Raw genomic sequence first — 64,444 nt, 5'->3', positions numbered from 1 at the left:
ACGATACGAACCACTTCAGGTCAACACGACACGATAACAACACGTACATGAAACGACACGATAACGACTCGATAACCTGATAACGGTTAAACCTATTAAAAATATCTAATTGCTAATTAAAAAATCTGATCTAAATATTAAAACATCAATAATTTCTTAGTAACAAAATCCAACAAAAATCCAACAAAATTTAACAAAAATGAAAATAATAAGGATTAATAATATTATAATATTATTTCTTAACGGATAACACGAACCCGACACGAAATTTTCGTGTCCTTAACAGGTCGACCCGATAAGGACACGGACCCAATAAGCTCTGACCCAAACCCATTAATTTCGTGCCGGTTCGTGTCGTGTTATCGTGTCGTGTCAAAAATTGTCAGCCCTAATATTATGAGTACTTTTTATGAAATTGTATACCAACGTATCTGAAGTTACAAATTAATAGTACTCCCTCATTGACTTTTTTACACTCATTTTATAAAAATGATAGTAATAAATAGTTAAATTAGAGAAATAATAAAGAGAATAAATTAATAATTAAAAATAATAAAACAAAAATATTTTAATATTCAACCAATAAAAAGTAGACATGTGTTCATACTCCCCACTTTTTCTATAGGGAAGTTGAGTGTGGGTTGTATTAATTTCATTTAGAATTAATTTTATTTATGCCCTCCTTTCATGGTTACCGATGGAGGTGGTCTTAGGATGACACATGCGATGTGGGCTTGAGGCAAGAGATCGGTTCGTGTACGAAGAAGTTTGGAGAAGAATGATATCAAGCTAAGATTAATCTTCAATTATTTTATTTTATAAAAAGTTAACTAATTTTTACCTCCATCCAATTGAACTTAGTAAATACTATACAGGATTGTATTGTTGCAGTTGAGTTGTAAAATTAGGGATATGTTGATTAAACTCGAGTGACATTTGTCAATTGAAATATGTGCTCGTATTTACTCATCGGTGATGATGATGCTTTGATTTCTGCATGAGACAACAAAGGGATGCGGGTCACAATTGCGGGTTAAAATGTGGGGTTGGAGCACAAGTTCGGGCATCCGGGTTTACGTTAAGCATTTCAGATATGGGCCACGGCCCATTGGGCCTCACACTCCACAATATCGACCTCACAATTGACCAAACCCCAAGATCACCTCAATAATTAAAGCTTGGTTGTGGAAGATAGTTGCAATAAGGCCATCTGCAATGTTGTCTCTTATCCGTCCCTTAACCGTCTCTTAAATTACTATTATTCTTGGGTCTCACTGTACTTTTTTACTCTGTCTCTTAACTTAGGGGCGGAACATGCAACCATCCATCTCTTATCCGTCCCTTAATCATCTCTTAAATTACTATTCATTCAATTTCATTTTTTATTTTTATTTCCAACAAATTCAATCAATAAAAACACACTTCATTAAATAAAATAAAATTACAACATAAAATAAAAATACAACTTAAAAATTAAAAAAATTAAAAAAACACATAATTAAAATCCTAAAAAAATAAAAATTACATAATTTAAAATACAATTTTATAGAAAAAAAAAAACTACTCCGCCGGCGAATCATCCCCCGAAGGCGGTGGAGGTGCACTGAAGCCACCTGGAGGCGGAATACCAAGCTGTCTTGCCATAAACTCAATTCCGGCAAGATAGGCTTGGTATTGGGGAGGAGTCATGCGGGAAATGTCCGCCATTATGGCGGTCATGTACATGGACATTAGGGAGTTCGAGGGTGCCCCCGAACCCGCCTGGCTTGATTCGGCTCGGCCCCTCCTCCCTCTAGCCACCTTCGTCGCATTTCTCCCTTGCGGCCGACAGCGCCCACGGGAGGACCCCCGGCATCGTTTGTCGTGCCCTCAACCTCCTGCGAGGCAAACTCTTGGCGGCGCTGCCCGAACCGCCCTCACTAGACGAGTATTGGCCACCCGTCGTGTGCTTCGTGCGCTTTGAGGTCGGGCCCGGGCTGGACCGGACACCGCCGGCCCACTTTTCCTCGTCTTTGACGACCTCCCAAACATCGACATGTTTGAATTGTTTGCCGGTGTCGTCGAAGTAAACTCGCAAAGCCGACCTCAGAATGTTGGCTCCCGTGGCTCCGCTTTGGTAATGAGCCGCTTCACTCTTGTAGATGGCGCAGGATTTTTTGACCTCTCTGTCGACTCGGTCAAAGTGAGCGCGGAGCATCTTAAATGTGCGGCGGCGGGACCCCTTCGGCTTAATCTCGTGGTAGGCCTCGGTGACCTTTTCCCAGAAGCACTTCCGGGATTGTTGATTCCCCGAAGATGAGATCGTACGAGACGCTGATCCAGGCGTTGTACACAGCCGGCGTTCCTTGGGGCTGTACGGATGCCGGCCTAGATCCTCCTCCTCGGCCTCCTTCCGGAGTGGGTTCAACCGAATAATCCTTCCGAATCTGGGATAATCCCTGCGAATACCTCGGGGCGGAGGGACAGGCTTATGCATCCACATCAAAATGGGGTGGTTGGTACCCTCTGGCGTCGACGAACCCTGGTGCCCGGCGTCGACGAACCAGAACCACCACCCAGGACATTGTACATGCCCTCAGTCGCCGAACGCGTTGATGTCAAACCCGCCGGAGCCGCCACCTCCAGAGTTTCCGTCGCCGAACATTTTGTGATAAGAGGTTAGATGAAAATTGGAGAGGAAATGGAGATGATTTGGGAAGAATATATGTGTATTTGTTTGTGAAATGAAGATGAATTATGAGTATTTATGGAGTAAAAAAATAAAATTAAAAATAAAAAAAAATTAAAAAACAGTAATATTATCTGTAATATTACTGTTTTTCGATTTTTATTTTTTATTTTTTTAATTTGAATTTTAAAAAAATGATTTATTGCGTCTGCGTGACGATGCCCACTCGCGGGCCGGCGAGTGGGCGTCACGCATGGCGCCGGAGCGTGCCACGTTGCGCGGGCGCGTGGCGAGACGGGACGCTCGGCGGGCTGGGGACGAGAGGGGACACTGCAACGCGTTTCGCCGCCGTCTCGTCCCAACGTGACGGGTTACAAGCCACCCGCGTGACGCGTTGCGGGTGGCCTAAGTATATCTCTACAGTCAATATACAATAGAAGGGCACTATAGTCAATAAGTACAATTCTGTCAAAAATCAAAGCAAATTTAAGCTTTTGGATCTTTAGATTGTATGGTTGTGATAAGTTCTAAGATGTTCATTATTAGTCGAGCTACATTATTAAACTAAATTGCTACATTATTTTAAAAAATAGTACTCCCTCCGTCCGCGAATAGGAGGCCAATTTGTTTTTGGCATGAATTTTAAAAAATGTTAAGAAAAGTGGGCGGAAGAAAGTTAATGGAATATGGGTCTCACTTGTATATATTAGTTTCAAATGATGTGTGAATGGAACGAGTTAGTGGAATGTGAGGCATCTTTACCATTATGGTAATTATGAATCGGGACTCCTAGTCGCGGACGGGGGAGTACATTATTAGCTAAGTTACATTATTAGACTAATAATCTATATTATTAGATGACACGTAGTATTAATCTGACCATTAGATCACAAGATCCAATAAACTATAATATTATTTTAATTTTGACCACTATTTAGCTTATAAATTTGAATAGAATTTACAAAGTTTGAATGCTAGTAATAAATAGTAGACTAAAGGCTCATTTTGGTCCTTAATATATTGCGATTTTTTTATTTTGGTCCAAAACATTATCTTTTGAATTATTCGGTCTCTCACAAATAAAAACCGGTCACATTTGGTCCATTTTGGACGATTCCATAAAAAATTTGACGGAAACCCTAAACTCAAACCTCCCTCACCACCTCCGCCACGGCGTCCACCTTCCATCATCCCTCAGCCTCACCCACCGTCGTCACCATCTCATCCCTCAGCCTTACCCCCTCCTTACATCATCTCCCACACCACCTCCGCCACGACGTCCACCTTCCTCGCCTCGCTCAACTCAGCAATCAATCCCCCGTAGACGCCTTCCGGTGTTGCCGCAACCACGATTTGAGAGGAGGAGGTGGAACTGTGACGGGGGAGGCAGCCATAGCGGAGGGTGCCTGGACGACGGCGAGGGCGAGGGGGAGGGGTCGAGGGTGAGGGAGAGGGAGAGGAGGCGAGACGACGACTTGACGGTGAGCAGCAGCGACAGAACACCGGGAGTCGGAAGCCGGCATGTTTCTGTCAAATTTTTGAATTTCCGTCCAAATTTAGAATTTCTGTCAAATTTTTGACGGAACCGTCTAAAATGGACCAAATATGACTCGTTTTTATTTGTGAGAGACCGAATAATTCAAAAGATAATGTTTTGAATCAAAATCAAAATAAAAAACTTACAATATGTTAATGATCAAAATGGTCTTTTAGTCTAAATAGTAATTCAATCCGACGGAGTAATATAAATCACTATGTCTCCGTCTCTCCGTATGGTTGGTCCCAAAATCGTCAGAAAGTGCCAAGTATAACGAGCGCATTCCCGGCGCATACTAGCAAAGGCCACTTCACAAAACGTCCTCGGCCGATTCTACTAAAAAGATGCGTCTCTGTCTGTCCACTTTCTCTCTCCAACGCAACAAAATCCTTGACAAATTTCTCACTTCCCAACAATTCTTATGTAATTTAACTGGAATCCGGTCGTATTAAATAGCCCAACATTTCTCAATTTGGTTTTTCATTTATTGTTCTCATTACCAGGCAAAAGCTTGAATCTTGAATGCACCTCAACAGCATAATTAAAACAATTTTCAGGTAAGATTTTTTTATGGGTTCTTCATTTAATTGGCATTTCAATTCGTGGGATCATTTATTTAATTTTTAGTAGATTTCTTGAATTTTGGTCTAGAAATTCGTCTTTGTTCTTGGATAAATTGTGTACAGTATCTAGTTTCCTTCTCTTGAAACCGATCTTTTTACACTTTTGATTGCACTAGGTGAGTTTATTACAATTGGGAAAGTTCTATGATTTTGTCCCAATCTGGAAAGTTCATTTTGGTGCTGTCTTTTTAGGAATGATCATAACGATTTTGTGTGTGATTCGAGTTTTTTAGAGGTAAATCTTGGGCTCTATCTGGATTGTTTAATGAGTTTAGGTGATGAATGGCAATAATGATCGGACTTCAGTGTTTAGGCTGTATCGGTTTATTTATTTCATTCTTGTGTGTTTCGAAATAGTAATTTAATTGCTTCCTTAAAATATCTGGATTTTTGTGTGTTAGGTTCTTATGAGGAAAATTTGAGCGTTTCTTTTGCTGGATACTAAGAGATAGGAGTTGTTAAACTTGGTGTTTTGAGCGTGATGGATGATGAAAATGATGTTCCTTACCGTTCCAATACTTATGCCACAAACGTCCAAAAATTCCCTGTCGAAAATGCCTGCTATCCTCGAGATATTGGCAATTCGTACGGAGAAGATGATGACAACACTGATGATGGTGAGGAAGATGAGGAGGAGAAGGCAGTAAACGGTGTGGATGACGATGATGATGATGATGATGATGACGACGACGATGATGATGGAGGTAATGGTGTTCAGAGGATAAGTAACAATGATTATGAGTATGGAGATGAAGATGACAACAACGACGATGAAAATGGCGATGGCGATCAGCAGCGCCACCCGAAGAAGAGGAAGCTGAAGAATCTGATCTCAAGCTATGAGTTTGCCCCACGAATGCCGGCTCCTCCTCCTCTTGCCCCTCCAGCGGCTCCGAAGCCGTCGTACGGGGGGCGCAATCCGCTCACTGATTGGACCGAGCACGAGACGTTGGTCTTACTGGACGCTTGGGGAGATAGATTTCTCAAGCACGGGAGGAAGAGCCTGCGTGGCGAGGAGTGGCAAGAAGTTGCGGAGAAGGTATCGCTGGGATCGAAAATAGAAAGAACCGACACTCAGTGTCGGAATCGTCTGGATACATTGAAGAAAAAGTACAAAAAAGAGAAGATGAAGTTTGGGGATTCCGGGAGTGAATGGGTGTATTACAAGAAGATTGATGCACTACTATCGTCATCGCAAGTGCAGCAAGGCGGTCTTTCATGTGGGATCAACTCGGGGGAGTACGTATTCATGAACCCTAAAGTTTATCTGAATCGGTCGAATGGATTGGATGAGATGAGGGACAGCCCGGGAAACTCAAGCAAGGGGGAGGAAGATGAGTCCGAGGGCCTCCCTCCCAAGAAGATGCTGGGGACTGGTAAAATTCGAAGCAGTGCAGCTCCCTACAAGATGCTGGCTGATTCTTTCGAGAAATTCAGTGAAAAATACGAAAGGATCGAGGATAGTAAGAGGCAGCAGATGGTAGAGCTAGAGAAGATGAGGATGGACTTGCATAGAGATTTGGAGATGCAGAAAAGAGAGATTTTAGAGAGAGGCCATGCCGAGATAGCTAAGATCCGACAAGGAGAGGATGAAGACAACGCTGAGAATATCAGTGGTTGAGGTGCTTGTCTTGTATGTCTCTCTCTTGATTATTATTTGACAAGTTGCAGTGGTTGTGTAATAAAACTTTGGTTGTGAAACTAATTATGTTATGTAGGTATATGGTGGATCATTAATTTTAAGAAGTTGTATCTTCTTTGTCGTTGATACTTGCTTATCGTTCACTTTGATTTGCACATATCAACATCACATAAAAGAGGGGTTTTTGCATTATCCATAATAACACTTTTAAACCTTGTTGGCTTCCATGTCAAATTTGAATTCAGAATGAAATCTCGGCATCACACACATTCATCTTTTGTCTCTTTATACGAAAATTCAATTTCAGCAAAATCACACCATTATTTGATCAAACCCAAAATTCAATATCAAAATAAGGCAAAATCTGCATACAGAAAAAGACAACTTAAAATTCGAACTCACCCTTATCTTGGGGTGATTGTCGTTTCCAATGATCGGAAATGAAAATGGACAGTCTAGGTTGTCTGTAATAAACCCTTTCTCAAAAACAGGATTATAAAGAACCACCTATAAATAAAATATCCTTGGTCACCTGCCGAAACATATGGAGAAATGATCGACATCATCAAACATTTGTGATCATAACTCCCAAATCCAGGTTCTGCTAGTCGTACAAAAAGGACTCTTAAGTATGCTGCAACTTAATATAGGTATAACTGCCATCACACATTTTGAGAACCCTCGGGTTTGTCCGTCTCCATGGGCTCTGCAGCGGCTGGTGGCACTTCTTGTCCAGCCCCTGCTTCCGTGTTTTTGTCAGGGCTGGAACCAGCCCCTTGAGGTTGAGACTCGCTACCTTGGGATGGAGCTGGAGAGGTTGGCTCAGGAGTGGCTGGTTTTGCTGGCTTTGGCTTTGGCTTCGTCATTATTGGTCGGCAAAACCTGTGAGAAAATTGGGTCTACTTATCAAATGCTTGATTTTAGGGCTACCAAATCATGGGAAAATCAAAAGTCTTGCAGTTTTTAGGCGAAAAAATGTATCGTGTTACTATCAAACATGCATGCGTATGTTGAACAAGAAAAGGCAAATGCAATACGGTCTAAATTTGAACTGCTAGGAAAGGAAAGGGAGTTCCAAGGAATTTGTACAGTACCTATCAAGGGCTTCAGCCTTTTTCTTCACATCCGCAGACAGTAAAACTGGGTTGGCATGTTTTGGAAGTGAGTCTTGTTGCTGTTTTTTCTCTCTCAACCAAGCTTCCGCTCCCACACATTCATTAAAAACCTGACAGTTCAAAACATTAAGTGAGAATTCTGTAATATGGTCTCATGCGTGTTAGCATATATGGCGAATAATATATACCTTATGCTTCTCCGCCACATCAATATGGTCAAACTTGGGATCAGTGGACACTGAAGCCTCTCTGTAACTATTGATGCAATAAGCAATTTGGTCAATCACAGATCCCCTCTCCGTGTGCTCCTTGTAGCGCTCCTCTATGGGATCACCTTGCTGCAGGGTTTTGGACAACTAGTTAGCAAACCATCTGGTAAAGTAAGAAGAAAACAACAAACGTGTAGTAACGAGCTTCCATTTTTTTTACCTTCTTGAGCTCCTCCAGCTTGGCAACATATACACCTTTGGTTTCATCTTCACCATCCTCATATAACCAGTCTTCTACCTCCTGGAGTCTAGCAATCAATTGCTCTCGCTCTGACTCCGTTACAAAATCATGATACTTATCATGAAGCTGCAGAGACATAAAAACATCTCAGATAAATAATTAAGGTGACTCGCAGTAACAAGATCAGGACCTTGTACGTACTTTATTCCTCATATCATAAACATAAGACTCGACAGCATTCTTCTTGTCTTTTGTTTCCTCCATGACACGATCCTGCAAAGCCATCTCGAATTCCTTCTCCACGGCTTTTTGAACATCTGGAGCAGCAAGAGCTCCAAATACAACTTCTGACACTGGCACAGTTTTCTTGTTAACCTTCTTTTTCGGAGCCTCCACCTGATGAGCATTAATACAGTGATATTACTAGTAGTCCAAGACAAATACAAGCACCAAAAGAAAAAGTATACAGGAAAAGGAAATGAACAAAGAACTTTGTAAACATAATCCCTGCAATATTAAGAACATGATATACATAAATTAAATCAACTGGAATGAAAATCTACTAGTTTGGAAGCCTGCATAGGATTTCTATACCACATAGGATAATAATAACTGGACTCGCATGTAACCCCAATAAATAGAACATGAGCAACAAGACAAAGGAAAAGAAATGCTAAGATTTAGAGAACAGATAAGTGAAACACTAAGACAAAGAACCAGAAAGGGACATTCCAAAGTCATTAGTAGGGTAAATACTCTACAGAAAGATAGAAGTTAAAATTTATAGGAATCTATGCATATATTATTTTTTTTAAAACATATTTCAATATAAGCACGCAAGTTACCTTGACATCTGTTTCCATCTGAACAGGCTTATCTCCTGACTCTGGCACACCATTTTCAGCTGCAGGAACTTCAGTTGTTGAGTCCTGCATATTTACATCAGCAGCACTTGGTGGAGCAGGGTCAGCAAGAAGCTCATCAGTCTCCATCTTAGCCGGCTCTTTGTCAGACTCTTTAACAACTGGAACCTCTACTTCCTCTTCTTCAAGTAGCTGTTTCAAGAGAGACCGTCATGTTTTTTAGGAAAGTAAATTTTTACCAATAATATTGTATGTGACACATAAAAGAAACATTCCCCAAGCTAGATATATAGATGGTTCAGTTTGCCAATAAGTTCTAGCACCCCGCTTCAATATCCTTTATTACCAAAAGAATTAACATTTTTGCAATTTTTCCTGTTCTTTGGGTCTATGTTTTATCCCCACAAGATCAAGTCATTCTCTTATACTGATAAGCATATAATCTAGGGACCCCTAACTTAAACCAAAACCGGCACTCCCGCCTATATTACATTCCACACTTTCATGTGGAACCGGCGTGGGATTTGTGTCAATCCTTCCCCTTTCAAACCAGAACGCCGAGTGGCAAACCCAAATACAAGGCCCACCCACCATTTGCTGCCCCTTAACACCTTCAGTGGCAATGTTGCATGCACCCATTTGGTCACACCTTTGGGTAGCCCCTTTCCATAGGCGTCTGAATCCATGTTCACGCACCAAATTGATAAGCATATAAGTTAGGGAGCCTAACTTAACCCAAACCATGGTCAAAGGTAAAGGGTTGACTCCTACTTATTTATATGTCATTCAACACTTTTATGTCGAACCGATATTAGATTCATATCATAAATAGCTCGCGGTTTATACACTAAACCATCTTCATTAAACAAAAAATCTGATTAACCTAACTTATCTTTTTCCATCTTGTATATGTTAGGTTTTGACAAAAGTCAAATTGCAAAAAGGTCCCAAAAATCTGTCTCATTATATTCATTCAAGGATGAGTGGAGTATCTCTACCTCCATTACTATAATAATAATGAAGCAATCCAAAATGTTAAAACATGTGGAAGAATAAAATTTTACACAACTGACAACATGCATCATTCACGGAGAAACATATATGAGTTATGATGTACGTAGTAACCCCACACATTGAGTAAGATATTTGCAATCTAACAATCTGCCAAGGCAAGAAATTATTATTCATTATCCTATCACGATAACAAACTACAGCAATAACGCTGACGAAGAAAACTAAGACTTTCCATTACCAGAGCTATCCTATTATAAGCATTTAAAATTGGCATTAAAGGCACCAATAATGAGAAGACTTTTATTAAGCTCAATCTTTGAGTGATTCCCTGAAAAAAAACTGGAGTATTACTCAGAAATTAGAATGAGAATTTATCATGAGAGCCAAGAGCTTACTGTTGCCGATTCGACAGACACAACACCATGAAGATTAAGACGCACTTTGACTTTCAATTTTGTTTTCTCACCATTTGCGGACTGAAAAGGCCCAATCTGCAGTCATTGTGTCAATACAAAAGGAAAATAGATGTTGAGTAAGTGACAGGGCTGCAGACGGTATTGATTGATGGATTAAAACAAATTTGCAACACAAACTTACTGTATAATGGCTGATCTTTGTTGGAGCTTGCAACTCACTGACATCAGAATATTGTACATCTAATCCGAAGGTCTGAGACCTATAGAAAGTCAAAGCTTTCATGCTAGGTATTGGGTTGCCCTTCGGGAATACAATGGTGCTCTGCAGATTATCACCACCCGCTCCATTTTGTGTATCTCCAGCAGGAGCTTTCCATGTCAGAGCAATGGGGAAAGGGAAGCTCTCGTTGACCTGCACAATTAAAGGAAAACTATGTTTCAGCATTTCTGTCACAGCCTATGATAGGAGACTGTTTCAGAGGTACATTATTTTGACGACAAAGCATTACATGAAAGTAGAAGATAAGGCTTTTGAACCAAGTAATTTATACGCCAACGAATAACTTTATATTGAGCCATATGCAGTGCTTGTAGTTATAAAAATAAGAAGGTATAACTGTGAATACATTAATAGAAAAAGCCAAGATAGGAATGAAAATGCACCTGGAATTCCCGAACTTTGAATGTAGGACTAAGAATAGCACATTGTAAAGCACAGCCTTTCGCAACACATTCACTTGCATTCATTGTACGCCTGGGCTCCATCCCAAAGAATTCAGTCAAAATCTTAATCATAGCAGGGACTCGAGAGCCTGATCCCACAACTTCAACTGAGTGTATATTCTGAATAGTCAGTCCAGCATCTGCTAGAGCCTTCTCCAGTGGCTTCTTCACACGCTCCAAAACTGAGGTGCTAATTTGTTCAAACTCATCTCTCTTAATAAATCCTCTTACATCTTTATCATCCATCAAGCATTCAATGTTCAGAGGTGCTTCAGGGTTAGCACTGAGAACCTTCTTCAACTTTTCACAGCCAGCACGGAGCCTTAGACAAGCCTTTGCATTCTGATAGACATCAATTTTATATTCCTCCTTGAATTTCGCAGTAAAATGCTGGAAAAGAGCTTCATCAAAATCTCTTCCACCCAGTGAACGATCAAAAGAGTGAGCCAAAATTTTTAGCTGACCTTTCTTGAATGCAGCAATACAAACTTGCAAACTTGCATGCCCCGCATCAACAAAAGCAACATTCATTGGTTCATTTTCTGGTAGATCAGTCTTATATATACCATAAGCCAGAGCAGTAGCAGTAGTCTCGTGAATAAGACGAAGAGGGTGTAAACCAGCAATTGTGGCTGCATCAATCACAGCCCTCCTCTGTAGATCAGTGAAATAAGCAGGTATTCCAATGCAACAATCTACAACCGCTGCTCCATTCAAGTTCTTTTCTGCGATGCTTTTCAAATTGGAAAACAGCATTCCCAATACCTGAGTAGGCGTAAACGTTTTATTTTCTCCCAAATACCGAGCATGTATTAAGAGATAACCATCATCCCCTTCAGTCACCGAGAAAGGCAATGACTTTAGATCACACTGCAGCTCCGGATCAGAAAACTGGCGTCCAATCAGCCTCTTTATTTGAGATATTGTATTTTTTGGATTCATCAAACTTGATGCGGCTCCTGCTGTCCCTAGGAAACGCTGTTTGTCTCCAAAGCATACAAGAGAAGGAGTTTCCCTCTTGGATTCATCGTTAAGCACTACATCAATACCTCTTTGCCTTGCAACAGCAACAACACAGCTCTCATTTCCAAAATCAAAACCAACCACACTCATGTTTGTTTGGTGGTTAAGATTTGTAACACGGTCACTTGACCACAAACTATGAGGTCACAACCTACGGCACAAATATCCAAACAAATTCAGCCACCAATCACTCGGACAGATGAATTTTACAAAACAAACAGTACTGGAACATATGAGAAGTAGTATCCATGTCGGCAGACATAGAAACACATGGAAATTAATTGTAGAGGTTTAAACAAATTCATAAACCTAGCTGAATTACCACAGAAAATCACATTACACTCAACCACACTACTTAAATTCTTAGTCGCAGAGGACTAATTACATCTCGAGCGCAAAATAAAAAACAAAAGTAACCTACCTTAAGCTTCAAGAGCTCTAGAGAACCTCCAATTCCACCCAAACATGCTAGTACTTGACAAAGAAGACCGAATTCAGCGAAATTTAATAAGGCAAAGATTCAACGCATCGAAGTAGGAAATTAAGCACAAAATGAGGACACCAAACAATAGAGAAAAACAACCGATCAGATCTAAAAAGGATGAAAAGCGAATATTAGTAGCAGAGGTTCGAAAGTAGCAATACCTGCAGGCAGATCAAGCGCTCTCAGATGGAGAGATTCTGGAACTTTCTCCAAATACAGTGGATGGTCGGGGCAGCTAGGAACCTCTAGAGCTATTTGCTTGAGAAACTGTAGAGAGATAGGGGTTTAAGAGAGAGAGAAGTGTAGGAAGAGAGATTGTTATGTGGGGGAATTTTCAGTTCGAATTTATTGGTGGAATATAAAGAAATAGGGAAGCTTTTCTCTGGCCTCTTGGTATTTGTTGTATCTTCTAGAAAGATCTCTCTTCCTTTTACATTTGGGCTTTTTAGTTGGGCTAGTCTTACTGGACTCTTTTGGTTTTGTAGTCATCATTTTTGGGCTTAGGCCCACTCTCTGAATTATCTTTCACTTGTATTTTCGAGATTCAATTGGGAGGAAAATATATTTCCTTTGATCCTCACTTTGATGTTTCACGTGATTGTATATTTCTCATCAGATCCGACCCCGATAGATTTCCGACACAAACTTATCATGCGTGGTGCGTGACTTGGCAACTGCAATAGTTATGATTGTTTCTCTTCTATTTTCGCAATCTCTGCCCTCGAACTTATCACAAACATACAAGTAGCACAAATAAAAAATATACAAATCGAATTTAGCATACAAATCGACTAAGCATACAAATCGAATTCTACTAATCGAATTCAGCATAAAAGTAACACTAATTTTACAATTCGAAATGAACCCTGCATTTGTCATTCATCATAAAAGTTGAATTTAGGTGTATGTTTTTCATAACATAAACTACTATAATCTCAACAGCTGGAAAAATAAAATGAAATCAACAACGATATTTACAATAAAGTTTATGCATGTATTTCATATCCAGCTTGAGCTTTTTTTACTAAATCCGACGTTCCACCTCCGCCGTCGCCGCAGTGAATCCTCATGCTAGGGGCCGATCAATTCCAAAAAGGCGTGCATTATATCCCCAAAAAATTTATCATTGTTCAATTCCAAATAACGAAACAGCAACTCCTCCAGGAACTCCCGATCCATTTCTTCTCCACTCTCCGTACGCGCCGCCACTATCCCCTCCATCGACCGCCGGAAATCCTCGCACGGCCTCCGCGAATACGTCACGATCACCACAGCATTACGCTCCGATTCCTCGATCTCCACCTCCGTCGGGATACTGGAATTGGCCTCGCGGCGAGGAGGAAAGATGTAATTAGCCGGCGATTCGGACTGAAACGACGGGCTCCAGCTGATTTTCGACATTTCTTCCTCGCACAGCTCGCGGTAGAACGATCGCAGATTCTCGAATGAGATTCGACCGCTCTGTACGTCGTCGTATTCGACATTTTGCGGTGAAGCTTCGTTACATGATTTCTGCATTTGTCTGCGCATTTCTAATTAAAATTTTTAAATATATATTTATAGTTTTATGTGATTGTGTGAGAATACAATGTGGTATTTATACCTAAAAAACTCCTCGAATACCTCTTACTTTTTGTTTGATTCTATAAGTAACAAAATCTTATGCGGTGAAATATCTGGAAAAATGATCTACATTAATACAATAAATCATTGTGAAATCTCTATTCCCAAAATAGACCAAGAAATCTCGCAAATTTCATGTGTTCAATTTTTGGAGTCTCGAAGTAATATGCCTCTTAATTATCAATTATTGCAGATGATATATTTGATTTTGTGTTGATGCTGAATAACAGCTTTATGATTTCATTCTTCGGTAATAATAGTTTATGATTTCATTATGAGATAACAAGCAACATACTCTTAATTGTCTTCACTAGTGATGTTCTCTCTAATTACTTTACAACGATGAACTTTTATATAAAGCGGAGATAGTTTTTTACACCTCTATGCCTTATCTATATTTTTGCGTACATGTCTCAAATAACCCTATCCAGTTTTTTTATTGATTGTCTACCTTTATGCTACTATAAGTTGTCATTTTTTGAATACTCCTATGATCAATGCTATGAGTTATCAAGGCACTTAGTTAGTGAATTTTACTTCAATTTGAAAGTGGATGCGGTGTTCTTTCCAACAACGTTGAGGAAGGAAATAATTCAAGAAGCATACTTATGATCAGAAATAATTGGCAGTTGCATTAACATAAAAAAAAATGTACATTCATTTCACAAATACTTCCTCAATCGTTTTGCTCGAATCAGTACATCCAGCTTTTTATATTTAGTAGTGGTAGAACTCATCTCCTTTTGATTGTCTAGATAGTGATCGAAATTAAGTCACGGTACTTAAATCTTGGTACTATATATAGTCTAGGTGGATACAATATTCTTAATTGTTATTTATCACAGTAGCCTCGTATGCTTGCAAGTATAGATCTGTAGACAATTAATTAGCCCAAAATATGGTAAAACAATTACTCCCGTCATTAGGAGTCTCGAGTTTTAAAAAATGATAAGAAAAGTTATTAGAATAGGCGTCCCATTTTTTTTTTTCTCAAACACCTTCATGGTGAGGGGTTAGGCAGACCCTCAACCTGTCTATATCAAAACCAATAAAATGTCATATATTGGCCAAGCCCAAAAGTGACTTGGCTCAATAAAATTAGAAATTAATGGCTGTGACTTGGCCCAATAAAATTAGAAATTAATGGCTTCGCCCGGGTTCGAACCGGAGACCTTCAGTGTGTTAGACTGACGTGATAACCAACTACACCACGAAACCGTTTTTGTGTATATTAATATTAAATGAAATGTGATTAGAATGAGTTGGTGGAAGGTGGAACTGAGACTTCTATTCACGGACGGATTAAAATGAAACTCCTACTCACTAACGGAGGGAGATATATTTATACGTGGCTATATAAAGAAACTGCTATATCTAAACATTTTTTTAGCCATTGCAAGTCTTTTAAAACAACAGTTCTTTTTGACAAATAACTAATACTTCTTCCATCTCTCATGGAAATAGATCATATTTTCTTTTTTGTTTGTCTCATAAAAATAGTCCATATACATTTATGGCAATTTTTTTCCCCTTCTACTTTATTATTTATAGATCTCACCATCTATTACATAATTTTAACAATTTTTTTTTCTTATATTTTATCAATTACACATTAAAATTTGTGTCAACCCCAAATAACATATTTTTATAGGACGAATGAATACTATAAATCACGAAATATTATGATAATTTAAAGACATGAATTAAGAATATAATGTTGAGACCTCTAATTAATAGTATCATTAAAAATCGATTGCGGATAGGACGGCGCTATACAGATAGACGTGTGCCGAAATAGTCAATGTAGACATCTACAACTGTAAATACTAGGAGTATAGTAGTAGTACTATTTAATAGGAGTAATAAACTATAATGTTTATTATTCTAACATTGCTTATTAGTATAACAATAATAATAATAATAATAATAATAATACAAAAAACTCACAAATTTCGTGACTCAATCTGATTACCAAATTTATATACAAAATCCATAAACTAGTAGTAATTAGAAGAAGAGCAAGTTTTACCAAAAAAATGCTCCCCTCTAATATCTCTCATACAATCAAACTATTATTGGCAAAGAATCTTGAAGAAACAGCAAACCTAGCAGAAAAAGTACGAGAGATATCATCTGCATCAGCCCACGTCGAAGTTTGATCATCGAAGTTTTGTGAATAGGAGGATGGATCATAATTGAACTTCAGTCCGTTTGAATTTGAAAATGGAGGAAACCTTCTCTTCTTCTCTCTCTTGATTCTCTTCCACAATACTCTCCAAATGGGAGCTCTTGATGATCTTGCTTCGGCCATGTCGTACGCCTCGAAACGGCCGTAGTTTCGAGCCGAGCAGCTTCTTGGCAATGGCCAGCACATCTCGCCATGCTCCATCGTTTGATGCACAAACTCGCCCTTCACTGCGTGTTTTTAGTGTGTTTGTGTGTTGAATAATATGATAATATGGTCTTGGGTGGGCTTTATATAGAGTTTAGAAAGATATGTCTCGTGAATTAAATTTATTGAGAATTAAGATTAAATAAATAATTAAAAACACTAAGTAGTCATGTTTGGTAGTTGTGTTTTTATATTAGATATAATAGGGTCCACTAGGATATAGCATGTGAGTGTTTATGTATTTCGATTCTTCAATTAGAATCAATAATATTATGGGCTCAATGTTGGTAGGGAAGGGGGTGGGGTTATCATTTAAATAAGTGGAGTAATAAATTATTATCACTATCAAATCATAATGTATATACCGCACATATAAATAGTGTATAGACAAATGTCTCTTAATTATTCAAATAAAATATTACATGCATTAGTATTAATTTTCATTTTCCTCACATATTAAGGCAATTTATATATTCAATTAGTAGTTTTATCAAATGGTACATGCGATCATATTAGTTTGCCTTTATTAAGTATAGCTTCACATATTATCTTCGCAGACATTAACTAAAGTTAGTATTTTAGTAAAAGCCAATAGTCGGAAAATACATAAATATAGATCACTTTAAATTTTTACCAACAACTTTGAACATGATAAAAAAAACACGGTATGTGATACAGACCAAACAAGAGAACTCATCCCAAAAGACTAGCCTGTTAGGAGAGAGAGCCCATTTAGTCTATATACCCCACATCAGTTGTTCTCACAACCGATGTGGGAATTGAGTCCGTAACATTCGACCCTCCTTTAAGGGCCAACGTCCTCGTTGGTCACGGCCACGTTGGTCACGGCTGGTTCTTTGCCAGGCCACCACTCCGTGGGCCACCACTCCGAGTTCTCATTGGTCACGGCCACGTTGGTCACGGCGGATTCTTTGCCCAGCCACCACTCCGTGGGTCACCATCCGAGCGGCCCCAAACGCACTCGTTGGTCACGGCGAGTTCGTTGCCCGGCCACCACTCCGAGCCGTTTGGGCTCTCAATGAAAGCACCAATTGATACATACCAAACAAGAGAACTCATCCCAAAAGACTAGCCTGTTAGGAGAGAGAGCCCATTTAGTCTATATACCCCACATCAGTTGTTCTCACAACCGATGTGGGAATTGAGTCCGTAACAGTATGTAGGAGTAGTTAATTTCTCATTATCAAAGTATTCTAGAAAAATTAATTAAAATCAATGTGGCATATATGTCCAGCAACTATTTTACTTTTACACACGGAATGACATAATAAAATTAGTTTTGCTATGACAAGTCAAACATATAAATCGAATTGGGACACAAAATGTTAATGCATACTAGATTTGGTTTATTTATATCTACTTTAGATGTTTATGCATACTAGATTTGGTCTATTTATCTCTACTTTAGAATTCACCACGTCATTCCTTTGAATGATGTCGATCAAAAAGAATTACGAATCCTAGTCAATCAATTACACTTTTAACTAGGTGTGACATGGGTTAAACTCAAACCCTTTATTGAAGTGCAATTTTTCAAAAGTAGGATGATCGTTATTCTATGTATACCCATATGATTCTCCTAAAAAGCAGCATGAAAATAAGCAAAGTTTTGGATAATATTTAGATGGACGGTGTAGCTGCCGAATAAGAAATCAAAGATGACGAAAAAGTTTGGACATTCTATGTGTTTGTCTTTTTGCTTTTACTTTTACTTTTTTCTTTTGCTTTTTCCTTAATTTGGTTATTTATCTACTCTCCACTTATTTAATTGTATAGTAAGACTCGGCTCCATTGAATATGTATATATTTGAGATTTTATTTTATTTTATTATTGAATAAGTGCTGAAAAATATTTTAAAATTAATATTATACTATCAGAATTCACATTTATCTTTGTCATCTAAGTAAGTCTTTCAAAAAAAATTCAGATCTTCAGATATTAATTAGAAATTTTTAGATAATTAATCATAATCGAGCTTGGTAAAATGGATGTTTACTTTGAGTAATTATAATATACGGCGTATATAGATACAAATAATCTCAGCGTGATTTAATTAGATTGATTAATATTGAGTGTGTCTATGTTTTATCAGTCTCTTCATTATTAAACTCAAAATGTAGTTTGGCAGTTATGTAGAGTTATTTTTAGGTAACGTCATATAAGTTGCCTTCTTTATGTGTTTTCAAAGGAAAAGATGGAATTTTTGCCCTTTCATGCTATCCAAACTTCTCATTCTTTTGTGAAAACGTTTGGCATGCTCGAAATAATGATATGTTTGATACTCTAATATGTTTGGTGTGTTATATTCACTTGTAGTATTCTCAACGTTTCTTAAAAATAACAATTACTACTTTTATTTTGGTTCGTTATTATTGAAGTTCCAAATCTGTGTTGTTGGGCCTGCCTCTCGACTCTAATGTCGAATGACTAGACTCAGGAGTAAGCAAGTGTGCACATTTGAGAATTAATGCAAGGCTCGGTCCAGACACAACGCTCCTTAAATCCACTGGATCACTGGGTCCAGGAACTCAAGAGAACTACAGTGTTTTTGTCGTTGGACACACTCGACTCCCCTTCAAAAATAAATCCCTCAACCCGAATACTATGAATTAGTATAGGGAAGTGGGGTCGATCCCACAGAGATGGATTCGCAGGGTAGTGCTAAGAGACTATGGAAACAAACGGCTGCTGCCACGCAAAGGGGTTGAGATTTCAACTACCACTAGATCTAGGCAAGAAATGTAAACGCTAGACCTAGGACACAGAAAACTTACTGGAATCAGACATCAAATCCGAAAGACACGATCACTTCCTTGACTGAGTAAATAACTAACTGATTGAGACTAGGCAGAAAGAATAAAATAGCGGGGAACATTATTCCAAATATAGCAAGTACGGTAAAAAGCTGCAGATAACAGATCAGCTCCAGCTAGCTTCGCATGCAAAGTTCCTAACAGATTCAGAAACGCAAATGCAGAAAACAGAGCATACTTCCAGATTCGAACAGAATATAGATATTTGGATGCCGGAAACTTGCTACGAATCGGAAATAAACCAGATCTACGTAAACTAGGCGGAATGAAATGAAAACACGTAAGCTAGGCATGAAATTTAAACACTCCTGCTCAGAATCACGTCGGACGCTTAATCCACTCCGGATCCAAGCAATCCAAACTCAACAATCAACCAAATCAACTCCATAACTCCGATTCTAACAGATCTGCTCCGATCACCGCCAAATTCAATTAATCAAGAACAATCTGCAAACAAATCACAAACTCCAGCAAAACCCAACCTCCGATTCATCCAAAAACAGAACCATTCTTCAGATCCAAACGAAAAATATCAGCAAATAATCAGAAACCAACTGCAAAGAAAATAAACAACTCCGACAATCCAACTCGACATCAAGCGCACTCAGCCAGCAAACCAGAAATGAACACAATAGATATCAGCGAAAGTAAAATCTGGAATAAAACAGGAAATATTGGTTAACAAAAGAAAACCGAGCTTCGAACAGCGAAGCTCGGCGGAATCAGTGTAAATAGCAACGAAAGTGTAAATTGTTTCTTCTCCCTTGAACTAGGACGGTGTTACAACCCTCGAACCACTCTCGGAAAGCTAAAACGTGAACCCCAGCCAAGTGCTAACTGGAATCTCTCGCAAATTTGGAGTCAAGTGTGTGGAAAGGTGAATCGAGCAAGGGGCTGTTAATGAGGCCTCCACCGAGAGGGTCCCTCCAGCCTGCATGCTTCTCCCTTTTATAGATGCGGACATAGCCTTCTAGAGTTTTCGTAGAAATCCCTATTCTACCCTTCAACTCCGAGGCTTCCTTCGTCTAGCAATTTTCTTCCAATTGTTCACCCTTTCGCCAGTTTCCTAGGACCATGCAAGCGTCCTCTTCTTTTCCTGGATCTGGCGAAAAACTTCACATACCTGACTTAATTCAATGCGTTAGACCCAGTAATTTCATGAAATGAACCCCTAGACCGATGCATGAAATTAGCCTTATCAAACTGCTCACACTTAAACCATGCTTGTCCTCAAGTATGAAAGACAAGAAAATAGGAATAAGGCGAATTTCAATGCATGGTTACCAAGTAAAACTTTAAAAAGAAAACAAAACAAACTCCTAGACCTAAGCAACTACGGACTTAGAAAAGAAAATAACACAAAGAACAGAAACACAACAAAACAAACAAGCATGAACTAGTTTCGAATTTTTAAGCTACTATCCCCACAAGTTTAAGTTCAATCTGATCGATTACAGTCTTCAAATCTTCCCCCTTCCTTCGTCTGCCTAAACGGTCTGTCAGTTAGTCAAGATAGCCTATTGATTTCCCATCTGTTAGGTTCGCTCGATCACTCATTCCTCACCAGGGATGTTAGGATAAAAAACGCTCCAACGTTAGAGTTATACCACTGATGCGTAGGGTTATGAGAGTTTTCTCCCTATTCTTCCTCCTTTCCTATGAATTTCCCTGGGCAGGCTACGATATTTTTTTTTTTTTTTTACAACCCCTTTCCCCTGGACTTCGTCCAGCTTATTCCTCCTTCTTTTTTTTCCCCTGGACTTCGTCCAGCTTATTCCTCCTTCTTTTTTTCCTGGACTTCGTCCAACTTATTCCTCCTTAACCCATTTTTTCTCCTTCATACTCTACTCCCTAAGCATCAAGTGATAGCCCATTGTTTCGTGTTAGCTCTAAAAGTGTTTAGGCTTATAACTCTCTTTATAGTAGGGCTGTACAGCTAGGTTATCTAAGGCGTTTTCCATCGTCCTAACTTCATTCAGATCGCATTCGGCTTATTAAGGAAGAAAGTGTCAAAGTTGATCTGCTTTCTCTCTTCAATCACTTTTACTAAGGGGATCTTGCCTTATTATCTAGCTAGCTCATGCGAAGCACACATCCTAAGACACAAAAACGATACTTACTCCCCCCCCCCCTCCCGCTTCACTCAAGCTTGTCCCCAAGCCATCGTAGTGAAGGGGGGAAAAGAGAAGTACTAACAGCAGACTGATAAAGCAAACAACAACAAATACAAACACAGAGCAAAACTTCTCACACTTAGACCGGGCATCGGGCTGTCTGGTGGGTCACCTTAGCTTTCTTTCTGGCTGGCAACTCCGGCTTCTCTTGTCGTTCTTCTGTCGGGCGGGGTACGGCTGTCTTCAATATCACGGGCCGAGAGGGAGATGGAGTAGTCTGGGGTCTCGGGGCATGCGGTGGCTTCTGCGCAGTCAGACTTCCTTGACCTGGCGTTGTAGAAACGCCGCTAGGCTTCGGAAGTTCCTTCGGTGTCTCTGGGAACCATGCTCTAAGTCACTTTGTCATTGCCATCATCAACTCAACACCTTCCGTCATCTTTTCAGTACATCTGGTCGATGTCGCCACAAGATCAGATATGCGCCCCTTGAGGGCCACCATTTCCTCCCTAACCTTCCGAACTTCTACTCTTATTTCTTCCATCTCCGTTCGTACTCCGGCGACTTCCTTCCTCACTTTCTCAGCCTCACTACTATCCTTCCCTTTACCCCGCAGGGACACAATTTCAGTCCGAACCATCTTCATTTCTGACCTCATCCAACCAACCTCCTTTCGCACTTCCTCTACTTCCATCCTGGCTCCTGCTTCCAAGCCAGTAGTATTCTTCACTTCCACCACATCGGATTCCTGTTTCACCTGAGTCTCTGACTGCCCAACCTCGTAAAAGCAAACCTCCCTTCCGCGTGCGATCAGCAACCCTTTATTGAAAAAATAATCCATGTTAAAAACCTCAGGGGGCAAACACATCTTTACCTCTCGGCATGCCTTATGGATCTTCATGATCACATTCCTCTGCAGATAAGCTCCGAGCAAGTGGCACGTGTATAGGTACCGGAAAGGATTTGCAGTCACTTGATGGCAGGCTTGGGCTATCCAGTAGCCCAAGTGAACTCTTACCCCCGTAGCCATGCACCATATGAAGTAGAGATCGGCGGTAGTCAGAGCGTTGTTGGCTGTGCCCATTAAAATGTAACTAATAAAAGTCTGGGCAAACCTCAGGACCCTATTTTCGATGTGGTGTGCCTTCGAAAAGCTTGTTTTAAACTGACCCACCCTCGGGTGAGTCAAGAACTCCCATGCGCTTTGCGCTTTGAATCCCGGCGTCATTTTCGGGGGACCAATCATCCTCTCGCTCCACAGGCCTTCATCGTCCTCCGTTCGCGTCTGCAAACCCAGCCGCAAGGTCCATTCCCGGATGCTCATCGTATGTTCCTCACTGAAAAGTCTGAAATGAATGGAGTCGGCATCCAAATCGGTAGTGGATTTAAATCGGAAGGTGGAAAAGAATTCGCGGGCCAGGTCAATCGGAACCTCGGTAGTACTGTGCTTGAGCATCCAATTGAAGCCTATTGCGTCGATATAAGTCCGGAATTCATCGTTGCAAGCAATCGTTTTGAGCTCCGATGAGCTATACATCTTTCCGGACTTAGCGACCTTCCCCTCAGTACTCTTCTCCTTATAAATGGCCGAGCGCTTTGGGTCGTCGAACGTCCTCATTTCATCTAGCAAGCTGTTTGTTATCCACACTTCGGTTGGCTCAAAGTTGAATTCCTCTTCTTGTTCCTCTTCCGAGTTGCTGGACTCAGAAGAGCTCTCGGTTTCTGCGGCATATGGCACCTTAGCTGCCGGCGGAAGTGTGGATTCCGTAGAGTTCCCTCTCACCTTCTTGGTCGAGGAAGGAGCAATTTGTTTCCCCTTCCTTTTCTTCTCAGTCGCTTGGCGACGTTTCTCCTTATCACTCTCCCCCCTGCCAGGGCTGGGAGAGTTCACCTGTTCAGAAGCTGCGGTCTCGGGACCCAGCAATTCTTCCTCTGTCGGCTCCACAGTTTCATCAATCTCATCAATGAAGCTCCGGCGAGCCCGCCTCCTAGCATCTCTGGGGTTGACCGGCGAGTCGGTCTCCTCTGGGATCTCGGTCAGATCCACAATCAACTTCACCCCGGCGTCAGCGGGTTCCTGGCTAAATTCAGAATCGAGGGCTTCTCCCTCCTTCGACAACAATGGGGTTGCCCCCGAGATGTAAACAGGGGTCTCTACCCCCTCAAATCCTTCTCCGACGTGGGCCTCAGCACCTACCGGTTTCTCAGGGGTATCCCCCTCCACATTTTGTTCAGAATTTAGGGCCTCGTCGCCCCCACCTTCACCAACTATAGGGGCTTCCCCCCCCCCACAGATTCTTCCAAAACAGGGGTTTCCCCCTCAGTTGCAGAGTCTAACCTTGGTTCGCACATAGCCAACAATTCCAACCCTGTGACCAAATCTGAGTCGTCTTCACGATTCCCTGCGGTGGCTGGTTCCGGGCTAGGGGTCGTGGATTCTTGAATGTCCTCCGGTTGTGTGGTGGTCTCCGGAGCGACTGTCTGCTCTGGTACGGCAGTGGGTTCCGGAATGGCGAAGGCTTCTTGAACGGTTTCAGGTTCGGCGACGGGTTCTGAGACGGTCTCCTGTTGTGGTACACTAGAAGACGGAGCAGCTTGTACGGATTTACCCATTGCGGTTGCAAACATGGCGAATGCCTCCATCGCCTTCTCCGCACCCCCAAATTTCTGGAATAGCTCGGCCATAAACGCCGCCGCCCCAGAGTCGGCGGACCCTGAGATGCTTCCGGTTCCTTGTTTGTTTTCCATGGATGTTGTTTTGGGGAATTTTTTGTAAAGAATTTGGGGCGGAATTAGCAAATCAGGGTTAGATAGAGTAAAAGGGGAGAGGAAATTGGGGATTTTTTTGTTTGTGAATATTGGAGAGAGAATAGGTAACGAGAAATAAAAAAGGCAAAACGATTTTAGTGTAGGTATGAGAGAGGACGTTTTGGCAGGCGGTTGCAGGTGATGACGCTTGCGACCGTACGCCTCCCCATAAAGTGCCTTTTGAAATTCGAACCGGTACCAACTCCCTCCAAAATTTTTACTCAACAACTCCTTACCCTTGTGAATTCCTCCTGCAAAAACACACTTAGAGAAAAAACATTAAACTAAAAATTGAAACGCCAGACTCCCCGGGTCTAGGGTATGACAATATCAAAAACATTCTTTAAGGAGTATGGTATTTCGAAAATATTTTTGGAAGATTATTTTTTTTCTGATTTGTTTGGGTTTTTCTTGATTTAAAGAAGGCGATTGAATATTTACAATTTATGTTCAAGTGTTCTCAAGATTCCCTAGGTCAGGTCATGCTAAAACTTCTTGGATGCTGGACCTAGGAAATTTCTAAGAACACTCACTTCCCAGATCTATTAGGCGATATCATGGAGTGCGCGTAGTGGCATTTCGTCCACTACACACATCTCCGAGCTATCCCTAAATACCTTTACCCTATGACCGTTAACAAGAAAATGAGTAGAATTTGAAGAACTTCCCTGGATTTCTACAGCTCCATTTGCACGCAGACTCACAACAGTGTATGGCCCAATCCATTTGGACTTTAACTTACCAGGCATTAGCTTGAGCCGAGATTGGAACAGAAGAACCTTCTGCCCGACTTGCAATTCCTTGACCCGGAGGTTCTTGTCATGCCAGAGTCTCGTTTTCTCTTTGTACCACATCGCCGATTCATATGACTCCAGCCTTAGCTCCTCCAACTCCTGCAGCTGCAATTTCCTCTCTTCCTCGCAGGAGTCGGGTCTCATGTTTATCTCCTTGACCGCCCAATATGCTCGGTGTTCTACTCCCACGGGCAAGTGACACATTTTGCCGAACACAAGCCTATATGGTGACATCCCAATAGGCGTCTTGTATGCCGTCCGGTAAGCCCATAGTGCGTCTCCAAGCCTCTTACTCCAGTCTTTCCTGGACGGATTAACCGTCTTTTCCAGTATCGCTTTTATTTCTCTGTTGGATATTTCCGCCTGGCCGTTGGATTGCGGATGATAAGGTGTAGACAGTCTGTGGTGGACACCACATTTTCTCATCAGAGCTTCAATAGTCCGGTTGCGGAAGTGCGTCCCATTGTCAGATATTATAGCTCTGGGCACTCCGTACCTGTTGAAAATGTTAGCTCTAAGAAACTTTGCTACCTCCTTAGCTTCACACGAGGTGGTTGCTTTTGCCTCTATCCACTTTGACACATAATTCACTGCCACAAGTATGTAAGTGTTCCTATATGAAGACGGAAATGGACCCATGAAGTCCATCCCCCAAACATCGAAGATCTCACACACAATCACTGGAACTTGCGGCATCTCATCCCTCCTGGATATTCCCCCGGTCTGTTGACACCTCTCACAATTCTGACAAAACTCGAACGCATCCCTATGCAATGTATGCCAGTAAAAACCACTGTCTAACACCTTCCTTGCGGTCTTCCTAGATCCAAAGTGACCTCCACAAGCTAGGGCATGGCAATGATTCAGCACATCCCTCTGTTCCCACTCTGGGATACACCTCCGGATTACTTGGTCGGCTCCCATTCGCCACAAATACGGGTCATCTCAGAAATAGTACTTGGCCTCGCTCTTCAATTTCATCTTCTGGGCCCGGGAGATTACTTGCGAACTGGGCACTTCTCCAGTGACTAAGTAATTCGCCAGATCTGCGAACCATGGCTCAGTGTTTTGATGGTATTTCCCTTTTTCGGCATCCCCTGGACCTGTTAACTCCATAACCTCCTCCCAGCTGATAGGTCGACGAATTTTTTTCACGTAGTACAAATGTTCCTCAGGGAATGCGTCCGGTATTGCTTCCTCGGTCTCCCCTTGAAATATCCTGCTCAGATGATCGGCTACTTTATTTTCAGTTCCCTTTTTATCTCTAACTTCCCAATCGAATTCTTGCAAAAGCAACACCCAACGGATTAATCTCGGCTTGGATTCTTTCTTCGCCAGCAGGTACTTTATTGCAGCGTGATCAGTGAAGACTATCACCCTCGACCCAAGCAAATATGGTCGGAATTTTTCAAAAGAGTACACGACTGCCAACATTTCCTTCTCCGTGGTGTCATAGTTTTTCTGGGCCTGGTTGAGCGTTTTTGATGCATAGAAAATTACGTAACTTTTTTCGTCAACTCTTTGACCTAGCACCGCCCCTACTGCATAGTCACTCGCGTCGCACATTATTTCAAATGGCAAACTCCAATCGGGTGCTCGGATAATGGGAGCCGATACTAGTCTATCTTTCAGTAGTTGAAAAGCCTTTATGCACTCCTCATTGAAAACAAACTCAACATCATTGTGCAGCAAATGAGTGAGTGGCTGAGCAATCTTCGCAAAATCCTTTATGAATCTTCTATAAAATCCTGCGTGCCCTAGGAATCCTCTTACCTCCTTCTGGTTCGTTGGGTAAGGCAGTTTTGATATCACCTCAATCTTTGCCTGGTCTACCTGTATACCTTTTTCCGAGACTACGTGCCCTAGGAAAATTCCCTCAGGGACCATAAAGTGGCATTTCTCGAAGTTCAAAACCAAATGTTTTTCCTGGCACCTTCTCAATACTCTATCCAAGCTAGCCAAACATGAGTCAAATGAATTCCCGTACACAGTGAAGTCGTCCATAAAAATCTCGATGCAGTCCTCCAAAAGATCCAAGAAGATACTCATCATACACCGCTGAAAAGTGCCTGGCGCATTGCACAGGCCAAACGGCATTCTCCTGTAAGCATACGTGCCGAAAGGACACGTGAAAGTTGTCTTCTCCTGGTCCTCGGGATCCACATAGATTTGAAAATACCCACTATACCCGTCTAGGAAACAGAAATATTGCTTGCCCGCCAGCCTTTCCAGCATCTGGTCAATGAAAGGTAGAGGGAAATGGTCTTTCTTGGTCGCTTCATTTAACTTCCTATAATCGATGCACATCCTCCACCCAGTGACTAGTCTGGTGGGCACCAATTCATTCTTGTCGTTCTTGACCACCTGTATTCCTGACTTCTTAGGCACCATATGGACTGGACTCACCCATTCACTGTCTGGTATGGAATAAATGATTCCTAGGGAGAGTAGTTTCAATACTTCCTTCAGCACTTCCTCCCTCATGTTAGGATTCAATTTGCGTTGAGGATCTCTGCAGGCTTTTGCTCCTTCCTCCAAACGGATGTGATGCATGCACAAATATGGACTAATTCCTACCAGGTCAGAGAGTGTCCACCCAATAGCCTTCTTGTTTCTTCGGATTACCTTCAGCAGTTCCTCTTCTTGTCCTTCGGTCAAGCTGCTGTTGATAATAACAGGGAAAGTTTCGTTCTCCTCTATATAAGCATACTTTAGGCCTGGTGGAAGTGTTTTCAGCTCTTTCTTGGGAACATCTTTTTCCTGGGGCAAGGGATTTTTCTCTTTTTCTTCCGTAGTCATTCCCTTCCTCGACCCAGCAGAACCTTCCACACTCGCCACATACGGTGTCTTTCTTGACCTAACTAGTTCCGGATTTGCACAGAATTCCAGAATTGTTTCAGCTAACTTCTCATCAGATAACTCACTTGTGTTCATTGCTTGACACCAACTGGCTACCTCTCTATCAATGGCATGACTCATCTCGGAGTTCTCAACCTGTTCCTGCATTAATTCCGTCTCAAGGTATTCCTGGACCAAGGGGTTAATAACATCTATAACATGCAGGTTTTCAACGTCAAGAGGTTTCTTCATTGCCTCATCTATACTGAATGTATATTTCTCCCCATTATAATCAAGGCAAATTGTTCCATCAAAAACATCAATGATAGTTTTAGCGGTACGTAGGAAAGGTCTCCCTAAAAGTACTCCGCCTGACTCAGCAGACTCATTATCACTCATCTTAATCACATGGAAATCAGCAGGGTACAAGAAGTCATGTACCCTGACTATCACATTCTCAAGCACCCCTTCAGGACAGATGCATGACCTATCCGCCAATTGAATCACAACTTTCGTATCTACCATGCCTACCCCAACTAACTTCTTGTATATGGAAAGTGGTAACACGTTTATCGACGCACCTAAATCACACATAGCATGCTCGATTTTCACGTCACCAATAGAGATGGGTATGGTGAACATACCTGGGTCATTGCATTTTGAAGGCATCTTCCTCTTCTGAATTACTGCGGAGACATTCTCGCCTATCAGAATTTTCCCACTGGGCCTAGCCTTCCCAGCTATAAATTCCTTGATGAACTTGCTAAAGACTGGCATCTTCAGGGCCTGTAAAAATGGCAGATTGATTTCCAACTTCCCAAAAATGTCCATGAAGTCTACCGGTTCTTCCTTCTGTTTCTTGGCTTCCCCCCGACTTGGAAAAGGTTTCAGTCGCTTCCCTGCTCCGGTAGAACTTTCTGCTGATAACTCTCCAGTTTCTTTTCCCACTGCCTCATCTTCCAACTCCGGCTCTGGGTTGAGGAAGAATGGTTCGGTCGGCCTAGGCAATTGTTTCTCCAAATCTTTTTCCTCAAGATCATCCTTGACCAAGGGACTTCCTCCCTCCAAGTGTCTGGGTCTGGGAGTTGTATCCTCTTTCTTCTTGCCTTCCTTAGGATCTGTCCCCTCCTTTGTTCTCACCACCGGTCCCTCATATCCTTTCCCGGATCTCAAGGTAATCTGAATTATATTAGCTCTATCAGGTGGCCTTACTGAGGCTGGAATTTTTCCTTCGTTTCCCCGCATGTCACTCAAAGAAGTGGCTATTTGGGACAATTGCTTAGCCAGCATATCCATGGCTGCTTTCTGTTCTTGCTGAGCGTCTTGAAGCTTGTGCACTACTTCATTGTTCGATTGCAGGTTGTTTTGCATATGTTGCTGAGAACTGACGAGGTCGTGCACCATATCATCGATACTTTTTGGTGGTTTCGGGGGCTGACTGGGCCCTGGCCCTATACTCAGAGTTGGTCCACTCACTTGATTCTGACGAGCGTTTCCTTGACCGCCTGAAGAGTTATTGTATTGATTTCCTTGGCCCTGGTAATTGTTCTGAAAATTCCTTTGGTGTGGTGGTACATAAGAGTTCCCCTGATTGCTCTGATTTCTGTTTCCCCAGTTTGGGTGGTCTCCTTGGTTACGATTGATCCAGTTGCCCTGCCCTTCTTGATTCCTTCCTGACCAGTTACCTTGTCTTTCGGGCTGAGGTGCAAACTGCTGACTTTGTTGTGGTGCCAGCTGATTCTGTTCATTGTCAGTCCATCTGAAATTTGGATGGTTTCTCCAAGGCGCATCTCTCTGTCTCCCTGGATTCCAGCTCCCATCGGGATTCCAACTTCCCATTGCATTGACCTGGGCCTGATAATCTCCTTCCTGGGTCCCGTAATATTGTTGCATTTGATTATCTCCTGGACCAGGAGATTTCTCCTTCCCTTGTGAAGCCAGTGGAATCGTCTTTTCAATCGCGTTCAAAAGAGCCTTCTCGAGCCTATCAATCCTTGCTTCGACTTTGTCATCTTCTTGTTCTCTCACAGCATGCACCGATCCTCTTTTCACTGCATTCCTAGGGTTATCGTACGCCTTCTTAGCGTCAATCAACTTCCCTAGGATCTCTCTTGCCTCACTTCCTTTTTTTCTTGTGAAATTTCCCCCACTCGAGGAGTTCATTAAGTCATTTGACTCGGGAGTTGCTCCTTCGTAAAACAGAGAGTAGGTCTCTGCCTCTATCATTCGGTGATTCGGGCATGCATCCAACAACCCCTTAAATCTCGACCAATACTGACTCAACGATTCATCGTAATCTTGCTTACACTCTAGTATTTCTTTCTTAAGTGCATTCGCCTTGTTGGATGGGAAGAAATAATCTAAGAATTCTAACTTGAAGTCCCTCCACGTGCGGATAGAATCCGGAGGCAACCTCAATAGCCACGTATTAGCTTCCCCCTTCAAGGTAAACGGAATCGCTCGTAGGCGATAATCCTCCTCTGTTGCATAATTCGGCCTCTTCTGAATACCACATAACTTACTGAATTCATTTAAGAACTCATACGGGCACTCATTTCTACGCCCAGAGAACGTCGGCAAGATGCCGAGTACGTTTGTCTTCATCTCGATAGTCCTCTGGCGTGGATTCATCACTATAGCTTGAGCTGGTTCTCCATCTAAATGGGCAGTGAGAGAGCCGATTTCTGGATCTGGGTCTACCACCTGTGCCATGACTACTTCCTCTTCTTCCCCTGTTTCTGACTCTGTTTCTGATTCGGGTGGTGATTCTGGATCTTCGCGTCCTGATGACGTCCAAGATTCGTCGCTAGTAAATCCACTCAGAAACGGGCCTCCCGTAGTGAACCCTGATCTGGTGGTCACAGTAGAGACTGTATCCTTAACTTGCCAATCAAACTGACCGTGTTTCCACCCAGATGAGTTGCTCCAGTAGGTAGACCTTGAGCCTCTGCTCATAAACTGCAAACAAAAGAGAGAAAACAAATCAAAACTATTTACACCACAGACTCTGAACACTAACACTAAGCACGCCATCCATCCCCAGCAACGGCGCCATTTGAAGTTCCGAATCTGTGTTGTTGGGCCTGCCTCTCGACTCTAATGTCGAATGACTAGACTCAGGAGTAAGCAAGTGTGCACATTTGAGAATTAATGCAAGGCTCGGTCCAGACGCAACGCTCCTTAAATCCACTGGATCACTGGGTCCAGGAACTCAAGAGAACTTCAGTGTTTTTGTCGTTGGACACACTCGACTCCCCTTCAAAAATAAATCCCTCAACCCGAATACTATGAATTAGTATAGGGAAGTGGGGTCGATCCCACAGAGATGGATTCGCAGGGTAGTGCTAAGAGACTATGGAAACAAACGGCTGCTGCCACTCAAAGGGGTTGAGATTCAATTAATCAAGAACAATCTGCAAACAAATCACAAACTCCAGCAAAACCCAACCTCCGATTCATCCAAAAACAGAACCATTCTTCAGATCCAAACGAAAAATATCAGCAAATAATCAGAAACCAACTGCAAAGAAAATAAACAACTCCGACAATCCAACTCGACATCAAGCGCACTCAGCCAGCAAACCAGAAATGAACACAATAGATATCAGCGAAAGTAAAATCTGGAATAAAACAGGAAATATTGGTTAACAAAAGAAAACCGAGCTTCGAACAGCGAAGCTCGGCGGAATCAGTGTAAATAGCAACGGAAGTGTAAATTGTTTCTTCGCCCTTGAACTAGGACGGTGTTACAACCCTCGAACCACTCTCGGAAAGCTAAAACGTGAACCCCAGCCAAGTGCTAACTGGAATCTCTCGCAAATTTGGAGTCAAGTGTGTGGAAAGGTGAATCGAGCAAGGGGCTGTTAATGAGGCCTCCACCGAGAGGGTCCCTCCAGCCTGCATGATTCTCCCTTTTATAGATGCGGACATAGCCTTCTAGAGTTTTCGTAGAAATCCCTATTCTACCCTTCAACTCCGAGGCTTCCTCCGTCTAGCAATTTTCTTCCAATTGTTCACCCTTTCGCCAGTTTCCTAGGACCATGCAAGCGTCATCTTCTTTTCCTGGATCTGGCGAAAAACTTCACATACCTGACTTAATTCAATGCGTTAGACCCAGTAATTTCATGAAATGAACCCCTAGACCGATGCATGAAATTAGCCTTATCAGTTATATATTTCTAATTTAATTTTTTTAATAACATTTACTCATACATAATACTCCTATACCCTACTACTACTTATCATTTTAATTAATCCATTAAGGTGATATTCGGTTTCCAAGATAAAATAATACTAAGATATAATTTACGATTGAATTGTGAGATTATTTTATTCATATGAGGTTAGCTATAACTAATTATTCCATGATTATTCATCTAGGATTGATTCGTGGGATTGAATCTCATGAACCAAACACACTATAAATTTAATTTCGGATACAATCTTGCAAACCAAACACCCTCTATATAAATAAACAATAGCTACCAATAATATGGACTCACAATCTATTACTTTCTCTACAATTTCTCTTGTTGTCTCTTCTACGATTGTATAAATTACAATAATAAAATATGTATCATTCCAAAATTTGCTAAGGAACGGAAGAATTGAAAATATATTCATGACGCCAACCGATTTATAACCAAAGCCCATAATAAAAACTCAAAGAGTTGATTGTTTGATACTCCTCCGTCTCTTAAAAGTGTCTCACTTTCTTTTTTGGTTTGTCTCACCAAAGATGTCACATTTTCATTTTCAGTAAAAGTTCTCTCTCACAATAATATATTAGTAAATATTATATTTTCTCTTTTCACCTACCACACAAAACAAAACCTCCTAAAATCTCGTGACGTCCCACAAGTGTGACATCTTTTGTGGGACGGGGGAATATTTAAGTACCACCGCATATTGTACGTGTAATATAGTAATATCAATAATTCAATACCCTCAAACAATATCTGAAGTATTTCGTATATCTAAAATATGAGTACTTTATATGCAAACCACCCTTTAGTGTTAGTAAAGATAAAAAAGTGTTTCAGTTGATTAAAATTTGGACGAGCAAGATTACATCATGCCGATATCAATATATTTAGCAATTTAAAACCATAAAAAATAAATAAATTATTAGTGTAATTGGTGCAGTAGTTATATTTGGAGGAGCTGAATTATGGACAATTAATATGAATTAGAGTATGTTTTTCTCCACCTTAGGTCATTTTATAAATCTGAAAGTTCTTTTATCTTTAACATTGAATTTACTTCATCATAACATCGACTTTAGAATTTTAAAATATTTCATCCATTTTCCAAAACTATTAAAATAGAAACTTTTAAAATGACATGAGTTTTAATAATATAAAATTGAAAAAGTAAGAGATAGATAAAAAGAAAAAGTATGATAGTGGAAAATAGATTTCATCTATAAAGAGAAAGATTTTTTTCAAAATGAAAAGTTTTTTTAGGAAACAAATAAAAATGAAAAGAGTTTCTATTATTAGGAAATGAAGGGAGTATAAATTATTAGACAAATGACTAAATTTGGTGAAAACGTATGAGAATCAAGACATTATCATAATTGAATGTTGTTCTAATTGATATTGCAATCATAGGGTTGATATTTAGTCTAAGTTATGCGGTAAGATGTTGTTCAATTTTGATTATGACCCTATAACTGGCATTGCTATTGCATGGTATTTTCTATTGGCGTGAAAAGTATCGGTATATCATACTTGCCGAGTTACCGTATTAGAAAAATACCAAAATTTTTATACACCACAATTCTCAGTATATATGGAAAAAGTGTAAATTTTTATATATCATGGTAGAGAAATGATATACTATGTACATCATGTGAGCATCCTTTTTGATATTTCTTTAGATTTTTTATTTTATATATTTAGTTTGATTTTAATAAGTTAAAAATATTATTGATATTTTTAATTTTATAAAATTTTAAAAAAATAAGCTCAATATGTTGATTTTTATATTATATTTATTTATTTGAAGTTAGAGATTAAACAAAGAAACTGAGCTTGGATTTTTATAAATTTATAAAATTAAAATCTTAATAAAATTTTTAATGCATTAGAATCAAACTGTAATGCTTATTGTTGCATATTTCTAAATTGCAACATGAATCAACAACAATAAGCATGCAGAGCCTTTAGCAATTTTGGAGAGTAACTGTCCAAGTTCACATTATACTCTTGTGTGTTTGATCATATATTATTATACATTCCTTACGAAAATCATAACTGACCAAAGTCATAGACGCGTCTTCTAATTGGGGAAGATGTGTTGAACGACCAAATAAATAGAGAAAAGAGTATTTTGGCATTAGTATATTATTTTAATTTTAACGAACAACTTAATAAAAAGAGAAGAGATTAAAAAAATGAATTATACTACTCCCTCCGTCCCGCACTACTCGCACGTATTTCCTTTTTGGGCGTCCCAAGTTACTTGCACTCTTTCCATTTTTAGTAAAAAATTCCACCTACAGCCGTCATTTTTGACTTTCCTATACACTCATTCCTTAATCTCCGTGCCGAAAAGGAAATGAGCGAGTAGCTCGGGACGGAGGGAGTATCATTTTGGCACTCACTACCACAAACCAAACGACCGAACAAATAAAGAGGGGAAAGAAATGAATGTGCTGAAACAAAAGGGGCTAAATTTGAATTTTAACCAAGATGCGGGGTTACAAAACTAGAAAAGCAAATTTTGCCATTATTTTTTATTTTCAAATTTTAATTCAAGGTTTCAAATAATAGGGTTTTTGCCAATTAGGGGGTTTTGCCTCTCAAATTTTCAGATTGTCACAAGAGGATTTTTTCCCGTTAATGTTTAATTCCGAGAATCCATCTCCGACTTTGTACAATTAACCAATTTTCTCCCTTTTTAGCTAATTTTCTTTTGCAATTTAAAATCTGGTGATAATATTTTTCAAATCTCAATCTCCCTCCATCTCCTTCTCTCGCGCTCTGAGTGTGTATGAGTGTTGATTGCGTATAAGATCTCCATAATCCATAGTTTTGGCCTGCAAAGTGTTTGCATTTACGGCCAAGATGGAGGCCATACTTGCTGATAGTGTCCGCAACAGCCTCCAGCAACTAATGCACCGAAACGCCATTTTCATGTGCGAGCGCCTCTGCGCTGAATTTCCTTCGGAGGTTAGTTTCTTATGATGGATTATTAAATGCAATGCGGAACAATAGAATCATGGAAATATTATTTACAATTATTTCTGTAAGTGCATTGCACGTAATTATGTTTTCTTGAAGGAACCCCTTTTCGAGCTTCAACTGAGTGACGATTTTATTGCAGTTTGAGTTTTGGCATACCTCTATATTCATACCAAGTTGATAAAACCATGTTGAGTGTATTTCTAATTTCATTATATTGGGACACGTAGTTAAGATGGTTAAATTGCAATTCCAGTTTGTTGCTTGTTATTTCATAGCTTCTACGTCATGCCAAACAGAATTTGTGGTTTCTGACTTTGTCGATAAATGTAGTTTAATTTGCATTTCTGTATATAATAGTGTTGGCTTGTATAATTAATTATGTGGGAAGGAGTGGGAATTTCTGGTTATATCATAGTGATGTGTGTTGTATTTAAAGGACGCCGCATCTTAAAATTCACACTTGTGAATTGTGATTTTCTGAAGTATTGGCGAATGTGGCGATGGCTAATTCTGGACTAGCTTTAAATTAAAATGAATTTGAATATTTTTACTTCACTGATAATTTGATATTTATTTTGTTGAATGCAGAAAAATCTGCAGCTGCTTGCTAGCTGTTATTTGCAAAACAATCAAGCACACTGTGCTTATCACATTTTAAAGGGTATGTACCACGAGTTTTTCTTCTTTTAACTGAATCTTTGATCAGTTGGCTAATGGTGCATGATTAGTGATTACTGATACTTCTCTTATCTTTGTAACATTTAATAGTGGCATTGTATTTTACTTTGCCTGGAGAATGTCTTATATAATTAATCTTTTTTGCCTTCGATTTCAAGGAACACATATAGCTCAATGCCGCTATTTGTTTGCACTGGCTTGCTTCCAGATGGATCTTTTGAATGAAGCAGAATCAGCGTTATCCCCTAATGAGCCTTCTGCGGAGGTATGCTCGCTGATTATAAAGTCTTTCAGCAATTCAGCTATAATGATTATATGACTTGTGGACCTGTGGCTTTAGATGTCATTTGCAGAAATAGTCCTTTGTATAGTTATAAGTAGTAGTTAATGGTTTCCTTACTTGTCGCAGGTTCCAAATGGAGCTGCTGGGCATTTCCTTCTTGGACTTGTGTACAGGTTTTAACATAATACCCTTATTCAATTCTCAATTACATTGGATTTTGCTGTCTTTTTGGGTTGGGTTGCATTGAATATTCTATTGTAAATGAAAAATAAGTTGGTCACTAAGTCACTTTTAGATAAAATTCTCTATTGGTCGAAGTGAAAGATTCTATTTATGATTTCTTGTCTTTATTAATTAAAATTGATACATTAAGGTAAACAAGGTTAATGCTCTGTACTGAAATTGCACAGTGGACTAATGTGACTTTCTTTTAATCATCAGGAGATGCCAATATTGTGATCTGATTGTAGAAATGTGTGCAATGTGTTAAGGTTGGCCTTTAGAAAAGCATTTGTTGTGGACTTTTATACGTTAAAAGTTTTTTTTCTTTGTTGACAGGAGAATGTTTGCTGCTATCTTTCTAGCTCCATATGATTTCAAATGACTATTAATAAACAACTCTATGATCACTATCCTAGACTTATCATTTAACTATGAAGATTTCAATATGGTCTCCTTATATATTGGGAAAATAGTTGCTAGAGATTAAGGTCACCCCAATTCATAGTTCACTGGAAAGTCTGTTGTAAAGCCTTTGACTCTGTGTTTCCTTATTCTACTGGAGAACTGAGTAAAAGGGTGCTCATTATGAATTATCAAATGATGACAGTGCAAAAAAATACTTTTACAGAACGTGATATATCAAATGATTTTTCTTTCATGTTCTTGCTTGTATGGGTTAGTCTTCCTTTTATATGATTACGATAAAAAAAGAAAAAAACTATAGTGAGTGCTACGATGGGATGGTGATAGTTGCTAAAATCTGGAAGTGTCAAGATAGTGCTCCTTACACGTTGTTAACTGTTAAGTGTGTTTTACGGTCTTACAACCCTATAAGCAAGATATTAAGTTTGATGAAATGAAAATTCTCAATTGGTGTTGAGAAGTATTGTTATGTTTGAATACTGAGTGGGAGATTTCAGAAGAAATAGAAAATGAATTTTCTGGAAATTATGATGGAATGAAAGAAATGCATTTGTGTCTTAGGAGAAGGAGAGGCAACTGTGTAGAAAATTGTTAACAAGCTAAATATTCCACTAAATTTGTTCTTCAACATCATATGTTGTTATCACAGGCATACGGATAGAAAGCAGAGTGCTATCAATCACTTCAATCAGGCTCTATCGTTGGATCCATTATTGTGGGCTGCTTATGAGGAGCTCTGTATATTAGGTATTCCATATAAGAACATATTTTTACATTGTTTTTTTTTTCATTTTCTGCAAGCTCTGACTGTCTGACACCGTCTAGCAAAGGAATGAAAATTGTGTAGCCTTTTATGGGGACTATTTCTCACTTTTTTTATGTTTTGCTACACTCTTGAGCTCTGTATATTAGGTATCTAAGAACAAAATTTCTAATAACTTCTGTTGCTAGACTGATGTAAAATAGCTGCACATGTGGGAAATGGCTTACTGTTCTAACTATTGTGGAATTTGAAACATTTTTATCGTTTAAAGTTCTAAGTGTGATAACTAATGCTTATTTGTCTCCCTTTGGATGGGTTTTTACTTGAGCAATGTCTGCTCCCATTTTAATCTGTATGTTGCAAATATCTTTTCATTTCTAGTGTAAATTTTAATCAGTACTATAAAAAGTCAATCTTTTCTAACCAGATAGAGGTGGCATCATTTCAGGTGCTGCTGAAGAAGCAACTTTAGTCTTTGACGATGGAGCTTCTCTTTTTATTCAGAAGCAATACCTACAACGTGGTATGGCTTCCCATAGTTCGCAAGCAACAAATGAGGATAATGAGATTACTTCAAACAGGACTTCAGTAGCTGATGATGTTAGTCCAAAGACATTGAAGCACACTTATGGTAATAACCTAAGAGAGATATCTGGGAACTGTTATGGAACAACTTCACATCAGCTCTCACATGGTGGTCCCACCAGCTTGCCATTTTACCACACTCCTTCCCCAATGGCTACACAAGCACAGGTACAATCATGTATTGATGATCTTCAATCGTGAAACGATGCTGTTTCTTCATCTACATATTGCTGCTGCATTATTATGTTTCAGCTCCCATGCTTGTGATCACGGTCATGCTCACTATTTTATATTTAAGCTGACTGTTGGTGATGAAATTTGTTTATTTTCAAACCCTTCTCATCTAAAATTGTGGATGTTTTATGATTTTATCGTTGTTTTTGCTAGCTGTCTGACTGAAATTAGTCATCTTTCTTTGATGGTGTTCTTTATTTATCTGTTTATATTTGGGTAAATTGGGGTTAATCTTTTTGGAGCACGATCGACTAACATTCACTTATGATGTTATAGAAATGGTCATCCTTGTTCTTTATCGTCTGCGCTAAAGAATGCTAATTTTGTTCCTATACTAATGTATTGCAGTTATCTGGAGTTGCTCCTCCTCCATTATGCAGGAATGCACAAGCAAATGGTCCAAATATGAGAACATATGGAGCTGATATATCCCAACGAGTAACCATAAACTCTGCTGTTGCAGGCCCTAGAAGAAAATTTGTTGATGAAGGGAAATTAAGAAAGGTGAGTACTAGTATTTTGTTCCTGTAATAATTTTGTGCATGCATTTACTCATTTTAGCCACCCAGAGAAATCTTATTTATTTTCCTTTGTTCCCCTTTGAATTTATTTCCTTTGAGTAACTTTTTCTCCTTCATCTGTGCGACACATTTTCCTTATTTATCGAGTGATGTATACCTTAAAGACTTCAGAAAATAGACTCTGCAAAGTTTTGACCAGTCTCCTTTGTTTCGCCCGTTTTCTTTAAGCTTATGACGCATATTGTGAGGGTGATATATTGGGTTGTGGCACAATAGCAACAAGGGCCATGATTTGAAACTAACAAAGAACCAGTGGTATAGGGTCGAATTGGAGTCAGAACTTCTTTGGTGCTATCTTTAGCTATAGGGATTGAAGTTGTATAATTTGTTGGAATGATTAATTGGATGACTGTCCCTTTGTAGTGCTAATTTCCTCAAACAAAATATATCTTTTGTTTTAAAGAAAACACAATTAGTGGAGAAATGGCCTTAAAGTTTGTCAGTTTATTCATATGCGTTTAGGTATCTGAGAGACTATTTTCTGATTCCGGGCAACGACGAAGCATGAGACTTGCTGGAGAATCTCTTAACGCAAATTCAAATACGACGGTAGTTTCTGGGAATGGAACAAGCCACTCTTCTAAATATTTTGGGGGATCCAAGTCAAATTCAGGGGTTTCACGTTCTTCGACAATTCGAAAAAGTCACCCTTCAAGCGAGATTGCTTATGAAGGTAAATGATTGCCTAGCTTTTTTCATAAATTTTATCTTGTGATGTTTTATCTCTTGAATTATACACATGAAGACTTGCATAGTGAAGCTTGACCTAATGCGCTGTCTTGAAACCATTGCACATGTTTATTACGAATATTATACTTTTAACCTTGAATCATTACAATGTCATTCAGAGTGGTCTCTCGGTCTCACCTATAGCTACTTTACGTCAATCTACCAACTTCACTGTGTTTCTCCAAACTTTTCGATGTGCAGAAAACTAGATTCATTGTCTGTGGATGGCCTTCAATTTATTTTCAATACTTTAATTATTTACCTACCTTTAAATGCTACGTGCGTGATTTCCTAGTATTTGAAGGTGATGAAGTTTATTTTGTATTTATTGCAATATTTTGATTAATAAAACCGTGAAATTACCAAATACTAGTTAATTAGAGAAGGGTTAAGCAAGGAAAGTAAGAGCTGAACAAGGGAGTTTCAAATACTGTTACATAGATACTCTTTTGATTTTGTCTGACTTCAGTCTTGCTTTCTTAGGTAACCATCATGAGGTGTATGATGAATCTAGATTAAATTTTACTAGTTCAACCAAGTCACCTGGTGGTGATAATAGGATTCTTGAACCAGAAGGAGCAACCAGGTCACCCAATGCAGTGATTTTGAGCAGCTCCAGAGTCGCAGATGGCGCTTCTGTTATTCTCGGTCTCCTAAGGCTTCTTGGGGAAGGCTTCAGACTTTCCTGTCTTTGCAGATGCCAGGTAGTATTTACATCTGAAGGAATGTTTTTTTGGATTAGTTCACTTTACATCTAATGTAAAATCTTGCTATTCATGAACAGGATGCATTGAACATCTACACGAAACTTCCAGAAAAACATTATAATACTGGATGGGTGCTTTCTCAGGTAAACAGTTCATCTTTTACGGTTATATCACATTCTCCTGGTTGTTGAGCTGTTACCATTATTTATTTTTATACATCATCTGTAAATGCAAAAGCAGAACTGCACATCTCATATTTTTATAAATTATCTGTAGTGGCTCTTGCCTATGATTGAACCACAATTTTTTCCCCAAATGAATAAAATGAAGTGAACTCGAAATGTATATTAAATTATTGCAAACCTGGAAACCACATTTGTTTGTCTCTTAGGCAATTCAGTTGGAAGGCTTCAAAGTTTTCTCAATTAGCATTTTGAGGGTGGGAGGGGACGATATGATCCCAGCATTCAAGCAATCGTTCCCCACCGTCGAGCACAAGATTTTCTTTATTTTCCCTTTCCTTCACCACTCTTTGCAAGATCGTTTTAGAAAGATGAACTCATGAGTGCTTGGTTGCACTTGATAGACTTGCCTTATTTTGTTTGTTCAGTACTTCACTATCAAGCATTTAATATCATTACTGGTTCTAGACTTGTGTGTGGTTGTCTACACTGGCCCGTAGTCTACATCTATTTGACTGAGATCTGGTATATGATCTCACTCAAGCACAGGTTGGGAAAGCATATTTTGAAATGGTTGATTATCTTAAAGCTGATCGTGCCTTCAGTCGTGCCCGCATTGCCTCTCCTTACAGTTTGGACGGAATGGATATATATTCCACAGTGTTATATGTGAGTTTAATCTTTGAAATCGTTTGTTCTGTTGTCATGCTTTAGCTTCAAACCAGCATTATTGTCCGGATGAATGTGAAGGGGAATATGCTTTGAAATTGTGGAGTTTCCCTTTCTAGTGTTAATCTATATTCTATCAACGTTCTTTTAGTTTCTACATTCATTCTTAATTTCTTATTCAGTTGCCGTTTCAGCTTAACCCATGAATTTTACTTTTTACTGACTCCATCTGCCTCCATCTTAAAAGCATTTAAAAGAAGATATGAAGTTGAGTTACTTGGCCCAAGAGCTGATATCAACGGACCGTTTAGCTCCTCAATCATGGTACCTTCCATCATACTCAACTGCACCTAGCTATTTATGTAAATAATGCTGCTTTAAATTTTACTCCCTCCGTCCCCAAAAAATTGACAAACTTGTAAATGACGCGGATTTTAATGTGAAATTGGTAAAGTAAGAGAGAGAGGAAAAAGGTAGTGGAATGAGTGACAGTGGATTGTGGGGTCCATATTTAGACTATGCCTAATTTTGGGGGATGACCCAAAATGGTAAATAGTCTATATTTTGGGGACGGAGGGAGTATTATATATGCATAGCATGTTTTGTGCTGTCCCTGTGGATGTGTTTACTTCTGGCAAACATGATGTTTGCTGTGTCGGTGATGTCTCTAGTACCCTTGTGGGAGCTAAGGATACATGACACATATGCTATTGCTGCTGATTTGTGTATGTGGTATGCCAGGTTTGCTATGGGTAATTGCTATAGCTTACAGAAGGACCACGAAACTGCTCTCAAGAATTTCCAGCGTTCTGTGCAATTAAATTCAAGATTTGCATATGCCCACACCTTGTGTGGTCACGAGTACGGATCACAATCTTATTCTATATACGTGTAGCACATTGATGATTGTTGCTATTTTTAGTTATTAATCTTGTCTTCCTTTCTAGATTTGTAGCCTTGGAAGATTTTGAAAATGGTATCAAGAGCTACCAGAGTGCCCTTCGGATAGACTCCAGACACTATAATGCTTGGTATGGACTAGGGATGGTATATCTCCGGCAAGAGAAGTTTGAGTTCTCAGAGCATCATTTCAGGATGGCTTTCCAAATCAATCCGCTTTCTTCTGTCATAATGTCATACCTCGGGACGGCTTTGCATGCATTGAGGGTAGATATATTTATCGCGAAAAAACTATCCTAGCTTGGAATTGGTTTCAACTTCATTAACAATTCTCATAAATTGCAACAGAGAAATGATGAAGCGCTGGAGATGATGGAAAGAGCTGTATTGGCTGATAAGGAGAACCCTCTCCCTCGATATCAGAAGGCTAACATCCTTTTGAGCATGGATAATCTTGATGGGGCCCTAGCAGTTCTCGAGGAGCTCAAAGAGTATGCCCCATGTGAAAGTAGTGTCTATGCGTTAATGGGTAATATTTATAAGCGGAGAAATATGTTCGATAACGCCATGCTTAATTTTGGACTAGCATTGGATTTGAAACCATCTGCAACCGATGTTGCTCTTATTAAGGTAACAAACTCCTTTCTTTCTCGTTTGTGGACTTATCATAGTGCAACAAATGTCACATTGTTGCTTGTTATGACCTTCTATAAATTTCTTAGAATACACGAACCTCGTTGCAGCCTTTCCTATGCTGGGCAAACTTAAAATACGCAATAACATGTTTACACCCAATTAGGGTTCATTAATCTCCAATTTCGGTTTATGTATCCCTAGTTACGGTTTATTAATCACAATAGGGGTATTACACCTTGTATATTTTGGTATCTTGTGAACAGGCTGCCATTGAAAAGTTGCACGTACCAGATGAGATAGACGACGGCGATTCAAGTGATTGAATTGGTGATGGTGGGATTTGTTAACTTGTATGGTCCGTGGTGGTGATCCTCAGAGAGTGGTCTGCTGGAGCTTTCGGGTCGAACACAATAATTTGTTCCCCTGCATATAGATTTCATTGTTATTCGAGGAACTGGTCGGGACGATGATGGTGCGTAGCGACTGAAGTTGCGGATAGATGCATGGGCAACCTCAAGTCCAAGTGATTTGTCACTCAAAAATTCATGTACCCAGCTCTACTGTGTATTCCCTTCCGAATTCTATTTTATATTCGTGTCTGATTCATTGTAACTCACCTCGACTCTAGTGCATAACGTAACTTCAAATACACGCACATATAGTAATATGTAATCTTCCCTCTTTCCAGCAATTGTGGCACAAATCGTAAAGAAATCTCAAAAGCTTGACACAACGTCTGCAGCCTGTACTAAAAATTACTCCCTCCGTTCTTCATTAATGATCTTATATTTTTTTATTTTAACGGTCCTCAATAAATGTCTCATTTCACGTTTACTACTTTTAGTAAATGGACTCTCACAATTATCATAAAACTAATACTTCATTAATTCCAACGTAGTTTAATTATTTTTTTGCAAAATGGGTAGAAAAAAAATTACCCAACTACCTTGGGATGCAGGGAGTATATAAAAGTGGGGTTCACATTTCACTAATTTTTTCTACCCACTACTTAAGCATGTAAATTGAGATATTTCCTTTTTGGCACGGGATTAAATAAAATTATATTTGGTGGTCAAATAAAGTAGAAGCTGAAATGTAGTACTATGAAAGAAGCGAGAATAAAATAGGAGATAGAATAAAGTAAATGAAAATAGATGTTTTGTTTTTTGCCATAAAACTCAAGTAACTCGAAATAGAATACGACTCAAATAACTTGGGACGGGTGGTGTATTTTGTAATCTGTTACAATATGCTTATGATCATTTTATTTTATCTACTGTATATCAACACTCATCTAGATTAGATATTTTTTTATGGAATTAATTCTGATGATTTTAGAAATCATCCTATGCTATCATTTGAAGTAGGGATCATCGATATATCCCCAACACACAGGACAAATCTAGCTTAATGCTAAAAGGGGCAAACGCCTTTGCTCATATTTCAGTTCATATATATATGTATAACTTGCTATAAAAAATTTCGTATTAATCTTCTAATAATTGTTCGTTCTTCAATTTTTAAATTATCTCCACGTATATTTTTGTCTCTTTTACTAAGAATTCCTGGCTCCGTCCCATTCAGCACATCCCCTCGCTGCGATCACTTGTACCGCCGCACGGCCCGCGCCAAACCTACTCGCCGGCTCGACATTGGACTGTTGTGTTTAGTGCAATGTATATCCAACTCTTTATTCATTCATATAATAAGAGAATTGATTTATTGATGCTTATTTGGGGTGAATTTCATGAGAATATTTTATTCTAATATATGGTCTTTTGCATTTTTATTCTTGAAATTATGGTGACTACTTGCAATAGAGAATTGTTACTCAAATGGAGGTTTTAAATAAGCTAGTCATGACTCATACTACTAAAGACACGTAATGTTACTAGCTTGGGCTTCTGGCCCAAGCATATTTATTGGGCTGAAATGAAATTGACAAAGTCCATAAAAACTAGGGTTTGGGGTTTTTCTCTTTCTATCCTCTCTGTATAAAACTGCAACGAACAGAGTGTGTTAAGGCCCCTTATTTGCGTTTGCAGCTCAACACTTTGCTTTGCAGGTGCGTTACCTGTTTCTGTTTTAATTGTTTCGCTTCCGCACGATTGTTCTTATTTTCTTATGTTTTGTTCAAATTACGTTTTTGCTATTGTTTGTATTTTTTTTCTGGTAACTTTTTTGTAGTTATCATAATTTAGCATAGAAAAATTGATGTTCTGTTATTTAAATAATTGGCTTCTGAATTAATTTGATCTCCGAGGTTAGTGTTGATTTAAGGTCTCTGAATTTTGAAAAGTGCTGCTCGCATTGTTAGTTTGAGTGGTTTAGTTTCGTCTGCTTTATATCTATTGCTAGATCATATATCATCTATAGAGGATTTAATTTCAAAACAGAATTTATATGTATGCATTTGGATCCATTTGGATCAATTTGGATCAATTTATATGTATGCATTTGGATCCACCTTATGTAAATTATGCTGATTTTGTGTAATTGTTTGGTTTATCGCAGTTCATATAAATAGAATCCGTCTGTAGCCCCAATCCAAAATGTCTGGGTAAGAAACTCTTCTATTCTCTATATCGGTTGAATTAACTTTGTATAATTATGATTACAATGCCTAAAATGAATGCGCATATCTTTGACCGCGTTTAGTCAGATTAGTTATATCGGTTTTAAGAGAAGAGGTGGTGATATGTTAATTTCGGATTTGTATATCTATTGAATTTCCTTTGTATGTGAAAGTGATTCAATTACCAAAGCGAATGGAAAGATCTTTTGAATTCCATTTGCAGTTTTTTTTTAAATTTCAAAAGAAACTAATTAGGAATGCAATTTTGTCGATGTGGAATGCGTATGCTAAAACCTGGATGTTTTGCAGAGAAGAGCCTGTTGTTGTTGATACACCAGTTCCGGTGGCAGCTCCCACCCTTGGTGAGCCTATGGATATCATGACTGCTCTGCAGCTTGTGCTCAAGAAGTCGTTGGCACATGGAGGTCTTGTTCGGGGTCTTCATGAAGCCGCAAAGGCCATTGAGAAGCATGCTGCCCTCTTGTGTGTGTTGGCGGAGGACTGCGACCAACCTGACTACATTAAGTTGGTCAAAGCATTGTGTTCCGATCACAATGTCAACCTTATTTCCGTTGCAAGTGCCAAGACCCTTGGGGAATGGGCCGGTGTAAGTGAATTCTGATGATTTTAAATTACCACGTATGATTTGTCTTTGACAACTGTGGTGATGACGGATCATCTTGAGCCGGTTGTCTTATTCTTACTCGGGAATCATTGATATATTATTTGATTCAAGTGTTGAATGTTGATTGTGTAGTTGTGCAAGGTTGACTCTGAAGGCAAGGCCAGGAAAGTAGTAGGAGCTGCTTGTGTTGTCGTGAAGGTAATGTTGGGAAATTGACGAATTTCTATCTTCTCAATACATGGTGAGATTTGATTAACAAGAGCGGCTGACTTTGAGTTTGTTGTGATGTAGGATTTTGGTGAGGAAAGTGAAGGGCTTCACATCGTGCAAGAGTATGTCAAGTCTCACTGAGAGAGAAGCTGCCGGTGAAGTTGGTTGTTATGGAAAACAAAACCATTTATTTCTTTAGAAATAGAAGCTCTCTTTTATTATGCTTTTAGTATTTCTGTTTTAATTGTTTTTCAGTCTACCCAACTCCAATGCTTTTGACGATAATATTTTAAATTTTTGCTCTTCATTTTTGATACGTCCTTATTATTGTTTAATAATTAATAATGTGTTCATTTATTTAATCCCCTTAAATCCACTTGCATATTTAGTTGAATGGTTGTTTTTGTTAGTATTGTGTTTAAGATAAAAATAAAAGCAATACTTCGACAAAAGCTATTACGCCCTGTTTGTTAATATTTATAAAATGATCTTAACGGAATCAATGAAATTGTTGTTTACTTAGTACAGTACACTGATTATTGGACTGTAATTAAAATATTGGTGTTTTTTTTATCTGGATTGGTATATAAACATAAAAATTTATAAACAAATATTAAAGTAATTATGACTCATTCACATCACCAACTGAAAAACATATCACCAAATAAAGTCTATGACTCATTCAACGTAATTATGAAAACACATCACCAAATAAAGTCTATGACTCATTCAACGTAATTCCTTCTGTAAAAACAAATTTCACTACAAATATAATGAATTTATACATTAGTACAGTGCTTTTACCTGTTGAGATAAAATAATTTTCATTACCCACCCCTTGCCCCTATATATAGATGTTCATGTTTATGTTTCTGTTAAGAGATAAATACAGTTTGGTAACGATATAACCATTGAAAATACACTTATATGGCAACAAGATGGATATTCGAATATTCAAATTTTATATTCGAATATCAATGCAAATATTCGAATAGTGTCACAAATACGAAACGATTACACTTACAACAACAATTGAACATGTGACGTAAGTTGTGGAATTCATAGTAAAGTCTACATGCACTATTAGGAAATTACATGAAACTATTTTCAAAACTTTGCAACGTTCTCATGCAACTGTGTTCTGTAATGTAGGAGAAAGGGAAGAGCAATTCCCTAGTAAATTAACAGAAATCTCTTAACTATGATTAGTCATTACTACTACCGGAGTCGAGAGGGGCTTCACTTGGTTTCAGTAACCGGAAGATAAACGCCCTCTGTTGCTAACCAAATATTATCGGGTTTCTTCTCACCAACACCACACACCTGAAACATAACCACAGACCATATGAATTTCTGATCCAGATCGATTTTTAATCCGTTATTATTTCTTTCTTACCTCTTGCTGCCCCCCGGCTATGCGTTGGTATTTCTTGTTATGGCTATGAAGGTACCCACCAGTATCTACATGCCGAAGCCTTACCCTTTGATCTTGCCTCCATGTCTTTCCATTTCCCTCAATTTCAACACTGAAGCCACACACAACAAACACAATGAATGCCGAAGCCTAATCACATAACCCACAAGGTTCATAGCTATATTTCTTTACCTCCAGTGATCCCCAGTGTCAGACTCGGTATCGCTGCCAAAGCAACTGACCTGTATATTTTTCCATCACGTATTTAAGCTTAAGACAATAATAGGAACACTCAATACAAAATGGAATATCAAACACAATGGATCTATATAAGTATCTAAAAAAATGAATTTACTGTGAAACTCATACAAATTTTGTAATTTGCATTGACCAGCGGGGAGAGGAAAATTCCCTTTCAGATCAACTAAGTTGAATAATTTTTCTAGAAAAAAACATGGACACATCAATTAGACAATTACATAGTCCATGGACAATGTTGATTAGTAAGATCTAATCATATTATTAATAAGTACACCAAATACGATGATTTTCAGAAGGAAGGCGACAAGGATCTTATGTATGAATACAAGTCACTCATGTATTGCAAGTAGGATACAAAGGGGATTGAAAAACTCCATCTGAGAAAATACTAGACAGCCACACAGTATTAAATGAATGGAAGTACAACTGCAAAATATATAGGTCGTAGAAATACAAGCTACATGCAGAAGTGTATACCATCTCAACTCTAAGTGCCACAAGATGGCTGCGCAAGCTTAGTACTTATAGGAGCTGACTTATTGGCATTAGCTTCTCTCAATAAACTCATGCACATGGAGTTATGCTTAAGCTATATTACATTAATCAACTTTAACAAGTTCAGATTTTTGCTCAGAAAGCTGCACCCCACCTAAACTTATAGACTCTGGTCTTAGCAAGCTGCCAATAGAAAAAAGGACAGGGTGATATTTCAAATTTTAGGACTGATATAAACTTAAAACTCCACAATAAATATTATAAGTAAAAGAATGATATGTTTGCTTCTACAAATTTCTATCGGTATAATAGAAATTAATGTCAAACTACTAGGTCTCAATGGATTGAAGAGTTTGGAAATATATAGATATATCATATCGATATTAGCAAAGATATTTGATATTCAACCCTTATTCTGAACTAATTTTGAAAGATTTGAAATTCCATGAATTTACATCCCTAATCAAAATGCAATTTTAATATTGTAATGAAACCCAACCTTGATAATTCATGCTCTGATTATGTCAAATTAACAATCAGGTTACAGGAATTTATAGCCAAAAACTTTTTTGAGGAATTTATAGCCAAAAACTTTTTTGAGTAACAGGGAAGGTCACATTACAATACCAGAATGGCGGAGTTCAGCACAATCCCGGTATGACCGAACGAACTCTTTCAACTTCTCCGTCTCACCAGCTGCAGAAAGCCACTCAGTGAGAATCTCCATCGTCACATAATCCGGCACACATTCCTGTTTACTCATCTGCTTCATAAGCTGCAGCGCCTTCTTTGACCAATTCCTCTGCTGCAGGCCTTTAAACAGAGCATTGTATGTGGTGTTATTCATCTTCACCCCACGATCCCTCATCTCATCCATTAATGAAAGAGCCCCTTCCACATAATCCTCCTTGCAATGTGAGTCAATCAAGATGTTGTAAATAACAGTGTTCGGAAGCACCTTTGATGTGGATTTCATGTCTGCGAATAACCTCATCGCTGCACTGAGACTCCCCTTCAAGCAGTACCCTTGAATCAAAGCACCGTAAGTAACAACAGTAGGTGATAATCCATCATCCACCATCTTCTTCATTACTTTCTGTGCATGCTTGAAATCCCCCTTGTCACAGAAATACGAAATCAGAGTATTATATGTGACCCGATCAGGATTTAATCCCGCAATCTGCATTTCTGTCAGCAGCTCAGATGCATTCCCAATCTTATTCTTCCTACAAAATCCACCAATCATGATATTGTAGCCAATCCTGTCCAATGAAAAACCAGCTTCCTCCATCTTCGACTTGATTTCCATAGCATCATTCATTCTTCCTGCCCGTGTAAAGCCCGAGATCAAGGTGTAGTAGATGATAGCATCCGGGTTGCATCCATTTTCTTTCATTCCGTTAAACAAATCCATTGCTTTCTCAATATTGTTTGCACCACAGAAAGCAGTTATCAATGCAGTATATGTAACCGTATTCCCTTCCAAACCCTTCTCACGCATTCTGCTAAAGAGTTCCATCGCACTGCTAACTCTACCCACCCTACACATCCCTCCCAGCATTGCATTAAGTGAAACGATATTCACACCCTCATCAAGATTGCTCATTTGCTCAAAAAGCTCACGCGCCGTATCAATGTCACCTACTTTACAAAATCCATCGATCAAGCAATTGTAAGTGACAGTGTTTGGCTCACACTTGGTCTCAGACGACCTCATTCTCTCCATCAACCTTAACCCATCTTCTTCCCTCCCAACTTTACATAATCCATCAATCAACGTGTTGTAAATGACAACATCTGGTTTAATGCCAACTTCTCCATCTCTCATCTTCTCGAGCACCTCCAATGCCTCATCCAACCTTCGAATCTTGCACAAGTTCCTGATCATGATCCCATAGGTCACAACAGTGGGTGTGATCCCCTTTTCCTTCATCTCATTCATCAACAAGTTCATTCTAACATAATCACGTTGCTGCCCTAACTTTGACAGCAGGAAATTGCAAGGGATCACCTCCACATGAGACCCTGAATACATGGCCTTTTGCAAAGCATTCCATGCCTTGTTGCAGTCTCCATTCCTACAAAACCTAGAAATCATGTGCGTCAACCAATATCCACCCAAGCAAAGACCATTCTCACTAAAACGCAAAAAAAGATGATAAATTTCCTCATCCCTCAAATCCCCACCTCTGTACTTTCTTCCCAAAATGGATGAAAAGACAATTCTCAATGTCCTGTCATTGGGAGGATTAGTGGCACCTGGTTGAAGCATTTTGTCGACCAGCTTCAGGGCAGCAGGGAAACGGCCCAAATTGAACAATCCAAAAACAACTAAATTAACCACGTGCGTATTCCTCACCCGCGTCTCGATGGCGTCGAGCACCATGACCATCTCCTCCAGCATATTGGCGTTGCTAAAGCATATAATCAGCAGGGTTCCCGCGTTGACGGAGAGAGGGGTATTTTGCTCCTTGGCCATTGCGAAGAGCTCGTATAGCTTACCGGGGGAATTAGGATTTTCGCGCATGAAAAGCTCAAGCACCCCTTGGAACGCAAAGGGGACAGAATCGGATAGGTGGGGGCTTGATTTAAGGTACTCGAAAAATTGGAGGGCATTTTGAGAAGTCGGGAGCTGGCGGGTGATTTTGAGGAGGGACTGCGGAGAGACGGCGGAGAGGAGATCGCCGAGCTTAAAATTGGCTGGCCAGGAAATGGGATCGGAGGTTTGGAGAAGTGAGAGCGTCTCCGAGATGGGGCATGATGGATCTGCTGTTGGCGAGAAACGACGGAGAGTGGCGGCGGCCGGAGGTTTTAGGGAAAGCCTCATGGCTGGGAATTGGGGAGCTTGCCGAACCTCTGCGATTGGCTGCCGAGCCACTGCGCAACTCCTCATCCGACCCCACAAAATTATAGATTTAAGAAGGAAGAGAGAACTAGATATCACCAATTCATAAATGAAAATGGATTAAGATAAGAAATTATATGGAATTAAGGAGAAAGATAAGCTTGAATCTGAAGAGAAGGGTCTTGAGAAGAAGCCGCGCGCCTAGACATGCACAAACCGATCCGGCCCGGCGGTTAACCGCCGGTTCGGGCCCGCCGGTTCATGAACCTGAACCGGGCCCGGAACCGGCGGGTTGAACCGGCAGAAGGGTTGAAGGGTCGGAAGGGCCGGTTCAGGTTCGGCAATATACTGAACCTGAACCGGCGGTTCAAAACCGGCGGTTCGGCGGTTCAAAACCGGCGGTTCAAAGGGTTAAATAGTGTTTCGTAGGTTAGGGGTTCGTAGGGTTCGCGTAGGGGTTTAGTATAGCCGTTGGAACCGGCGGTTCGCGGGGTAAACCCCCGGTTTGAGGGTTAAACCGCCGGTTTGTCGGGGTAAACCGCCGGTTCGGGAGCCGGTTTCCGACGGTTCCGGCAACTTTTCAGAGGCTAGGTCGTAGGGTCAGTGTGTAGGCCTGCAAAACCGGTCAGAAACCGCCGGTTTTCGGTCAAAAACCGCCGGTTTTCGGTCAGAAACCGGCGGTTTTCTGACGGAAACCGTGGACAACCCGCCGGTTTAGGGTTGAACCGCCATATGTTTTTGTATATGCAAAAACAATTACATAATTGTATTTGTATATACTCTAGTCGATAAAGTATATTTCTCTATACGGCTAAATGAGGGAAACTTTTGACAATTCTACTATAATTGTTGCTTGTTAGACGAAACTCAACATTTAAAGTTGAATTGCTAAAGGTGTCCTTAATTTAGTTATGTAGAAAGATCTTGTTCGCCGGTTAAGAGTATATATATAATACACTTATACGTTTAAGAACTTCAACATCGTTTCTTGTCATTTGTAATTAGTTCTTCACTAGTAGTCTCATTTGTATTTAAATTTTGTTTAAGACTTCAAGACCGCCATATGTTTTCAATTTGTAATTGTTGTAATTTGTAAACATGCAATTTCAATAAAATTGCAACTTTATCCGTATTTTTTTCAATTTTATTTACTCACATTTCATACAAAAAACAAACTTGAAAAGTGTAATGTAAGTTGATTAAAATTGAAAAGTTGAAGAATGCAAAAAAAAAAAAAAAACAATTCGCCGAACCGTCGAACCGGCCCGGAACCGGCGGTTCAAGCCAAAAACCGGCGGTTTTGAACCGCCCCGTAACCCGCCGGTTTTTTGATCCGGAACCGGAACCGCCGGGAGCTAGGCGGGCCGGTTCAGGTTCACACATTCCCCGACCCTTGAACCGCCGGTTCATGACCCTGAACCGGCGGTTTTCGACCCTTGTGGCGCGCCTGTTTAAACCTAGAACCTTTTTTTTATTATTATTGTTTTAAGTTTCACAATTCTCTTTTATTCCCTTATTTATTTGGAAAGGTGGAATGCTGGGTTGCATTATTTTATTTTGATTTTTATATTAACTGCTATAGATCAAAATTTTAGTTTGATTTTAGATTAAATTATGAAATATTAAAAAAAGGGAAAAGATAAACGTCTACGTAATGCCTTTATATTTTTAATATGACCGAACCGGTTTTATTAAAACCGATTTATTAATTATATTTTTTCTTAACTATATTACTCTTCATTATATTTTACATTTAAAAAAACATTAATCATAATATTTAAATATCTGATCAAATTAAATCTCCATATCTCCTTCTCCCACTCAATCGATTAACTCTATCTCATCAAATTAAATCTCCATATCACTCCCTCGATTTAATCAATCTCATCAAATTATATCTACATATCCAATACTCCTAATCCTTCTTCTCTATCGATTAAAATAATCAATGTCTTTTCACTTAAAATCCATTATTTCTATGAAATGAAGGTTTATATTCTTCATTAATATTGGAACTACTATCTTTTTGTCTTTTCACTTTCAATTTACTAATTCTTTTTTAATCAGTGATGCAAAAAAAAATCTTTTTCTAGTTTCTTTTTTAATGATATTATAAAAAATGCTTTTCTCTATAATTCTTTTTGTGAAATTGAGAATAAGAATATGAAAAATTAATCTTTTATAAATTAAAGATTGATAACGAATAACTTATGCATCGATTTTATCGATGAGAACATACAAATGCCGGTTCTCATTATTTTAGCAAAAAAAATTAGAGTACAAAAATAACATAAATCGTTTCATTATTTTGATTGGGTGTTTTTAGACTATTTCTTAATGCGAAAAACTAGTTAACATTTTTATAATTTTTGCGATTGTGGTTATATATTTCCACGGACTTTAAAAATATCGCCAGACATCCTTGAACTAAGGGTTTATCTCGAAATTGGTCATTTTGTCATTTTTTTATATGAAAATACCCTTATGAGGGTTTGGGCAATTTGATATTTTTACACTTTTAACATTTTAAATCTGATATTATTACAGTAATATACTAAATTTGATATTATTTCAGTGATATACTAAATCTGATATTATTTCAAAATTATCATTTTTCTTCCCTTTTGTCATCCTTCACTTTATTTTTTATTTCAATATTAGATTTAATTTTATAAAATTTAATTTTAAATTTAGATTTTTAAATATCAATAAATTTTTATTAATTATTAAAATTATTAATAACAAAAATTAATAGTTTTAATCAATATTTGATAGTGTCTAATATTTAATCAATAAGGTATGTCGACGCAGGGGCAGCGCAGTTGGCAACGGAGGGGCAGATCTTGCTGCAGTGAGCCTGGGTTCGAATCCACTGTTGTCGTGTAGTTGCTTCCATCTCTTAAGCACGAGTATGAGGCCTTGGGAGATGAGCTTCTGGCAGTTAGTGGGTTAAGGTCTCCCCCTTAACGGGCCCACTACGTACCCTGATTTAACTCCCTCACATCATGTCGGGCCGGAGTGCAGGGGCCGCCAAGGCGACGGAATCGTCTTTTTGCTGCAATAAGGTATGTCGACGCCAACTTAGTTTTAGTCAATATTTAATAGTTTTAATCATAAATAGATCACATAACACGATTATTCTGAAATAAATATGCAACTAATGTAAGACTAATATAATTTTCATTTATTTATTTGAAAACAATCAAAATTAACTAGAAAATTTAAACAAAATACTCCTATATAAAATTTCTAGTAGTATCAAATTTTTAGTCAACCTCATAATATATAATCACAAACAATTATAACAATCGAACGAAGGCTAAGTAGAATAGCTCTTATTTTTCCATCGTGATTAATATTATTTTTTTGTACTTCTTCGATTCAACTGAATATTATATTAAATAATAAAAATTAATAGTTTTTATTAATATTTATAGTGTCAATGAATTAATATTTTTAATTAATAAAAAAATATTGATATTTAAAAATCTAAATTTAAAATTTAATTTTAAAATATTAAATCTAATATTGAAAAAAAAGAAACAAAGTGAAGGATGATAAAATGGAAGAAGAATAAAAATTTCAAAATAATATCAGATTTAGTACATCACTGAAATAATATCACATTTAAAATGTTAAAAGTGTAAAAAGATCAAATTGGTCAAACCCTCAAAAGGGTATTTTTGTATAAAAAAATGACAAAAGGACTAATTTCGAGATAAACCCTTAGTTCAGGGATGTCTGACGATATTTTTAAAGTCCAGAGACTATGGGCGAGATAAACCCGTAGTTCAGGGACTATTTTTGAAGTTCACTCTAATTTTTATAAAGGGATATTGGTCTCTAAAACCATAAACTTTAACCAAATTTTGGTATTTTCCATGAAATTTAAAATTGGTCTACAATATCACAAACTTTGCATTTTGTTTATTATTTCCCATCTCAACTCAAATAAAATATATTCGGAAAAAAATAATTCTACGTGGGCAACCGTGAAATATTTTTGATATTTTAGACCACTTTTTAAGTTCTTGGTAAGTAGGATAAAAGCCACGTAAAAATCGCGTTGATCTAGTAGTGCCAAGTAGGATAAAAAAAGGGCTATTATTTTGTTATATTTATTTATTTTATTTTTTAATAATATATATTGCATGTTAGTATTATATATATTTGTACCAAAATAAACATTTAAAATGTTTATGAAATCTAAACAGTTATTCCTTGACTTATACATATAACTTTTGTAGTTTTTTTTAATTAAACAGTTATTCCTTGAAATCTAAACAGTTATTCTTTGGTCTTCTACAAGTCGCCATGCTATTGCCTACTACATCTGATAAAAGCCAATAGTCGGTATGGTTCTATAAGAGCATCTAGATGATCCCCACTGTCCCTTAAACTACTATTTGAGGGCCATACCGTACTTTATTCCTCCATCTCTTAGCTAAAGGACGGAACCTGCAACGCTCCGTCCCTTATTCCGTCCCTTAAATTACTATTAATTCAATTTCATTTTTTTTATTTTTTTTCCAACACAATTCAATTAAAACAAACACACTTCATTAAAATTAAAATAACATTACAACATTAAATAAAAATAGAGATAACACTCGATCCTCACCAAAAAGAAGAGATCGAAGCCATCGGAGAAGAAAATCGGCCAGAGTTTCAGAGAGAGAGAGTTTCTTAGAGAGAAGGCAGAGCGAAAGCTCGAGAAGAGAGAGAGAGAGAATAGTGAATCGAATGAGTGAGTGAAGAGTTGAGAGTCGATTAAAGACTCAGAGAAAACACACCTCACAATCCAACGGCTCAGCGCCATAATCCGGGTGAAGATGACACGTGGCAGCCATCGGGTAATCGCTCCATAAGTAATGGGCGAAGAAGAGTTGGACTCATTACACTTAGAACGGGCCATCAATTAAAACGGCCCAACCGAATTAATTCCAAGCCCAAAAGGTGGTCCATAATTCCACAATTAGGATATTGGATTTGATTAGTTTGTACGTGTGTGAGTACACATTTGATTAGAATCTAGATCAAGCTTGTTTGTGTGTGAGTACAATTTTTTATTCATTTTTTAATATTGAAGTTGATGTCTTATAAAATTTGCAATTTACAGAATCAATAGCTAAATTTGCATCATTCTATTTGTTAGAGCATCCACTACGTAGCGTGCCACCGTCCCGCGTTCCGTCGCGGAGGGACGGAACTCCGCGACGGAACGCTCGCGCGACGCGTTGCGACACGCCATCCCGTCCCGACCCCGTCCCGTTCCTGCGAGACACGGGACGGGCTGTCACGCCACACGCCGTGGCGACGTGGAGCGCCCCTGCGCCATGCGTGACGCCCACTCGCCGTCGCGCGAGTGGGTGTCGTCACTCTGACGCAATAAATCAATTTTTTTAAATCGAATTTTAAAAAAATACTTTTTATTTATAAAAATTGTTTTTATATTTAAAAATAATTTTTACAAATAAATAAATACAAGAAATTCGTAATATCCCACATATATTTGATGGGCTTGCGAATTTATGAAACTCATTCTTGATTGCTTCTCTTTTATAGAGACAACATTGAATGTTTTATGTTCCACTTTCGATGTGGACAAAGTCATTCTTGATATTAATTCTTGTATGCAAAATCTTGGGTTCATGAGAAGTACCTTTGATGCTTGCCTATATGTGAAAAATCTTGATAAAGTTCCTGTGTTTCTGTTGCTATATGTGGATGATATGTTGATTATGGGACCCTGCCTTAAATCTATTAAGTATGTGCAATCTGCTTTATGTGATAACTTTGATATGAAGGATCTTGGGGATGCACAAAAGATCTTGGGTATTAATATCCATAGGAACATAAAGGATTCTGTGCTTGTGCTTCACCAAGAACCATATGTGTTTAAAATCTTGCATAAGTTTAACATGTCTGCTGCTAAGTCAGCCTCTGTGCCCTTAGCTGCTCATTTTCTGTTGAGTAAAGATTTATGTCCAAAGTCTGAAGCTGATATCCATGCTATGAAAAAGGTTCCTTATGCTAATGCTATAGGTTCTGTGATGTACTTAATGGTTAGTACTAGGCCTGACATTGCTTATGTTGTTTCTTGCTTGAGTAGATACATGTCAAACCCTGGACCTGTGCACTGGGAGGCCCTGAAATGGCTTTTGAGATATCTGAAACATACTTCTAAGTATGGTCTGTGTTTTATGAATAGTGATGATGGTGTAAATCTATGTGGTTTTGTTGATTCCAATTATGCAAATGATAGGGACAAAAGAAAGTCCACTACTTCTTATGTGTTTACTGTTTGTGGTTCTTGTATAAGCTGGAAGTCTCAATTGCAGCACATAGTAGCCCTCTCCACTACCGAGTCAGAATATATAGCCATCACAGAGGCTATTAAGGAAGCAATTTGGTTAAAGGGAGTTCTTTCTGAACTTAAATTCTTAAAATCTGTTCCTGCTTTATATTCTGATAGTCAGTCTGCTATTCAACTATGCAAAAACCCTGTTTTTCATGATAGAACCCTGCTGACATGGGAACAAAGTGTTTACCTACTGATAAACTGTTTAGTTGCATTAAAAGATTGCATTTTGATTGTGGTTAGCATGTACATGTGCATGTCCCGGGGGAAGACCTTGTTGGTCCTCTAGACCTTGGTCTACTGGAATCCCAAGGCAAAGTTAAAGACCTACTTGACTAATGAGCTTTGTCTCTTTGGTGTCTTGTTAGGCAACCTGGTTAGTTCTTGACTAATGAGTTCTGCCTCTTTGGTGTCTTGTTCTAACCTTGTAGGCTGTGATGAAGCAACACGATGACCAAGGCTCTCCTCTGTTTACCAAAGGTAGTCCAAGGTGGAGTATGTGGAATTATGGACCACCTTTTGGGCTTGGAATTAATTCGGCTGGGCCGTTTTAATTGATGGCCCGTTCTAAGTGTAATGAGTCCAACTCTTCTTAGCCCATTACTTATGGAGCGATTACCCGATGGCTGCCACGTGTCATCTTCACCCGGATTATGGCGCTGAGCCGTTGGATTGTGAGGTGTGTTTTCTCTGAGTCTTTAATCGACTCTCAACTCTTCACTCACTCATTCGATTCACTATTCTCTCTCTCTCTTCTCGAGCTTTCGCTCTGCCTTCTCTCTAAGAAACTCTCTCTCTCTGTGAAACTCTGGCCGATTTTCTTCTCCGATGGCTTCGATCTCTTCTTTTTGGTGAGGATCGAGTGTTATCTCTCAACCTCTGCGTTGATCTGGAGATTTGAGTGAGTTCAAACGGTTGAGTTTGTCCTGTGTGATTTCTGGGAGGTTTATCGGTTGGTTTCTTAGATCCGTGAGATCCGAGGGTTCTTGAGGCCTTGTGGCTGTGATTGAGTCAGATCTGTGGCGTGGGGTGGCTGTAAGTGGTAGCAGTCGGGTAACCCTAGCTCGGGGTTTAGATTGGTTTCACGGTGCTCCCTTGTGACTTGTTGGATAGGACGGAGGAGGTCCTTGGCCCTGGTGTAGTCGTGGTTACGACCTGAGCCATTTCTCTGTTCCTTGTGTTCTGTTTTTGTGTTTACAATTTTAGATCCATTCTGGATCTGTTCCTTATATTACTAACTGATTTCTTGAGTGTGCAAGTGAATTGTGGTGAGAAGCCTTGTACTATTGCAAGAGGTTAAGTCTTGTAATAGATTAGGGTTTAGTCTACCAATTCTTGTACTCCCTGAATTGTTCTTGTTTGTAATATTTGGTGTTGTACTTGGCTTGTACCTTCTGAGATTAGCCATCTCAGTCTCTGTCATATAAAAAGAGGTCCCGGTAATTAGTGAACCCCGAGTAATCTGATCCCTACACTAATAACAAAGACAACTAATAATAATAGAGGCTAAATCAACATTAAACAATCATGAACATAGGAAAATCAAGAAAAAAAAACAAAGGAGCACGAAAACAAAGGAGCTTGATCGAGAATTGGATCGAAAAAACAGAAATTTGTACTCATCATACACGACGCAAAATTAGCAAAATCGATTCAAGCTTAATCGAGAACTGGATTGAAAATACATAAATCGACAATGGAGAATCGAAGATCGCGTGCTGAATCGAGTTAATAAACTAAGATTCTGCAGAATTGAAGCTAAATGCGTGAATTCGTGTGAATTGATCGGCAGATTATTGGAGACGCGAATTGACTGTGAAGATTATTGGAAATTAGTGTGAATGTATCATGGAGATTGGCGTGACTGGATCATGGAGATTTGATTCCATAAATAATAATATTACAAAATGACATACGTACCCTTTTCTTATTAAAAAATTACTTTTGAAATTCCACATGGCAACCTGTGATCACTAAATCTTAGAAATTAGTGGTGTAAGATTGGTAATAGTTAGCAATTAGAAAATAGTTAGGGTATCCACTATAAGGCGGACACGCCCAATAGCCTCGCCCTAGTTTTTATCCATAGCCTCAGTTTTGTTGTTCACAGCCCCAAAATTCTATTTCCGCCACTATAGTGGACACCTCCAATAGCTCACAAATTTTGTAATTAAAATAATCGCAATGTAAATAAATAGAAAACGAGGTAATTAGGGCCGAATATTCGGTGTATTGCAAACCGGTAAAATTATACAACGAATATTCGGTGCATTTTTAGAGAGTGGTTGTGTAGATAGTGAGTGGATGGATTTTGTGAAAATGGTGAAAAATAGGTGGAGGGGAGTGGTATTTAAAGAGGTAAATAAAAAAAAAATCGAAATTGAATCCGCCGCGCCTATAGGCGCGGCTAATTCTACCCAGCCGCGGGCTCGCCCCAACCCCGCCTATCCCGCGTCCGCCACCCCTATCGCCCCCAAATGTTGTCCGCCCGCCCTCCGGACAACTTCCCCACTATAGCCGCCCGCCCTCCGCCCCAACCCGTGGCTATAGCCGCGGGCTCCCCATAGTGGACACTCTTACCAATGGATCATATCCCCTATTAGTATATGGTTAAATATCTTATTGTTATTGCATATCTTTGACGGAATTTTTAAATATATTTGATTTTTAGTATTATCTATATTGTTGGTAAATTCTATTTGTTGCTACCAATAAATAATTGAATATTAATGTACTATTATTTATTTTATTATAAAAATATAGTATTAAATTTATAAATTTAATTCCGTCCCCCTAGAAGGATCCATGACAGAAACTAGATATACAGGCGATGATTGTAATTAGTAGTGTTGGCGTTATTTTGCTCTTGATTTTTGATAGTACATCCTAATATAGTAATATTGGTGTTATTTTTTTTTTGGATTGGCAAATAAATATATAAATTTATAAAACCTTATAAATTCAGTACCTATAATCAAGAAGTCTTGGGATTTACTTCGCCCTGACCTTTTCTTAATTGGTCATAATTTATTTTAAATAAAACCTCACGAGGGAGGGTTATAGACCAATATAATTTCGATGGCTAATATGTACGACGGTGGTAAATACTCCTAAACACTCCCTACCAGAAACATAAATGATATGTTCAAATTTTAAAAATAATTATATTAAAAGATTTAATTTAAGTTAATATAAAAAATTGACGTGCATGTTCAGTTATTTTTTTAATGACAGGAGAAGAATCACTCAAGACTCAAGAGCATATCAATAAGGAATTGAATAAAAATAAGAAAAAATATGTTTAGTGGCTATTTAAAAGTCATATCATTGTTTTACATAAAATCACACCTAGTACTATTTCTGTTATGGCCGGGTTAACCTAATTTATGGTACTACTTTATTTCATTTTATGGCTCCATATGAAATTATAGATTAAATATGTACTACTAGTATTATTTATAATGTAGACTACGTAGTTAGTTATACTATTGTTATTTATGATTTACTTTAAATAATTTTTTTTGTCCCGCACATCACCAGCGTAAAACTAGCACCAAACTGAAAAACACGTCACAAAATAAAGTCTATGAATCATATTCAACACAATTCCTGTTGCAACAATCGAATCCAAATATAAAGAGTTTATTTAACCAAACATTTGAAAATATATATGCATCTAAGTTCATATAAAACACTAATTATGTATAAAAACAACATACCATTCTCAATGATTTGATCACAGAGATTTATGGTAAATATAGTTCATTGTTGGATTAAATAAATATTTAAAACCCACAAGGAAAAAACGTTCACTTTGTCGGAGTACAATTTTTTTTAATGTAATTACAAATTTCACTACAATTATACAACAGTAAAAAAAAGTTTATGTTTCTGATAGAGTTTGGTAACGATTTAACCATCGAAAATACACTTACTATGACAACAAAATGGATATTCGATTATTCAAATTTTATTTCAACGCAAATATTCGAATAGTGTCACAAATACGAAACGATTACACCCCTACTTCAACCACAATTGAACATGTGACATGAGTTGCAGAATATATAGTAAAGTCTACATGCACTATTAGGAATTTACATGAAACTATTTTCAAAATGTTCACATGCAATTGTGTTCTGTAATATAGGAGAAGGGGGAGAGTAAGTCCCTAGTAAATTAACAGAAATCTCTCAACTATGATTAGTCATTACCTACTACGGGAGCCGAGAGGGGAGAGGAGCTTCACTTGGTTTCAGTAACCGGAAGATAGACGCCCTCTGCTGCTAACCAAATATTATCAGGTTTCTTTTCACCAACACCACACACCTGAAACAATTCCACAGACCATTATGAATTTATGAATCGATGCTGCAACTTTGTTAATCCGTTATTATTTCTTTCTTACCTCTTGCTGCCCACCGGCTATGCGTTGGTATTTCTTGTTATGGCTATGAAGGTACCCACCAGTATCTATATGCCGAAGCCTTACTCTTTGATCTTGCCTCCATGTCTTTCCATTTCCCTCAATCTCAAGACTAAAGCCACACACAACAAACACAATGAATGCTGAAGCTTAATCACATAACCCACACAGTTCATAGCTATATGTCTTTACCTCCAGTGATCCCCAGTGTCAGACTCGGTATCACTGCCAAAGCAACTGACCTGTATTTTTTATTCCATCACGTAATCAGCTTAAGACAATAATAGGAACACTCAATGCAAAATGGAATATCAAACACGATGGATCTATATAAGCTTATAAACAAAGACATAAAAAATGTATGTAATGTGAAACTCATACAAATTTTGTAATTTGCATTGACCAGCGGGGAGAGGGAATTTGCCTTTCTCCACTAGTTGCAATAGTATTTCAGATGAACTAAGTTGAATAATTTTTCTAGAAAAAAACATGACACATCAATTAGACAATTATATAGTCCATGGACAATGTTGATTGGTAAGATCTAATCTTATTATTAAGAAGTATACCAAATACGATGATTTCCAGAAGGAAGGCGACAAGGATCTCATGTATGAATACAAGTTACTCATCTATTGCAAGTGGGACACAAAGGGGGAAAGAAAAGGAAAGACATTTACCCATTGAAAAACTCCATCTGAGAAAATTATAGACAACCACACAGTATTAAAATGAATGGAATTCCAACTGCAAAACATATAGGTAGTAGAAATACAACTCCATGCAGTGTATTGCATGTTAACTCTAAGTGCCACAAGAAGATGCCAATGCAAGCTTAGTACGTATAAGCTGATTTATTAGCATTAGTTTCTCTCAATAAACTCATGCACATTGTGCTATGCTTAAGCTATATTACATCAATCAACTTTAAGAAGTTCAGATTTTTGCTCAGAAAGCTGCACCTCACCTACACTTATAGACTCTGGATTTATTGTCGTGATATTCCACAATAAATATTATTAGTAAAAGAATGATATGTTTGCTTCTATAAATTTCTATTGATATAATAGAAACTTATGTTAAATTACTAGGTGTCAGTGGATTGAAGAGTTTGGAAATATATATCATATCAATATTAGCAAAGATATTAGATATTCAACCCTTATTCTGAACTAATTTTGACAAATTTGAAAGTCATTGAATTTACATCCCTAATCAAAATGCAACTTTTGGATTTGTAATGAAACCTAACCTTGTTAATTCATACTCTCATTATGTCGAATAAATAATCAGGTTACACGAATTTATAGCCAAAAACATTTTTGAGTAACAGTGAATGTCACATTACTCTACAGAATGGTGGAGTTCAGCACAATGAAATAAACTAGTAAAAGAAATAATATTCTCAGTTTAAGATCCAGATAAGCAGACCCAAGGATAGATATTCAAATATTTCATGTAGGGAGAAGGTCGCTAAGCAAACTCATGGACACTAACCTCCATATTGCCCGATATTGGTGAGGCATGCAAGTGGCTGTGCAGCCACTTCCTAGTTTTCATATGTTGCAACCTAATAAGACTTCCAGTTTTGATCGAGTCTCCTTGCTTTGAAGATGAATCTTGTACTGGCCTGACAATCTGCAAAATAAAAATCTCTTTAACAGTCCAGGAACCAGCATTAATAGATCACACGCACAAAGAAATTACAGTTACATCATAACAATCATACGATGTAATGCTGACTGTTGACATACCCAGTAGCTATTGGCATCATCAACATTAGGAAAACCGGTAACAGACTGCTGCCCACTGCCTGAGCCATAAGGAACATCATGAGAGTGCAGTCTGAATTTTGTCTTCTCATGCATCAGCTTGATGGCTGAACCATATGATATCTACAAAATATTTGATAAAACACGTTGGTACAATGACAAATTACTTCAGCTAGTCAGTAAAGCATACTATTACACAAACAACCAAATTAGCTTTTCATCAATCGTCAAAGTGCACCTGAATCTAAATAGATTTCTTAGTTTTTCACTAGTCAAACCATAGGCCATACAATTTGACCTCCAATCTACAATACCTTCTTCATCAGTTCCAGTTCTCATGGAAATCATACTTATCAAACGAAATTTAGAACCAAAACAAAAACCGAAACATGTTCGCAGAAACCAAACAAAATCACATCAACGAGGAGTGATATATTTAGGCGATCCAACCAGATAATAAACTACAAATATTAATCAATTCACAAATGCACTAGCATTCACCACTAAGTTGCAACAAAACTAATTCCCCGTAACCGTAGTAGCTCCAATCAGAAACATAAACAGGAACAGGAACATAAATCTTCAATTTTCGAGCTCCATCTTTTCAAAATAAATCAATTTTTAGTTTTTTACGATGAAAAATACCTAAAATTTACCGATCAAATAGCCAATACAATTCACTCAACCAGAAATCTCCTCTCTAGCTCACACACACTGTA

At 38.7% G+C, this 64,444-nt stretch overlaps 6 protein-coding genes and 1 non-coding gene across 12 annotated transcripts in view; 3 read left to right on the top strand and 4 right to left on the bottom strand.

Moving 5' to 3' along the window:
* The first annotated feature begins 4,456 nt into the window (after positions 1 to 4,456).
* Positions 4,457 to 6,598, top strand: LOC121745219 (trihelix transcription factor ASIL1-like). The gene is made up of 2 exons (XM_042139029.1): positions 4,457 to 4,762; positions 5,230 to 6,598. Exon 2 carries the CDS (start codon positions 5,310 to 5,312, stop codon positions 6,447 to 6,449), a length of 1,140 nt encoding a protein of 379 aa, XP_041994963.1. The 5' UTR covers positions 4,457 to 4,762; positions 5,230 to 5,309; the 3' UTR covers positions 6,450 to 6,598.
* Positions 6,599 to 6,793: 195 nt separating this feature from the next.
* Positions 6,794 to 12,896, bottom strand: LOC121744507 (heat shock 70 kDa protein 14-like). 3 transcript variants are annotated; one of them, XM_042138062.1, is made up of 11 exons: positions 12,720 to 12,896; positions 12,496 to 12,548; positions 10,992 to 12,225; positions 10,510 to 10,740; positions 10,308 to 10,403; positions 8,881 to 9,090; positions 8,237 to 8,431; positions 8,015 to 8,161; positions 7,774 to 7,923; positions 7,565 to 7,695; positions 6,794 to 7,352 (listed from the first exon to the last, which is right to left on the bottom strand). In XM_042138062.1, the coding sequence occupies exons 3-11, from the start codon at positions 12,162 to 12,164 to the stop codon at positions 7,133 to 7,135; spliced, it is 2,553 nt and encodes an 850-aa protein (XP_041993996.1). In that variant the 5' UTR covers positions 12,165 to 12,225; positions 12,496 to 12,548; positions 12,720 to 12,896; the 3' UTR covers positions 6,794 to 7,132. The 3 variants fall into 3 exon arrangements, with proteins under 3 accessions (XP_041993996.1, XP_041993997.1, XP_041993994.1); XM_042138063.1 differs by having other exon boundaries at positions 12,496 to 12,542; XM_042138060.1 differs by lacking the exon at positions 12,496 to 12,548.
* Positions 12,897 to 15,325: 2,429 nt separating this feature from the next.
* On the bottom strand, positions 15,326 to 15,399 carry TRNAV-AAC. Its single transcript has one exon. It is a non-coding gene; the product is annotated as a tRNA-Val (tRNA).
* Positions 15,400 to 34,748: 19,349 nt separating this feature from the next.
* LOC121745437 (cell division cycle protein 27 homolog B-like) lies at positions 34,749 to 43,553 on the top strand. Of its 2 annotated transcripts, none has more exons than XM_042139347.1 (16): positions 34,749 to 35,134; positions 35,738 to 35,810; positions 35,986 to 36,092; positions 36,237 to 36,283; positions 37,405 to 37,502; positions 37,967 to 38,271; positions 38,686 to 38,841; positions 39,381 to 39,591; positions 40,221 to 40,351; positions 40,432 to 40,497; positions 41,086 to 41,205; positions 41,453 to 41,529; positions 41,947 to 42,066; positions 42,153 to 42,372; positions 42,454 to 42,735; positions 43,005 to 43,553. In XM_042139347.1, the coding sequence occupies exons 1-16, from the start codon at positions 35,030 to 35,032 to the stop codon at positions 43,062 to 43,064; spliced, it is 2,178 nt and encodes a 725-aa protein (XP_041995281.1). In that variant the 5' UTR covers positions 34,749 to 35,029; the 3' UTR covers positions 43,065 to 43,553. The 2 variants fall into 2 exon arrangements, with proteins under 2 accessions (XP_041995281.1, XP_041995280.1); XM_042139346.1 differs by having other exon boundaries at positions 40,131 to 40,351.
* Positions 43,554 to 44,703: 1,150 nt separating this feature from the next.
* On the top strand, positions 44,704 to 46,467 carry LOC121745438 (40S ribosomal protein S12-like). Its single transcript, XM_042139348.1, has 5 exons — positions 44,704 to 44,806; positions 45,256 to 45,301; positions 45,626 to 45,923; positions 46,074 to 46,139; positions 46,233 to 46,467. Exons 2-5 carry the CDS (start codon positions 45,294 to 45,296, stop codon positions 46,290 to 46,292), a joined length of 432 nt encoding a protein of 143 aa, XP_041995282.1. The 5' UTR covers positions 44,704 to 44,806; positions 45,256 to 45,293; the 3' UTR covers positions 46,293 to 46,467.
* Positions 46,468 to 47,165: 698 nt separating this feature from the next.
* On the bottom strand, positions 47,166 to 51,302 carry LOC121745436 (pentatricopeptide repeat-containing protein At3g61520, mitochondrial-like). 3 transcript variants are annotated; one of them, XM_042139343.1, is made up of 4 exons: positions 48,944 to 51,290; positions 47,758 to 47,807; positions 47,548 to 47,677; positions 47,166 to 47,474 (listed from the first exon to the last, which is right to left on the bottom strand). In XM_042139343.1, exons 1-4 carry the CDS (start codon positions 51,212 to 51,214, stop codon positions 47,391 to 47,393), a joined length of 2,535 nt encoding a protein of 844 aa, XP_041995277.1. In that variant the 5' UTR covers positions 51,215 to 51,290; the 3' UTR covers positions 47,166 to 47,390. The 3 variants fall into 3 exon arrangements, with proteins under 3 accessions (XP_041995277.1, XP_041995278.1, XP_041995279.1); XM_042139344.1 differs by lacking the exon at positions 47,166 to 47,474 and having other exon boundaries at positions 48,949 to 51,299; XM_042139345.1 differs by lacking the exons at positions 47,166 to 47,474; positions 47,548 to 47,677; positions 47,758 to 47,807 and adding an exon at positions 47,826 to 48,504 and having other exon boundaries at positions 48,949 to 51,302.
* A 10,173-nt stretch (positions 51,303 to 61,475) lies between these two features.
* The window catches only part of LOC121743828 (stromal cell-derived factor 2-like protein), a 3,393-nt gene continuing 424 nt past the window's right edge, over positions 61,476 to 64,444 (bottom strand). Inside the window, exons 2-6 of the mRNA XM_042137199.1 lie at positions 63,708 to 63,848; positions 63,451 to 63,591; positions 62,146 to 62,195; positions 61,936 to 62,065; positions 61,476 to 61,856 (exon numbers count right to left, since the gene is read on the bottom strand). Of these exons, the coding sequence (XP_041993133.1) occupies positions 61,773 to 61,856; positions 61,936 to 62,065; positions 62,146 to 62,195; positions 63,451 to 63,591; positions 63,708 to 63,848 (546 nt within the window). The 3' untranslated portion in view covers positions 61,476 to 61,772. The remainder of the gene's footprint in view (positions 61,857 to 61,935; positions 62,066 to 62,145; positions 62,196 to 63,450; positions 63,592 to 63,707; positions 63,849 to 64,444) is intronic.

The sequence above is a fragment of the Salvia splendens genome, chromosome 8 (assembly GCF_004379255.2).
Source record: "Salvia splendens isolate huo1 chromosome 8, SspV2, whole genome shotgun sequence".
NCBI lineage: Eukaryota > Viridiplantae > Streptophyta > Magnoliopsida > Lamiales > Lamiaceae > Salvia > Salvia splendens.
This window is presented reverse-complemented; position numbering and strand designations above follow the sequence as displayed.

What these genes read in the sequence shown, in the direction of transcription:
- LOC121745219 (XM_042139029.1), top strand. Translation starts at nt 5,310, where the DNA reads ATGGATGATGAAAATGATGTTCCTTACCGTTCCAATACTTATGCCACA.
- LOC121744507 (XM_042138062.1), bottom strand. Translation starts at nt 12,164, where the DNA reads ATGAGTGTGGTTGGTTTTGATTTTGGAAATGAGAGCTGTGTTGTTGCT. An exon ending in TCAAAGTTCGGGAATTCCAG is followed by an intron (nt 10,741 to 10,991) that starts GTGCATTTTCAT and finishes TTAATTGTGCAG; the next exon opens with GTCAACGAGAGCTTCCCTTT. An exon ending in TTTATGATATGAGGAATAAA is followed by an intron (nt 8,162 to 8,236) that starts GTACGTACAAGG and finishes ATGTCTCTGCAG; the next exon opens with CTTCATGATAAGTATCATGA.
- LOC121745437 (XM_042139346.1), top strand. Translation starts at nt 35,030, where the DNA reads ATGGAGGCCATACTTGCTGATAGTGTCCGCAACAGCCTCCAGCAACTA. An exon ending in ATGAAGGGAAATTAAGAAAG is followed by an intron (nt 38,842 to 39,380) that starts GTGAGTACTAGT and finishes ATATGCGTTTAG; the next exon opens with GTATCTGAGAGACTATTTTC. An exon ending in CTGGATGGGTGCTTTCTCAG is followed by an intron (nt 40,498 to 41,085) that starts GTAAACAGTTCA and finishes ACTCAAGCACAG; the next exon opens with GTTGGGAAAGCATATTTTGA.
- LOC121745438 (XM_042139348.1), top strand. An exon ending in CCCTTGGGGAATGGGCCGGT is followed by an intron (nt 45,924 to 46,073) that starts GTAAGTGAATTC and finishes TTGATTGTGTAG; the next exon opens with TTGTGCAAGGTTGACTCTGA. An exon ending in CTGCTTGTGTTGTCGTGAAG is followed by an intron (nt 46,140 to 46,232) that starts GTAATGTTGGGA and finishes GTTGTGATGTAG; the next exon opens with GATTTTGGTGAGGAAAGTGA.
- LOC121745436 (XM_042139343.1), bottom strand. Translation starts at nt 51,214, where the DNA reads ATGAGGAGTTGCGCAGTGGCTCGGCAGCCAATCGCAGAGGTTCGGCAA. An exon ending in AACTCCGCCATTCTGGTATT is followed by an intron (nt 47,808 to 48,943) that starts GTAATGTGACCT and finishes AAAAATATACAG; the next exon opens with GTCAGTTGCTTTGGCAGCGA. An exon ending in TAGCCGGGGGGCAGCAAGAG is followed by an intron (nt 47,475 to 47,547) that starts GTAAGAAAGAAA and finishes GTTATGTTTCAG; the next exon opens with GTGTGTGGTGTTGGTGAGAA.